This window comes from Python bivittatus, unplaced genomic scaffold, assembly GCF_059951505.1.
Source record: "Python bivittatus isolate LINGU-HERP-01145 unplaced genomic scaffold, Pbiv_v1 ctg000980_np1212, whole genome shotgun sequence".
NCBI lineage: Eukaryota > Metazoa > Chordata > Lepidosauria > Squamata > Pythonidae > Python > Python bivittatus.
The window spans coordinates 5,497,809-5,569,897 of NW_028277125.1; the positions used below are offsets into that span (position 1 = coordinate 5,497,809).

At 44.4% G+C, this 72,089-nt stretch overlaps 2 protein-coding genes across 2 annotated transcripts in view; both read left to right on the forward strand.

The window, feature by feature from the left end:
• The first annotated feature begins 2,294 nt into the window (after positions 1-2,294).
• Positions 2,295-41,996, forward strand: LOC103052730 (cytochrome P450 2J5-like). Its single transcript, XM_088132153.1, has 9 exons — positions 2,295-2,465; positions 13,931-14,093; positions 26,029-26,178; positions 26,395-26,555; positions 31,299-31,475; positions 39,755-39,896; positions 40,620-40,807; positions 41,352-41,493; positions 41,791-41,996. The coding sequence occupies exons 1-9, from the start codon at positions 2,295-2,297 to the stop codon at positions 41,994-41,996; spliced, it is 1,500 nt and encodes a 499-aa protein (XP_087988279.1).
• Positions 41,997-65,049: 23,053 nt separating this feature from the next.
• Positions 65,050-72,089, forward strand: part of LOC112543034 (cytochrome P450 2C15-like) — a 21,171-nt gene continuing 14,131 nt past the window's right edge. The window contains exons 1-4 of the mRNA XM_088132213.1: positions 65,050-65,242; positions 66,322-66,482; positions 70,962-71,138; positions 71,838-71,979. Of these exons, the coding sequence (XP_087988339.1) occupies positions 65,050-65,242; positions 66,322-66,482; positions 70,962-71,138; positions 71,838-71,979 (673 nt within the window). The remainder of the gene's footprint in view (positions 65,243-66,321; positions 66,483-70,961; positions 71,139-71,837; positions 71,980-72,089) is intronic.

Here is a 72,089-nt window from a genome sequence, read left to right on the forward strand (position 1 = left end):
GGAAACTGTGCAAACAAATTTCTTGCAATCAGTTTTAGCTGTTCCCAATGGAATTCCAAATGTCCAGCTAAGACTCAAGACAGGAATGCCACTAATTCAGGTCAGGGCCTGGAAAATGATGATAATCTACTGGTTTAAAATACAATTTTTCCCAGCTGGACTAACTCCCTTAGTTTTAAGAGAGAGTTTTTCTTCTCCCTGTAAACAGGCGGTGGAGCATAAGTTGCTTCATATGGGCTCTCTCTTCCAACTTTGATATCGGTGGGCTTTGATCAAGCCAAGCATATAACTATTCAAAGAATAAGGGATGTAGAGTTCCAAACTGAAGTTAACAGGCTGCCCCAACATGAGAGAATGTGGATCAACAGGGGTATATGGGAACCAGTATCGTATTTACAAACCCTAACTTTCTCCAAGTTGAGAATAGCTTATTTTAAAGCTAGATGCAACGTTCTTCCATTAGCACTACTTCAAGGCAGGTATAATAAAATCCCCATAGCAGAGCGTATCTGTCCATGCGATGATAAGGAAGTAGAAAACATCTCATACATTTTATTACACTGCAAATTTTATAGGGATATAAGGTCTATTTATATTACACACCTAACAGATAAATTCCCAGGGAGACCAGACAAATTTTATCTGAATCATCTCCTCCAGGATTTAAAGCCCGCTGTTATTAGTAGTAGCTAAATTTTGTGTTGCTGCAATGAATATAAGTCAAAAACAGCTAAAGAAATAACTGGTTTAAGATCATTTTTACTTTTATTTTTTATTCTTATTTTTACTTTTTACTTTTCATATCACTTTTGGATTGATATTTCTTAATTAATAAGCTGCTGGGGTATATTTACTCAAAATCATAGTTTTTCATTTTTAATTGGGTAATTAGTGCATTAATACAGTTATAGAAGAGTGAATTTAATATTATTATGTGATCTGTCTTTTAGTATATTATTTTATCAATGTTTTACTCTGTTATTGTTCTCTTAAATTTGCTGGTCATTGACCGAATAAAGACATGTTCTATTCTGTTCTGGTGAATGAGACAATTTATACATTAAGGAAATTAGTAAATTAATAACAAGCAGCAACATGATTCAAGGAGAGAAATGGGGGACTTTTATCTTGGAGAAATGGTCCAGGCACTCAATTTACAATAAAGGTGCTCCTAGGAAAGGATACTTATGGAATGATCCTAGAAACCGAGTGAACCCCCAGCCATTCTTAGAGCTCTGCTGTGTACCCAGGGAGAAAAGAAAACACCTGGTGCTCAGGAACAAGAGCAGTATTGAACTTCAAAAAACAAAACAAAAAACAAAACAAAACAAAACAAAACAAAAATCAGCTCTCAGGTTGTGCTCAGAATGAGAGACATCAAGGCAATCAGCAATTTGGTCGTAAGGAATAAAAGAAATCATAAAAACATTGGGCAACAAGGCAAAACACAGTATCAGAAAGGATGGCTACCTGATCTCTGTTGGGTTGAATGATGCTTCAGAGTTGGGCAATGGTTCCTGCTAAGGCTTGAGGGTAGATCATTTTCAGATATGCTCATGAGTTAGGCAACTGGGGTGGTGACACTGTTGTTCAGTAGGTATCGCTAAGCATCTACAGTTCTCTCCCTATAATTTCATGCTTGGATTAAGCACCCAACCTTTTAATCAATAAGAGCTGCTGCAGAATCTATGGCAGCAGCCCCTCCTCAACAGCATGATGGTTCCACTTGTTTCATTTGCACAAGGCTGATCAAGTGCAGAGATCCAGAGATGGTTCTCAAGCAGTAGGAAGCGCTCATGAAGAGGTCCCCTTATTCACAGGGGAAGTTGAGTGAGGGTGTTTCCCCTCCCCCCCCCATGATAATGTCCTGAACATGGGCTTCCAAGGGGATGCATGAGACATAATACTGGGACCCAACAAGACTCTCCTTTATATTCAGTTAGATTTCATGGACTTACAGCAGATCATTCTCTTCAAATGATTTTGGCAAAATATCATCTTAGTAACGAATTGGGTGAAACAGCCCTTGATTTAAAAAGAAAAAAAAAAAAGTATTCCTCTGCTGTTTGAGTGACACATGCTCAGAAGTAACCTCATTAATGTGAAATAATATGCTAATACCTTGTTGCCAAACCCCCAGCTGTAATTAGACAGAGCATCAAAAGATGGATTGCTATTTATTTCCAAGCAATGGAGTATCTATCACAGGAAGAAAAGCATAAGGCCACAGAGGAAAGGAAACAACCACCTCCAGATCGACTAGAGAGCATCGGAGAGAAGGAACCAGCAGCACAATGATGGTGATCGGGGCATTTCTGCTTGCTCTGCTGCTTGCTCTGCTGACTCTGTTCTTCCTGAAACAACTCTGGTCCCGAAGACATCTGCCTCCTGGTCCTTTGGCTCTGCCTCTCATTGGGACCTTGTGGGCTAACGGAATTGGCCTTCATGAAGATGTGTTCCTTAAGGTATTTCATTCTAAATAATCAACAGTAATAAGTAACATAATTCTCAATTTTTTTTTTTGTATGTAATTATGGAGAAATAACCTAGCAAAATAATCTCACATGATGAGGAATTCAGTTAATCAAGTGATAGTGAAGACACTTGATTAATTATTTTTCTCATCATTCCAGAATATTCTAGTCAAGACCTGCTGATCACCATTTCACAGTGCAGGATGTGAAACAACAGGCTGAATTTTAACTTTAAGAAGGTAGATTCTAGTTCAATCTTACCAAGAAAACTTTGATGATGGAACCAATTCGCTAGAGGGTGTTTCTCCTTGGCTCTGTTCAAAGGGAGGCTAGACATCCCTCTGTTGAAGAGGCTTTAATGTATATTCCTGCACTGGACAATAGGCAAAACCTGATAGCCTAAATGGCTCTTCCAATTCTGCAACTCTATAATGATATCAGTGGTAATTTTTAAATATTGCTTTTCAGTTCAAACTTTCTGTAAACGACAAACATTGTATAGTCACAAAAAAGATAAAAATATATGTGATATAAAAGAAGCTTATAATTGGTATATACTGTCCCCAGTAACATGGAATGACAGGCTCTAACATGGAAGTAAATCTGGGGGCTTTAGCGGGCAAGAATGTTAAACAGAAGTAAAACCAGTAGAGGCATGTTATCTGTGACTGATCAGCTACCAAATAACAAGCTACTACTAGGAAGCTACTGGAGTGGATACAGGACCAGCCTCTAAGCCCTAGAAACAAGCTTTTATCAGCCAGATGTTTTGACATGAATTTGGTGCTCAGCATATGTACTGCGTGTGTGAGCATGCATGTGTATTTATTTATTTATTTGTCAAATTTGTATAGCCGCCCGTTTTACAAGAAGTAACTCTGGGTGGGATACAACAATCAAAGAAAAACAGAAATTAAAATGCTGTTGTTCAGTTGTTGTGTCTGACTCTTCGTGACCCCATGAACCATATTGTGCCAGGCCCTCCTGTCCTTCACTGCCTCCCTGAGTTTGTTCAATTTCATGTTCATTGCTTCAGTGATGCTATCTAACCATCTCATCCTCTGCCATCCTCTTCTCCTTTTGCCTTCAATCTTTCCTGGCATCAGGGTCTTTTCCAAAGAGTCCTCTCTTCGCATTAGGTGGCCAAAGTATCTAAGCTTGAGCTTCAGTATCAATCCTTCCAATGAGCAGTCAGGGTTGATTTCCTTTAGCATTGGCTGGTTTGACCTTCTAGCAGTCCAAAGGACTCCTAAGAGTCTTCTCCAGCACCACAGTTCAAAGGCATCAATTCTTCAGCGCTCAGCCTTCCTTATCGTCCAGCTCTCACAGCCGTACATTGCTACTGGAAAACCCATAGCTTTGATTATGCGGATCTTTGTCGGCAAGGTGATATGTCTGCTTTTTAATATGCTGTCTAGGTTTTCCATAGCTTTCCTCCCAAGGAGCAAGCGTCTTTTGATTTCATGGCTGCAGTCTCCATCTGCGGTGATCTTTGACCCCAAATACATAAAGTCTGTTACTGCTTCCATTTCTACCCCTTCTATTTGCGAGGAATTGATGGGTCCAGATGCCATGAAATTAGTTTTTTTAATGTTGAGTTTCAAGCCAGCTTTTGCACTCTCCTCTTTCACCCTCATCAAAAGGCTCTTTAGTTCTTCTTCACTTTCTGCCATTAGGGTGGTATCATCTGCATATCTGAGGTTGTTGATATTTCTCCCTGCAATCTTAATTCCGGCTTGTGATTCTTTCAGCCCAGCATTTCTCATGATGCATTCTGCATATAAATTAAATAAGTAGGGTGACAGTATACAGCCTTGTTGTACCCCTTCACTATTTTGAACCAATCGGTTGTTCCATGACCGGTTCTGACTGTTGCTTCGTGGCCTGCATACAGATTTCTCAGGAGACAGAGAAAGTGGTCTTGTACCCCCAACTCCTTAAGAATTTGCCACAGTTTGTTGTGATTCATAGTCAATGAAGCAGAAGTAGATGTTTTTCTGGAACTCTCCATGATCCAGTGAATGTTGGCAATTTGATCTCTAGTTCCCCTGCCTCTTCGAAACCCAGCTTGTACATCCGGTAGTTCTCGGTTAACATACTGCTGAAGTCTTTGTTGTTCAGTTGTTAAGTTGTGTCCGACTCTTCGTGACCCCATAAACCATATTGCACCAGGCCTTCCTGTCCTTCACTGCCTCCCTGAGTTTGCTCAGTTTCATGCTCATTGCTTCAGTGATGCTATCTAACCATCTCTTTTTTTTTTTTTAATATTTTTTTATTTTTACAATAAACACAAAACATACATGGACAAACAAAACCATAAAAAGGCATAAAAAAAAAGCATCTTCCATTTTATAGCGTGTGTCGACCAGTTACCAACTCGTTGGTGCCCCTTTCATAATCTTAAATTCTCATATCATCTATTCAAAATATACTTGTATACTTATCAATTAACAATTATTAATCATTCATAGCTAATCTATAAAATCATTTATTACAAGAAATTTTAACTTTCAATAGGATTAGTAATACATTTTCATCTATCGATTATATGTGTATATATATAATAATTAATATCAAATTTCTATTATAAAGTTTCCTAATCCATTACATTACTATATTTTCTCATCCAATCATTAATAAAAACAAGTTACTTATCTTCTTACTCTAATTTCAAATCTCAATTTAACTCATCTCTGCACATTTCATAATTTTCAATAACTTCCTCCTGCATAAGTAATTTTTAATTTTTCCAGTTCTTAAAAGTTACAGTTCTAACCAATATCGGTTACATGTTTCAACAAAAATATCTCTAGTTTAAAATCTATATGTTACTATATTCAACCATATATAAATGTCTAATCTCTTAAAACATTTAGAATCAAATACAATTTTTAACTATATATCTCAAATTTATACTTTATTCCAGCGCTTGCATAATTTTGAGTTCACCCTTTTCATTCAATATCCCCAAATATCTAGTTGTTTATTCCTTTTTCTATATTATTGGATAAGAGAAAACAATAATAAATGTCCTTTCAAACATTCTGCTTTTTGAAGCTTCTGTCAGTTCCATCATTGTTGTATTCCCCTCGTTTTTTCTTTAAACATCTGAAGTAGTTTCTTTCAATATTGTTTTACTTCTTCTTTTTGTGCATTCTCTTAGTACGATTTTCCATTATAATCTTGTATAATCTTTTTCTCACCCTCAGTGCCAAGAACAAGTCTGTCCCTCTTCATTTATCAGTTGATTAACCCTTTTAATTCTCAGTTTATAAGCCTCACAATAATTCTGTTTAATGTTTCTGATTTCTTGTACTATTTCTTCCTTTTCCATTGATCCCGTTTTATGTTTAATTAAATCCATTTTAGCTTTAATATCTTTTTTTCTTTTTTTTTTTTGCGGGAATTTCTACAGCTCTTCTTCCAGTTTTTTATAGTCATCCTCAATAGTTTAAAGATCTTTTTCTGCATTGTGTTTCTCGTATAGTTTATTATATTGATAAACCTTCATTGAGTCAAAGGATTCTTTATCTTTGTTCTTGCCAAAAATAAGAAACAAAAAAACAAAACAAAAAAAAAAGGAGAGGAAGGGAAAAACTAAGTCTCTTTAAAAAAAACCAACTGAGGGGGGAATGGAGAGCAAAGCAGAGCTTCTAGCAGAAAGAAGAGCTACTGCCACTAATCAAGGCTCTTGTGACTAGCTCAAACTTTCCATCTTAATATTTTCAAAATCGCTTTCAACTCCACTTTCTTGTTTATAGTTACGGATGGCACCTGTATAAACGTGCACATCCCACTATCTTTTTAGAAAGCACAGGGTCTTTGAGCATGCGTGACAGTAGAAGAAAAAGAGCACTATGTTGAGCCTCTAGATGGCAGTGCAACTTTCTTTCATTTACTTTCTCTTAACTCCACTTTCCCCATTTCAAAATCAAAAAGTATAAATTTCTTACAACAATAAAGAAGTCTTAGTCAAAAAAAAGGCTTAAGATAAAGAGTTATTGAGTATTAAAAAAAAAAGCCAATCCAGTTAAAAATATATATTTTTTAAGAGAAAAACATCTTGCCAATTCCACTAAAAAGGGAAAGTTGAAAAGAAAAAAAAAAAATTTCCCCCCTTTTTTTATAAGGCTCGATCTCGCCGCTTAATCCACTTTTCTTCACTTTTAAAAATCTCTTTAAGTTACTTAAGGTGTTCTCTAAGAATAGTTGAATAGTAAGAGTCCATCTCACCCAGTTGACACCCTTCTCTTCCTTCTTCCTTTGGAGCTGTCCCGGCTTTCGCAGCCATTTTGGCTGGCTCTCCTCCGCCGGCTTCAAGAGCTTCTCCCCGGATCAATCTGGGACTTGCGGCGTCCCTGAGATCCGCGGGACGTGCCCTTTGCGATCGCCATCTCTACGGGACGGCTTAGGTCCATCGGGACCGTCCGGGGGAGGAGATATCGGCTGCCATCCTGGGAGCCCAGGATCGCCCGCCGTATCGCCGCGACACCAGCTCCGCCCTCCACTATCTAACCATCTCATCCTCTGCCATCCTCTTCTCCTTTTGCCTTCAATCTTTCCCAGCATCAGGGTCTTTTCCAAGGAGTCCTCTCTTTGCATGAGGTGGCCAAAGTATCTGGGCTTGAGCTTCATTATCAATCCTTCCAATGAGCAATCAGGGTTGATTTCCTTTAAGACTGACTGGTTTGACCTCCTAGCAGTCCAGGGGACTCTTTAGAGTATTCTCCAGCATCATAGTTCAAAGGCATCAATTCTTCAGCGCTCAGCCTTCTTTATGGTCCAGCTCTCATAGCCATACATTACTACTGGAAAAACCATAGCTTTGACTATGCAGATCTTTGTCGGCAAGGTGACGTCTCTGCTTTTTAATATGCTATCTAGGCTTGCCATAGCTTTCCTCCCAAGGAGCAAGCGTCTTTTGATTTCATGGCTGCAGTCTCCGTCTGTGGTGATCTTGGGCCGAAATAAATAAAGTCTGTTACTGCTTCCATTTCTACCCCTTCTATTTGCCAGGAATTGATGGGTCCAGATGCCATGATCTTAGTTTTTTTAATGTTGAGTTTCAAGCCAACTTTCGCACTCTCCTCTTTCACCCTCATCAAGAGGCTCTTTAGTTCTTCTTCACTTTCTGCCATTAGGGTGGTATCGTCTGCATATCTGAGGTTATTGATGATTTCTTTGCAATCTTAATTCCAGCTTGTGATTCTTCCAGCCTGGCATTTCTCATGATGTACTCTGCATATAGGTTAAATAAGCAGGGTGACAGTATACAGCCTTGTCGTACTCCTTTCCCTATTTTGAACCAATCGGTTGTTCTGTGACCAGTTCTAACTGTTGCTTCTTGGCCCGCATACATCTTTCTCAGGAGACAGGTAAGATGGTCTGGTACCCCCATCTCTTTAAGAATTTGCCACAGTTTGTTGTGATCCACACAATCAAAGGCTTTTGCATAGTCAGTGAAGCAGAAGTAGATGTTTTTCTGGAACTCTCGTGCTTTCTCCATGATCCAGCGAATGTTGGCAATTTGATCTCTAGTTCCTCTGCCTCTTCGAAACCCAGCTTGTACATCCGGTAGTTCTCGGTTCACGTACTGCTGAAGCCTAGCTTGTAGGATTTTGAGCATAACCTTGCTAGCATGTGAAATGAGTGCAATTGTGCGATAGTTTGAGCATTCTTTGGCATTGCCCTTCTTTGGAATTGGAACTTAAACTGACCTTTTCCAATCCTGTGGCCACTGTTGCATTTTCCAAACTTGCCGACATATTGAGTGCAGCATCTTTTAGTATTTTAAATAGCTCAGCTGGAATACTGTCATCTCCACTAGCTTTGTTGTTAGCAATGCTTCCTAAGGCCCACTTGACTTCACTCTCTAGGATGTCTGGCTCAAGGTCAGTGACCACACCAGCTGGACATCAGGGACATTAAGATCTTTCTTGTATAGTTCTTCTGTGTATTCTTGCCACCTCTTCTTAATCTCTTCTGCTTCTGTTAGGTCCCTGCCTTTTTTGTCCTTTATCATGCCCATCTTTGCACTAAATGTTCCTTTGATATCTCCAATTTTCTTGAAGAGATCTCTAGTCTTCCCCAGCCTATTGTTTTCCTTGATTTCTTTGCATTGTTCATTTAATAAGGCCTTCTTATCTCTCCTTGCTATTCTCTGGAAATCTGCATTCAGTTGCTTATATCTTTCCCTTTCACCCTTGCTTTTTGCATTCCTTCTTTCCACAGCTATTTGTAAAGCCTCATCAGACAGCCACTTTCCTTTCTTGCATTTCTTTTTCTTTGGGATGGTTTTAGTTGCTGCCTCCTGTACAATGTTACGGACCTCCGTCCATAGTTCTTCAGGCACTCTGTCTACCAAATCTAATCACCTAAATCTATTCATCACCTTCACTGTTTACTCACAAGGAACATGATCGAAGTCATACCTGAGTGGTCTAGTGGTTTTCCCTACGTTCTTCAATTTAAGCCTAAATTTTGCAATAAGAAGCTCATGATCTGAGCCACAGTCAGCTCCTGGTCTTGTTTTTGCTGTCTATATAGAGCTTCTCCATCTTTGGCTGCAAAGTATATAATCAATATGGTTTCAGTACTGACCATCTAGTGATGCCCATGTGTAGAGTCATCTCTTGTGTTGTTGGAAAAGAGTGTTTGCTATGACCAGCTTGTTTTCTTGACAGAACTCTATTAGCCTTTGCTCTGCTTCATTTTGTACCCCAAGGCCAAACTTGCCTGTTATTCCGATTATTTCTTGACTTCCTACTTTAGAATTCTAATCCCCTATGATGAAAAGGACATCTTTTTTTGGTGCTAGTTCCAGAAGATGTTGTAGGTCAACTTCAGCTTCTTCAGCATCAGTGGTTGGGGCATAGACGTGGATTACTGTGATGTTGAATGGTTTGCCTTGGATACGCAGTGAGATCATTCTGTCGTTTTTGAGGTTGTACCCCATTACTGCCTTTCCCACTCTCTTATTGACTATGAGGGCTACTCCATTTCTTCCAAGCGTTTCTTGCCCACAGTAGTAGATATAATGGTCACCTGAATTAAATTCACCCATTCCCGTCCATTTCAGTTCGCTGATTCCCAAGATGTCGATGTTCAATCTTGTCATCCCACATCCAGCTTGCCTTGATTCATAGATCTTACATTCCATGTTCCTATGTAATATTGTTCTTTACAGCATCAGACCTTCTTTTCACTTCCAGATACATCCACAGCTGAACGTCTTTTCGGCTTTGGCCCAGCCGCTTCACTCTTTCTGGAGCTACTTGGAATTGCCCTCTGCTCTTCCCCAGTAGTATATTGGACACCTTCCGACCTGAGGGGCTCATCTTCCAGCATCATATCTTTTAGTCTTTTGATATTGTCCATGGCGTTTTCTTGGCAAGGATACTGGAATGGGTTGCCATTTCCTTTTCCAGTGGACCTCATTTTGTCAGAACTCTCCGCCATAACCTGTCTGTCTTGGGTGGCCCTGCATGGTATAGCTCATGGCTTCATTGAGTTATGCAAGCCCCTTCACCATGACACAGCAGTGACCTATGTAGGGGCCAATTAAATCACGATCATTATAAAAATATAAAATAATAATTGTTAAAATTGAATATTTTAAAAGGCAAGATATACGAACCATGTTAGGATGGAGCTAACCTAACTTTGGAGGTGTATGGAGAATGTTCCATAAGGCAGGAGCCATGGCAGAGAACATGCGTCTCCTGGGACCCACCAAATGTAATTCCCTGATGGATGGTTCTCACAACATAACCTGTCTGCCAGATCGAATGGGATGGGCTCTTGTAATTGGGGAGAGGTGTTCCCTCAGATAATATACCCAATATATACTGTGTATATTGACATCACAGTGATGTTTCTGATACAGTCTGTGTCAGAATCACCATCACTGTCAGAATTGCGTCCTTCTAATAAATCTGATCTAGAGCTAAAATGTAGTAGAATTCCTTAAAATCCTCCCCAATTGGAATTGGGGTGAATGCATGTAAACTATCCTCTAGAATTTCCCTCTCCATCCAATGTTTACACATGTCTTCAATCAAATATTTCCATGTAGCATTCAATGGATTCCAGTTATTTTATTTCTGAGTCCTTCCTCAATTACTTTCACAGCTTTGTCTCTTCAGGCACAAAAGGCATTATAGTCTCCAATTTCATTATTTGCATGGAGGGTTTGCACTCAACTAGGATGTGGGAGCTCCAGATAAATATTAACAAAGTCATCAGAAACTTTTCTTTTTGTTTCTGATCATTAAGAAAGCCTAGGTTTAAAACAAAAACACAACAGAAACCCGTAGCAATTCTAATTCAGGAAATTCAACCAGTTATACTGGCTATAAGTGTAATAGTATGTGGGAAAGATCTTGGGAGACAAGGTGAAGAAATGCGTCCTAGGGAACAGTGAGATGAGAGAGAACATAGCCCCTAGCTGGACACTGGACAGGCCAAGAGGTTCAGAAGAGAAGTTTCTCCCTAGTTTCTTCGGCTATAAAAGAGACAGTGGGAGAATTGTACTTTCACACTTGCAATATTCTGTTAATGTAGCTTTACAGTAAAATAATCTTATCTACTGGTAAAGCTGACAATAGGTCTACTCATATAATTTCTGTATGTCTACTCAGAATTAAAGCTTACTAAATTCAAGGGGCTTTTTGTCAGGGAAGGGTTTACAAAACCTCAGGCTAAGAATAGCAAATCCTTAACAAACACTGAATTATGCAAACATAACTAAGTCTAATAATACAGTTAACTGTCATGCCATTAATGCATTCAGCATAGGACCCTTCCCCCTACAAGAGCCATTGCTACCCCAAGATCAACAATAAGTCCTTGAAAAGTATTTGGGAGCTTCAGCTGGTACAAAATGCAGCAGCGTGGGCAATGCCCATCTAGATCTGTACACATTACACCTCTGCTCTGTAAGCTGCATTGGTTACCACTTTGCTTCTGGGTGTGATTCAAAGTGCTGGTGATGGCCTATAAAGCCCTATATGGCATGCAGCCATGTCATTTGAGGGACTGCCTCTTCCAGTAACATCCACCCGTCCGATCAGGTCCAGCAGAAGAGGCCTGTTGTGGGTTTCATCCACTAGAGAATGTCAACTGGCAGGACCCAGGAAGAGGGCCTTTTCTGCTGCTGCACCCTCCCTATGGAACATCATTTCCCCCCTGTTCTCCCCACTTGTGGGTCAGGCTGGCCCTGACCTTGCTGTCCTTCTGGAAGGGCCTGAAGTCCTGGCTTTGCCATCTGGCCTGGGGATTAGAGAGTGATGTGGAGACCATAAGTTGGCTGTTCTGTTCTTGAATGGCTGTGCTCTCCCAGTGATTGTATGGTATGCTTGTTTTTAATGTTTGTATTGATTTTCATGTTTGTATTGTTTGTATGGTGATTTTTAAATATGTATTTGGTATTATTTATGTTTTAATTGTAAGTCACCTGGAGTCACGAATGTGAAATGGGCGGCTATATAAATTGAATAAATAAATAAATGTCCTGCAGCAGGGCCATCTGCAGCAGCTCAAAATAGTCAAGATGATAGCCACAGCCACACAATCAAACTCTATTCCTTTTTATGTCTGTCACAATGCAGGTAACATAGGGGCAGGTCTTCCATCATGCAGTTGCAGCCACCCACCATCTTGACTTTTTGACCTGCCTTATAACTTCATGAAGATATGAGCTTGTACAAGTCTTTCCAAGCTGAGCCCATTACCTTCCTGCAGAACACATTCTTGATCTTGCAGAAGCCACAAATCACAATTATCAAACTGTATCTGGTCTGTTCCCCATAACTTCTGGGAAAATTATGTAAAAAATCATAAATATGCTACCTTTAGCAGAAAGCATTGTTAAGTGACTCCAAAGACTTTCTGGATCCGAGTTCTTCAAAGTAACTTCTGTTTTAGATAATGACACATATGTAGATAGCTGGAGAAGGAAGGAATAGAAGAGGTTTCTCTGTACACACACTTCATATCTGCTGGGTAAGTAGTATACTAGGACCTAGATATTGGTGGTTCTAAGGTCTAATTTAACTACCTCACCACTTCTAGCACATTCTCCAGCACCAAGGCTCTTAGCAATGTAAGATGGTTAACTTCTTAGTATTCAAAAATAGTCGTCACGAAACTGTGTGTGATGGGGAGTATCTTTTAGTCGGGCACTATTGTTTGTAGAATTATAACACTCTAGTAATATTAGTCCAATAGGACACTACCATTGTTAGGCTCTCCTCCACAATATCTGCATGAGTCATATATCACAAGCAGGTGGGTCAATTTTTTTAACAACTTAGCCAATGTTTTGTATGGAACTCATGATGCTCTTGGGACCAATCTTAATTCTGGTTGCAACCCATCAGATGAAGAACAATACTTCAGGGCAGCCAAAAGCCTTTAGTGTAAGGTTTGCCCCGTTCGACAGAGAAACTCTCGTGACACGTGTGGTTCACAAAGAAGGTTTACTCATGCGTAACGTAGTAGTCACAAGCAAAGCCAGGACCGGCTTGGTACAATTGCATCACTTGTTATATTCCCCCCTTCCCGCGCTTTTTTCCCGCCCCGCGATCACGTTGTAGCTGCGGATTATGGGCCCCCAATAATCCCCCTTGATTGTTCATGATGGCAGGATCGGTCAGGGTCTATTGTCCTTGATTGCCAGTCCCCCTCCGGCTGGGTTGGTTCCTCCCCGTTACGTGCAAGCCGCGGGTTCTGTGCTGCGTTGCGATCTTGTTTCGCTGCCTGCGGCCCCGTTCATTGCTGGCTCGCGCCGTTATCAGTTTATAGTTAAAAGCTTCCGCTGCGGTTTTCCGGTTTGGCTGGGCGCAGGTGGCCCGTTAATTAGCGGCGCTTTCAGTTCCTCTTTTCCCCGCTAGCTACCGCCGGTGGATTCCGCGTGGTCTGGCTGCGAGCTTCCCTGAAGCCCCGTGCTGACCGAACCTGACATTTAGAATGTTCTGTCAATACAGCTGTCAGTTGGAAAGTTGGGGAGTTGATGGCTTAAGAAAGCAGAGAGCAAAGGGGTTGAGAAAGCTGCTGAAAAGTGTCCAAATTGTAGTGCTCAAAAAGTGTGACTCATGGACAGCTGTTTCAGACAATGATTGGCTCACATATCTGTCTGTCACAAAAGGACTGGGCAGTGAGAAGATCACCTCTCATCCAAGCCATGGGAGAAGGGAGCAAACAAATGGGAGAAGGTTGATTTCAGGTAGAAGCATAGAAGAAGGAACAGCCCAGGAGAATACAGTAAATGAAAGTAGATAAAGAAGTTCTTGGCAGGAATCTTAGAGAGAGAAAAAAAGAATTCAAAAAAGAAGAGAATTGCATATGGTGAAAGATCTTAGAACTGAGGATTTAGCAAAGACAGTAGGTGACATATTAACTCTAAAGAATCTGTTTTATTTGATTGTAACTTTTCTCATCTTTGATTCACCTGGCAGCATGCAAAACGATATGGAAATATATACACCATGTTTCTAGGGCATATCCTTGTAGTAGTGCTGTCTGGATTCAAAACTGTGAAGGAAGGAATGACCAGCTTCTCAGAAGAACTCTCTGATCGACCATATGATGCTTTTTTGAATGTTTTAACGAAAGGAAGGGGTAAGTGCAAATAGTAAGGAATTGTTACATAAATAGCCATCACACTATTCCACTTTATGGTAATATTATGCATAGCACTAAAAAAGAATAAGTCAAAGTAAACAAAATGATTTAAAGGCATGAAATAAGCAAAAAAATACTGCTCAATCCACTTTATACCAAATTATTATACATGCCCATAGTTTCTATCTGGTCCTTTACATGCATACATCGATTCAGACATTGCTTCTTTTTCATTAAACCTCTACGTCTTTTTTGTGAGGATTTCATCAACTCCATCCAATTACAACTTTCCCCATCTTCCACTTCCTCTTGAATCCTTCCCTCTTCCTTCATCTATTTGCTTTGCAAATTTGATTTTCAGCAATTCTTTCTATATAACCTACCCATCTAAAGGCACTAATTTCATATTGACCATCCACATATGCATTCAATCTACCTTCATTGATCACCTATCCATTCTTGACCCTGTCTGTTTTGGTTTTACCAAATCCACTTAAATATATATGCCTTGAAGTCACCCACACAACTAATACATTCACAAAATGATATAAGAAAACATTATGCCAACTCCTGTTGCATCTGGTTTATAAAAAGTAAATTCTTCAATAAAGTTATATTTAAGTAATATTTGAAAAAATAAGATAAATATTACTCATAGTTATTCATGATTTTATGAGGACATACTCTTATTACATTTAGTGATCAATTCAACAAAAGACTGAGTTACTAGAAAATAATCTGAGAAGAGCTCAGATTAGAAGGTGAGATACGTATAAGATGGAATGAAAAGGGTAGGGGTTAAACAGGTGAACTAGTTTGGGGGTTTTGTGGTATGGGCCAGATTTCTATGGTAATTGGCAGAGGGAGGTATGATGATTAGAAATGGCCATGCCAGAATAACTGTGACCAGCAATTTGGTGCAGGTTCCCATTTCTGGACCAGTATCTCTTGGGGGTATGGGGATCAGACTGCTAGTAGCTTTGCTCTCAGGCTATTGTTGGTGAATATTAGGTCTATCTGGAATAAGACCTCATCCATACACAATATAGTGGATGATGAACAACCTGACTGGGCACATTTTACTGGGGAACATAAGGGCTGGGGTTTTCAATGACCAAACCTGTGGATGGGTCCAGTGCTGCTTAGAAATTATGGTCCCTGTGGCAACCATGGGCTTCTCCCCGATTATATCAGCCCCAACTCATATTGGCAGTTACATGATAGACGTAATATTCACCCAATAGGATACTGTATGGTGCATGACCTGGAAATGGAAGACATTGTTATCAGCCTCGTTTCAGTGGTCAGTTGACTTCTCAGTCAAGCTGCAGGTTACTGTCATTTATAGCAGCCTAGTTAAAATGGTCAACTGCTGATAAATCTGAAAGTTTCAATATGTTAAGTATTTATTGACTTCATCATTTGTTTAATTTTTTCAATTATTAATTTATTTATTGGTTTCATACCCCACCATAATCAGTTAACTTACAGCAACTTACGATGATTACAAGATGACAATTTAAACATCTACATAAAATGCCAACGTAAATGACAATAAAAAAGAGAACGAAACAATAAAATTGACACAATAAATTAAGCCAATAAAATCATGAAATGTTGGTTCTTGATAGCTTCCTAAAGCCAGTAGGGAGTGGGCAAATCATTGCAACATAATTCCAAAGAAATTGCACAGAAAAGCAGCATTTGGGTAACATTATGAATTCATTCCTTTTTAAAAATTTAATGGCCATTTGGTTTTTAGAGTCTTATGTTAATGCAGAAATTTGGCTTTTACTTTTTCAATCTGTCAGCTAATAATTTTGAATTTTTGTAATCAACTTCATAGCATTTTTGTTTTCAACACCAAGTGCTAAAGTGTGTGTCTATGTGTGTGTCTCTGTGTGTGCATTATCCTTCTACATTTTAAGCTGTCTCTCTTCCCCTCTGGAATACTTCCTTCTATGAATACATGCAATATAACAATTTCCATGCGAAATTGAATTATAAATTTGATTATTTTGCAGGGAAAAAACTTCATCTTACCCTCATTTGGAATATATAGTGAAGCAATGGTGAATCATTATTATTTCATTTCCTTTTAATAAATATATTCCTCCTTTTTTCTAAAAAAAAAAAAAACAACTACTTTAAAATATATATTTAAATAGATTTCCACCTCTCTTGATTTAATTGTCCAAGGATCAAAATATCATTTATCAAACTTTATGCATGTTAACTTCTGACGATAAGTCAGAAACTTCTGATTTACAAGTTTCTTACGACATTACTGTAAGGTTTGCCCCGTTCGACAGAGAAACTCCTGTGACACGTGTGGTTCACAAAAGAGGTTTACTCATGCGTAACGTAGCGGTTACAAGCAAAGCCAGGACTGGCTTGGTACATTTGCATCACTCGTTATATTCCCCCCTTCCCATGCTTTTTGCCCCGCGATCGCGTTACCGCTGCAGATTATCGGCCCCCCAATAATCCCCCTTAATTGTCCATGATGGCAGGTTCGGCCAGGGTCCATTGTCCTTGATTGGCAGTCCCCTCCGGCGTGGGTTGGTTCCCCCCCGTTACGTGCAAGCCCGAGGGTTCTGAGTTGCGCGGTGATCTCGTTTCGCTGCCTGCGGCCCCGCTCATTGTTGGCCCACACCGTTATCAGTGTAGAGTTAAAACTTCCGCTGTGGTTTTCCCGTTTGGCTGGGTGCAGGTGGCCCATTAATTAGCGGCGCTTTCAGTTCCTCTTTCCCTCAGCTAGCCACCGCTGGCGGAGTTCGTGCGGTGCGGCTGCAAGCTTCCCCGAAGCGCCGTGCCGGCCGAATCTGACATACCGCCCCCCCCGAAAACAAATCCTCCCCCAACTTAATTTCGGTTTCCCAGGGTATTTGTTGTAAAAGTCCCGCACTAGGTCCGGCACTTTTATGTGGGCTTTGGTTACCCATTCGCTGTGGGACTTGGAGAAATGTTTCCACTGCACCAGGAGCTGGACCTGCCCCTTGTGCCTCCTGGCGTCCAGTATCTGGTTGATCTCGAAGTGCTGCTCCCCACCGACCATGATGGGTGGTGGCACCACCTCTGCCTTGTGCCAGGCGTTCCCCAGCTGGTGCAGCTTTAGCAGGCTGCAGTGGAACACCGGGTGGATCTTCCCGAGGCTTTTCGGGAGATCAGCCTGACGGTTACCGGATTGATGACCTCTGCGATGGGGAACGGCCCCACGAATCTCGGGCTGAGTTTCTTCAATGTCTGGTGTGTCTTTAGGTTTTTGGTTGACAAATACACCTGGTCCCCCACTTTCCACTGCCCCTCGGGGAGTCTCTTGCGGTCCGTGTGTTTTTTGTAGTCGGCTTTGGGTCTTTGCAATGCCGCATGCACCGCCCGCCTGGTGGCGTCTATTTGGGCGAACCAGGCGTCCAGGGAGTCGATTTGGGATGCCGGCTGAGGCAATTCCAGCATGGGGACGAAGTCTCTCCCGGTGGCTACTTTGAACGGGGAAAAGCTGGTACTTTTGTGGATGGCGTTATTGTAGGCTACTTCCGCGAACGGCAGTAGCTCCCCCCAATCATCCTGTTGGTGTCCCACGTAGCAGCGCAGGTACTGCTTGAGCCCCCCGTTCAGGTGTTCCGTGGCTCCGTCCATCTGCGGGTGCGCCGTGGAGGAAAGGGCTTGCTTTATCCCCACCCGCTTCAGGAACTCCCTCCAGAACCGCGCGATGAAGTTGCCGCCCCGATCGCTGATGACCCGTCGGGGCGCACCATGCAGCTGGTAAACATGCTGCACAAACAGCCTCACCAACCTCTCCACCGTGGGGACTTGCTGGCATGCTACAAAGTGTGCTTGTTTGGAGAATAAGTCCATGACCACCCAAATGGCAGTCTTCCCCTTACTCTCCGGGAGCTCCACTATGAAATCCATGGCGATCTCTTGCCATGGGCCGTCGGGGTCTGCTACCGACTGGAGTAGCCCCCTAGGCTTGCCTTTAGTCCCTTTCACCATCGCGCACACCAGGCAACCCCCTGAGTATGCCTCCACGTCCTTCCGGAGCGTTGGCCACCAGAACTGCCGCCGAATTAAGTGGAGCATCTTCATGAAGCCGTAATGCCCCACGTTCTGGCTGTCGTGGGCTCTTTCCATGACCCCCCGTCGGCACTCTTCGGGCACGTACAGCTTCCCTTTGTGCCACCACAACCCCCCCTGGCTGGTTAGCCCGTCTCGGTTTTGCTTGAGCCAAGTGTCCTGCTCTGCCGCTTCCGCAAACCCTTGCTTTACCTTAGGCGCTGCGTCCCGCCGCTCCCCCTTGGTCTGGCTCCGGGTTACCGCTTTTGCAACCAGCCTGCTGGCGGGGATGATGGAGTCCACGATTTCCTCTCGTGGGCTGGCTTGCTGGGGCATCCGAGACAACGCGTCTGCCAGGAAGTTACGCTTCCCGGGGATGTGTTTTAGGGTGAAACTGAATCTCCTGAAGTATTGGGACCAACGCACCTGTTTGGGGGATAGCTTACACAGGGTCTTCAGGGCCTTGAGGTTCTTGTGGTCCGTCCACACCTCGAATGGTTTGGCTGCCCCCTCCAATAGATGCCTCCATGTGGCTAGCGCCTACTTGACCGCGTACGCCTCTTTCTCCCACACCATCCACCTTCTCTCCGTCTCCGTGAATTTGCGGGAGGTGTAGGCGCACGGGTGGATGGCCCCCTCCAGGCTGGGTTGGAGCAGGACCGCCCCCGTTGCCACATCTGACACGTCTACTTGGATGATAAACCGCCGATCTGGGTCGGGATGGCGCAGGATCGGCTCCACCATGAACCGCCGTTTTAGCTTCTCAAATGCCCCCTGGCATTCCGCAGTCCACGCAAGTGCCATGCTGGGTTTGGGGGGCTTCCCACTGCCCTTGGTTTTTAGTAAGTCCGTCAGGGGAAGAGCGATTTGGGCGAAGTTCGGGATGAACTGCCTGTAGAAGTTCGCAAATCCCAAGAAGCTTTAAAGTTGCCTCCGGGTTCGCGGTGCTTCCCAGCCCAAGACATCTTTCACTTTCGCCGGGTCCATCTCAATCCCCCGACTGGATATACGGTAGCTGAGGTAATCCAGCTGCTCCCGATGAAACTCGCATTTTGAGAGCTTTGCATACAGCTGCGCCTTCAGCAGTCTCTGGAGCACCGTGCGCACCAGGCTCACGTGCTACGTCAGGGTTTCGGTGTAGATGAGGATGTCGTCCAGGTAGACCAGGACGCCCTGGTAGAGTAGGTCCTGCAGCACCTCGTTTATTAGCTGCATAAACACCCCCAGGGCCCCTTTTAATCCAAACGGTATCACAGAAAACTAGTAGCTTCCGAGCGGCGTATTGAACGCCGTCTTCCACTCATCTTCTGCACGGATCCTAACCCTAAAGTATGCTTCGCGCAAGTCCAGCTTTGTGAACACCCTCCCCTTGGATAGGTGTGACAGTAGGTCTTTCATCAGGGGGAGGGGGTATTTGTACTCAGTGCTGATTGCGTTCAGCCCCCGGTAGTCCACGCACATCCGGAGTGAGCCATCCTTCTTCTCCCGGAATAGTACCGGGGCCGCTAATGGTGACTTCATGGGTTGGATGAATCCCCGCGCCAGGTTCTTGTCTATGAACTCCCGAAGGGCACCCATCTCCTTCATTGACAGGGAGTACATTTTCGGCTTGGGCAGCTTTGCTCCTGGCTCTAGCTCAATGGCGCAGTCACTGGGTCGGTGTGGTGGGAGCTGGTTGGACTCCTTCTCCCCGAACGCCCCCGTCAGGTCCCGGTATTGCCTCGGGATGCCGCCGCTCCACATGGTTTCCCTGGACTCTGGCCCTTGTTCTGCAGTCATCCCGCTGGCTGCTGCTGCCTGCCGATGTCTCAGGATCGCTGCGAGCCTCTGGGTCTCCACCGCTGCCGTTGCTGGGGTCGCCGCCCAGGTCCTGACCTCAGTCTGCTCCTGCCTCGTCCCCCCGTGCCTCGGATCCTCCACTTGCCCGCCTGTGGCCGCGGCCGTGTCCGTCGCCGCTGGCCGGTCCCGTCTGCTCTCGCGGTCTCCCGGCTCCTCGGTCCCGAATCTCACCACTTCCGCCACCCAGTCAACACATGGGTTCCGTCGCCGCAGCCATGCCAAGCCGAGTACCACCGCGTAGTCGGCGACCGGGACCACCACGAACCTTAGTTCTTCCCGGTGACTCCCGATCATCATCTGGACCGGCTCTGTGTAATACTGAGCCGGCCCCCCCCGCCAGCGAGCCATCTAGCTGGCTGAATGCGATGGGTTCCCGGAGGCGCCGCAGCTGCAGGCCGAGTCCCGAGACCACAGCTGGGTGCATCAAGCAGTGGGTACAGCCTGAATCCAGCAGCGCCCGCAGCTGTGCCTACCCTCCAGACCTCACCCTCCGGATGCGTATCCTCACCCGGAACGGAGGGCAGTCCTCATCCCTGATTCGGTCCGTGCGCCTTGGTTCCCCTGCTCACACTGGGACCAGTGCGAGCACACCTCGTTTCCCGCCTGCTCCGAATCCTCCCCGGAGGATGCCGTCTCCGGGGTCAACCACCCCATTCGGCCTCTTTTGGTCACCGCCGCCACTGCACTCTTCCGCAGTCGGTCGCCTGCCCTCTTTCCAGTAGAACGCAGGGGCTTGACCTTGGGCCGGGGTGGGGCTCCTTCCCGCTCCATTGGGCACTGCGCCGCCCAGTGGCCTCTGCCCCCGCACCGGAAGCACAGGTTCGGGGTTTTGATTGCCTCTCGCCCCCCGGTGGGCTGCCGCCAACTGCTCCGCCTCTCCTCTGAGGGTCTCTCCCTTGGCCGGTGTCTCGTCAGGTCCCGCTGCCTTGCGCTCTGTTGAATCTGCCGCCACGCCGACTCCACCGTCCCGGCCAGCCAGATCCAATCTTTCACTGTGGACAGGTCATCCCGGCCCAGCGCCCGCTCCAGGATCTCCGGATTGAGCCCCCTCTTAAAATACTTCACCCTCAGGGACTCGGGCCAGTCTGTGAGCTTCTCTACCAACCTCCGGAACTCCAAGGTGCACTCCGACATCGACTTGTCCCACTGCCTAAACTGCAGGATGTCGTCCTTGGCTCGCTTGGTGCTCAATGTGTCCTCGAACCTGTCCCGGAGCACCTGCATGAAGTCCGGGAAACTCCTCAGTTCCCCCGCTTTGGCGTCGTACAGTCCGATCACCCAGCTAGCCGCTTGGCCATCTAACAGCTCGGCCACGTAGGATACTCGATCTTCATCCCTAGCGAATAGGTGACCACCCCTCTGCATGAAACCCCTGACGTGCATCAGGAAGTTCGGCAGCTGTTCAGGATCCCCCGAGAACTTCCCGGTGATGCCTCGAAGTCTCAGGGCGTCAGCTGCCCGTCGGTCCACCGATCGGGGCGCCGTGGGCGGTACCAGCTGGGGTACCAGGCTGCCACACCTGTTGCTCATGCCATCGCTCACCGCTGACAGCCCCGCTCCCAGCAGCAAGGTCTGGAGCATCGCCTCCACAGAGTCTAGGCACCGCTCGATCCTCTCCTCCAGCCAGGCGAACTTTTCGTCCCACTCGCGATTCCGGGTCCCCGAGCCCCGGGTCATCGTGACCCCCGAGCTGTCTGGCCCCTGGTTCACGCACATCGACCACCACTCCGGTGGAGGGTCCCTGGCCCTGGCCGCTGCCCCATCGCTCCCGGGTGGCTCCGTCCATCCCTCCTCGAGTCCGGGTTCCTCGTGCTCCAGCTGACCCACGGATTCCTCGTCGCTGGTCATGCCTGTGTTAGAAAAGGGAAACGCTCCTCGGTGGCGCTGGGTAGCGTTAGCGGTGAGTCCTGGCTTTATGTAAGGTTTGCCCCGTTCGACAGAGAAACTCCTGGGACACGTGTAGTTCACAAAAGAGGTTTACTCATGCGTAACGTAGCGGTTACAAGCAAAGCCAGGACTGGCTTGGTACATTTGCATCACTCGTTATATTCCCCCCTTCCCGCGCTTTTCGCCCCGCGATCGCGTTACCGCTGTGGATTATCGGCCCCTCAATAATCCCCCTTAAATGTCCATGATGGCAGGTTTGGCCAGGGTCCATTGTCCTTGATTGGCAGTCCCCTCCGGCGTGGGTTGGTTCCCCCCCGTTACGTGCAAGCCCGAGGGTTCTGAGTTGGGCGGTGATCTTGTTTCTCGATCGGCCCCGCTCATTGTTGGCTCGCGCCGTTATCAGTGTAGAGTTAAAACTTCTGCTGCGGTTTTCCCGTTTGGCTGGGCACAGGTGGCCCATTAATTAGCAGCGCTTTCAGTTCCTCTTTCCCTCAGCTAGCCACCGCCGGCGGAGTTCGTGCGGTGCGGCTGCAAGCTTCCCCGAAGCGCCGTGCCGGCCGAACCTGACAATTACTACAGAAGACCCAAAATATTTCAGATACAGCATCTACATCCCTTGATTGGAGCTCCTAGGCCTCTGGCAGAATAGAGAAAATAATAGCTGTCAGATGATGACCCAGACATACACCCCATTCTTGTTCTCTCTGAAATGCAAGCTGGGAACCTGGCCTGGGAAAAGAGCTGTGCTAAGCTTATGACCTACTTCATGTACACAGAAACCTTCCCTGGTGGGAGGGGAAGTGAAAAGGGGCTGGCTGAAAAGAGAAAGTTTTAGGAGGAGAGAAAGATGAGTAATGACACATGATGGAAGAAACATCAGTTCTTTCATCACCGTGTTCCAGAACGCTCAGGAGAAGACCACTGAAGGTAGACATCATAGTGAAGGACAGATCTACTCTGTGCACGTGGGCAAAAATCCAAGATGGCAATATTCTGCTAGAAGAGAGATGCTTTTTAAACAAAATTCATACCCCTGTCTAACTCTAAGGGGAGGAGGAGGTAGTTTGAATTAGATATAGACACACATGAGTTCAAGTTATACTTCTGATTTTAGAAAAAGTCTTACTTTGCAGACAGAAATGTTTGAAGAAATTGTGGCTAAACAAACACGCAGAAAATCAGGTCCTGCTTATTACTACATTTTTATGGCTGAGACTATAAAGGGGGAAAAGAGCTGGTGTCTCCTACTTGTGGATACTGCCTAATGAGCTTTGCATAGCTGAAAAAGAATTTCTGGTTCTCCTATTGCTGCTGACATTCCAAATAAAGAGCAGAAAAAGATTCACAAGATAGTCTGTATGTGCTGGAGTTTTCTGATAATTTCCCAAGAACCAAAAGGTTCATGACTACACTGGGCCCTTGTCAGGTTTATTTCCTAGCACTGTAAGTGCATTTCATATAATGAAGAAAACTGAAACTTTCACCACCCAATACCTTGTGCCGTTTGGAAAAGTGCTATCCTTGACTCTCCAGCTAGTTGTAAGGTTTACCCCATTCATCTCAGAGAAACTCTCGTGACACGTGTGTTCAGCAAAGAAGTTTACTCAAGCGTAATGTAAGTAAGTACAGACAAAGCCAGGGTTGGCTTGGCATAGCTTACATGGTATTTTATAGCTTCCCCGTTCCCACGCTTCCCTGTTGCTTAGTTACAGATTACCCGCAGTAATCCCCCCATCCTCCAAATGGCAGATTCAGTCCGGTGCTTTTGTCTTTCTGATTGCAGTCTATGGGTTGTGCTGTTGTTGCCTTTGTTGGGTTTGCCTGTTTGCGCACAAAGCCGGGAGTTCTCAGTAGCTCTTTGATTGCTTCGCTTCCGAGCCTCTGCACTTTCCTTCATTTGCAGCGCCCGAGGGAAGCCGGGCTGATACAAAGTATCCGCTTGCGGTTTTGAGTTAAGCATTAAGCGTTGCCACCTGTCTGAAAGCTCACGGTTTCACTTCCCCTTTTTCTCTGCTTGCGCCTCGGCTGTGAAATTGAGTTAGGTGAAGCTGAGCGGTGCCTTCGCCGTGCCGTGCCGGCTGAATCTGACACTGGTATGCTAATGTTTTAATGTTTTTTCCTCTTCCTCCTTCATTACTACAAAGCCGTTTCACCTCCTCTGCTTCTCACCTATCCTTCTTTTACCAGCTGATGTTAGATTGTTTCTTAGGTAGCTAAATGTCACATGACTGTAAGGTAAGTAACTAGCCACAGACTTTAATGTTGTTGGAAAAGAGAGCCTCCTCCACGCCAATGCACCATCAAGCCATGAAAAGGTTTGGAAACCCTCCTAACGTATACTGAGATATATTGGTTCTAAAATGAAAATCAATTCCCTTGCTAGAATTCTTATACCACTATCCTTTGCTTCTTAACAAATCTTGTTAAAGAGAATGGAAGAACATAGTTCTAACTCAGTTGTCAGATTCTATTTATTCTTACTCCAATTCATAGTTCCTCTGTAGCCGAAGACACAAATAGTTAGTATTTCCCATATTATACTTACATAAATTCAAGTTATTTTTATTCCTGCTCTTGGTTGTTTGGTTGGCTTGTTCCTCTTTTCACCTTGCAGCTACAGCCCATTCTAGGAAGACTCGTGTCTTAAGTCCGAGGAAGACGATTTGCATTTCCTGAAGAGCTGAAATTTCTTCTACATCTTCTGATACATGATTAATCTAAGAGGAATCCAAATTTGTAGTGAATTCCAAATTTAAGCAATTGCTTTATTAGGGATTAGAAACTGCTCCTTTTTAAAATAATATAACTTACTAATATCTTGATAAAACTGCACTGCTATATCTTCCTGATTTATCTCTTCCAGCTCATGAGCTTTTCAAACAATATTGCCACTCATATGGGCATTAACAAACTTAATATATATATTCTGGGTTTTGCTACATTGTTTGCATAACTTTATAAACTCTATGAGTGATCTCCTTTTGACTTAATGAAGCCTAGGAAATAATCATTCTGCCATTTAGCAATGAAGCTAACAATCTCAGTTTTGCATTGTTTCCTCTGACTCTTGCATTCAAAGGTTTCATCCTGAAGATCAGCCATACGTGGTCTAATATCCACAAGATGGTTTTGAGTCTAGTTTTTAATATAAAGATTCTGAACATTTATCAATTTCACTAGGACTACCAACAATGTCATACACTTGTTTAGACATTTCCTTAATTTGTTCATACATAATAAAACTGATATCCCTTTCTTGTTGTTACTTAATTTCTTTAATTGTTTTGTACTCTTTCGTCTTGTACTTCTCTTTGAGAGACTATTGTTCTCCAGCTCCCAAATTTGAAACTTGATTTTTTTTATAAACTATTGATTGTTTTTTATACCACATGTTTAAATAGATCAGGTAAAGGCTGTCACATCTGGCTTACAATATACTAAGCTTGGTTAGTTTTAACCAAGCTTTTCTTATAACTTTATTTCATTGTTTGTTCACTTATTGCTGGCTCACCTGCAAAGCAATTTGCACTCAGGCCAATAAAACCAATTTAAAATATCTATTTAATCATTGACAAAAAAATACAATAGTAACTTGATTAAACTTGGTGAGTAAAAAAGCCATTTGCCTATTTTGCTGGTTCATTTCAATCTTGTGGGAGGGAGTCGCTCAGGGAATCTGCCTCCACTGAGAAGATCCTGCCTCTTGTGCCTGCCAACCAAAAGGATCTTAGTGGCAGCACTGCAAGTAGGACCTTGGGCTGCTCTGGGCAGGTCAACAAGAGTATAGGTCATTCTGCCACACAAGACAATGAAAAATATAAAAGGTGTATGATGCCTGTGACATATGTTCTCATACATGAACAGTTACACTGTCTCAGAAGCTTTTGAGGTCCATCATACAAGTTAGAGGTTGGCAAGGACTGCACCTTTGTACACTATACCACATATTTCTCCCAGTGTCCATGTGACTCCAAAAATGCATAATTAAAGAAAAAATAATAATAACATGGCCAGAATCTTGCAATGTGTCCCAAGGGTTTGGTATTCCCACCTGAAATCCAGAGAGATTTTTCAGCAAGAAATAGACCTAATTGTATTTTAATATGAATGCTATCAGAAATAATTTATCACTATCTGCTGATGCCCTCAGGAATTGTTCTTTCAAATGGCCACACCTGGAAACAGCAGCGACACATCGGCATCACTGCTTTGCGGAAGCTGGGCCTGGGGAAAAAAAGCATTGAGCACCAGATAGAAGAAGGAGCTCGGAAGCTGGTAGAGGTCTTCACACAAACAAAAGGTATGAAATTTGGGGTAATGACAGTGGCTCAAGTCCCTGTCTGCAGAAGTCTTTTCCATGCTGAGTATTTCAAATAAAAACAGATTGGAGTTTTAATTTTTAAAAAATTGACAGAGTTCCCAATTCTCTTCCCTCATCTCCTTAGAAGTCCTGTTCTTTACTATTAACAGGTGAACAGGAGACGCTGAATTAATTACAAAATATCTTCATTTCCAGGAGAGCCATTTGACCCTTCATTTGCAGTACTAAATTCAGTTTCTAATGTCATATGTGCTTTGAGTTTTGGACATCAGTTTGCTCCTGAAGATGAAAATTTCCAGAAGCTAATTCAAGCCCTGAAAATTGATGTGAAATTCACTGGTGACTTTTTCCATATGGTGAGTCATGTTTTCTACTATAGAGACAAAGCTCCTCAAAAACCTATGTTTCCACCAGTATTTTCATGGAATGATAGAATGTAAGGAATGGAGGAAGGTTGGAAATCATCTAGGGTATTCCTCTTCCCATTATGTGTGTGTGCCTTCAAGTTAATCTTGACTCCTGGGGACTGCCTTGGGAAGTCTCTGCAGTTTTCTTGGCAAGATGTCTTGGAAGTTCCCTCTTCCTAGGGCTGAGAGAGAGGGATTGGCTCAACGTCACCCATTTGACTTAATGCCTGAGTCAGGACTAAAACTCTTAGTCTCCCAGTTTCTAGGCTAGTGCCTTAACCATTACACCAAAGTGGCTCTCCCCAGTGCAAGAATCCATCATTTCAGTATCACCAGCAGATGGCCATCAATCCCCCATGTTTACACACTTCTAGCCAAAGATGATCCACCACTTCCTGGGTCACTCCATCACTGAACAGTTCTTACCATTTTTTCCTGATACCCAACCAAAATCTGTTTTCTTATAATTTAAACCCATTGTTTTTGCCCCATCTTCTGGAACAACTCTGAACCATCCTGCCTCTCTTCTACAAGACACTCTTTCAAATACTTGAGGGCAGCGATCATGTCCCCTTGCAGTCTTCTTTTCTCCAGGCTAAACATAGCTACTGCTTCCAATGGTTCCTTTTAAGTTTTTCCTTCCAAGTCCCTTCTCATCTCAGATGCTCTCCCCCAAATACACTTCAGTTTATAAATCTTGTTCCTAAAGGACAGTGGAGAGAACTAGATGCAATATTCTAGTGGGGTCTGATTAATGGGGAATAAAGAGGAACAATGATTTCTCTTGATCTTGATGGTAGACTTCTGCTGATCTACCCTAGGACTACATTTCCTTTTCCAGCAGCTGCATCACATTGTTGATTTATGGTCAGCTAGTGATCCAACAAGACAGCTAGATCTCTTTGAGATGTATTGTGAAAAGGAAGATGACAGATGAAGCCAACCGGACATGAGTTGCAGCCACTATTAAGGTATCATCATTACCTTGTGGTGATAAGAGCGGTGAAGTTCCATTATTTCTCCACTCTTATTGTGTCCACAGAGTGCTACCTGGTGGCCCTATTTAAGGTTACCTGGACCCTCCTGGGTAAGGGGGGGGCTCGTAAGTTTACCTTTAGGGCCACAGAGAATAATTTGCCAAACATCTGGATGATAAAATCACTTGGATTCATTCCCAGTTGGAGGCCAAGTGTGGTGCAGGTCCTTTGGAGATGTCTGGGGAGCAGACTTGTCCAGTTATCTGGGAATGGTTTGATCCTGTTGGGCCTGTGGAAGTGGATGGGGTCCTCGGGTCTGTAAGGGCTGCCACCTGTGTTTTAGTTAGATGCTCCTCCTGGTTGGTCAAGGTCACCCAGGAGGTGATGTGTGGGTGGGTTCGAGCAATGGTTAATTCATCCTTGAGAGAGGGACATTCCCAGCTCCTTTTATAGAGGTGCTGATTCGCCCTCTCCTGAAGAAGCCGTCACTTGACTCCACTGTTCTGGACAATTTTCATCCAGTCTCTCACCTCCCCTTCTTGGACAAGGTAGTAGAGGAGGTAGCGGCACTACATCTCCAGAGGAACCTGAATGAAACGGAATATCTGGACCCTTTCCTGTTGGGATTCAGACCCGGATAAGGGACAGACAAGGCATTGGTCACACTTTGAGATGTTCTCTGGTGGCACAGGGATGGGGGTAGCGCATACAGCCTGACTCTTCTTGACCTCTCAGCAGCTTTCAGTACCATCAGCCATGGTATCCTTTTGGATTGGCTGTGGGAGTTGGGGATGGGGGGCAGAGTTTTGTGCTGGTCACCTCTTTCTTCCAAGGCCAGTCCCAGTTGGTGTTGGTAGGGAGCGAGAGGTCCAGCCCATGGCCCTTGTTTTGTGGGATGCCGCAGGGCTTGGTGCTCCCTCTGCTCCTTTTTAACATGTGCATGGGGTTAATGAGATGTTAATGAGATAATCAAGCTGCTACACGAGATCATCCATCCCCACGGGAGGAGGCATCATCAGTATGCTGATGATACTCAGTTATACATCTCCATCCCAGGTGAATTAAGTGATGCTGTGGATGTTCTTTCGCAGTGCCTGTAGGCTGTGGAAGTCTCGATGGGGAAAAACAGGCTTCAACTGAACCCTGGTAAGATGTAGTGGCTATGGGTTCGGGGCTCTTATGTATCTGGGGGCTTACCATCTTTGGTTCTGGATGGGGTTGCTCTACCCCAGAAAGACGTGGTGCACAATCTGGAGGTCTTCCTAGACTCACAACTCCTGCTCGAGGAGCAGGTGGTAGCTGTGACTAGGAGGGCCTTTGCTCAACTCCATGTTTGTGCCAGTTGTGCCCTTTCCTCAATTGAGAGGCCCTTCTCTCAGTCACTTATGCCCTGGTCCTCTCCCGTATGGACTATTGCAATGCACTCTACATGGGGCTACTCTGGAAAAGTATTCAGAAGTTGCAGCTGGTGCAGAATGCAGCAGCACAGGCAATTACGGGCGCCTCTAGGACTGCACATGTAACACCTCTGCTGCACAAGCTGCATTGGGTGCCAGTCTGCTTCCAGGTCCAATTCAAGGTGTTGGTTATTACCTTTAAAGCCCTTCATGGCATAGGCCCAGGTTACCTCAGGAGCCATCTGTTCCCCATCACATCGACTCCTGGTCCAGCAGGAATGTTATGGACTCTGTCACCTAAAGAATTCTGACTGAAGGGATCCAGGAGGAGAACCTTTTCTGCCATGGCCCCTGCCTTCTGGAACATCTTGACCCCTGATGTGAAGTTGGCCTCCACTGTGTTGGACTTCTGAAATAGCATCAAGACCTGGTTCTGCCAACTTGCATGGGGACCCAACAGGGGTTCATAGCACAGTGGTTGGTACCGTGAGGATGCTGTCTCCACTTTTTTAGTTTGTAGTTTTAACTTTTTAATTTTTATTTTAACTTTTCTGGTTTTTAACTTGTATATTTTTCTAACATTTTATAATTTTTACTTGTAATGCCACCTAGACTCACTTGTAGAGTGAGATGGGCAGCATATATTAATTTGAATTTATATTCAAATTATACCTTTGATTTTCCCTACCTGTACTTAAGATATTTCATGTGTTCCTGTCAAGATTCTCCTGAATACTGTCTTCTGAGGTGTTTTCTTAGCCCCTTCCCATATTTGTGTCATCTGCAGATTTGATAATCATATTTCCTACCTTTTCTTCAAGTCAGAAAGAGAGGGAGAATAATTCTGGGCCTAGAATGCAGCCCTGTGATATGCTCTCGTCACCTCCTTCCAGCCTGAAGCAGAGCAAGTAACATGTCCTCATTGGGTACCATTGTTCAGTCAGCCCTGTACTAATGTCCAACCCACATTTCACCATCTTCTCCATTAGGATCTCATGTGAAACTTCGTTAAAGACCTGGCTGAAGTCAAGATACACTAGGTCCAAGATGTGCCCACATTTTTGGCTAGGTATTTCAATATACACACATTGCTTTTCCTTTCCATTTACACAAATCTGGGTGGGTCTGTATTGGGACTATCATGCAACATAGTATCTTGCAGTAGGACTAAATAGTCATCTTCTCCATGAATCCATACTGTGACTCTTTCAGTCAGCTTAATACCTTCCAGCAGCTTGAGCCCATAAATCAGCCTTACCCTCTTGATGAAGTCTAGTGCAGGGATAGCACAGTGACAGCCTTGCCAAATTGCCCCCAAAGGTAGATCTTTTTTCTGGATTCTAAAATACAAAGCACCTCACAGAGGTCAATAATATCACCTGTTCTCCTTGTTGAGGAGAATCACATGTTGTGCTGTGCAAAGCACCTCATAGAGGAAACGCTGAGCTGCCTGAGAAAGGCTTCATCCCCAGCAATGATTGTAGCATTCAACAGTGGTGGAAGGATGGGAAGGGTAAAGAAAAGCCCGCTTGGATTATAGTGTGAAATAGAGAATTGTGCTTTTATTTAGCTGGCCAAGAGTTTGAACCTGCCATCTGTCTGATCATACCTGGAGCAGGAGCAGGGGATCAGTACAACTCTGAAATGAATCTATCATCTCTCTCTCTCTCTCTGATTTATATAACCCCCCATCTCACACAAGTGGCCTTGGGTGGCTTACAAGATTGAAACACATAAACTCACCAAACATAACCCCCAGCACCCAAGGATAAACAATGACCTCACTTGCCATCAATAATAACAGAGTTCATCTACCTGCCTGACCTAAATATTTTTGGAAACAGTCAGATCTTCCATGACTTGTGAAACCCTAACAGGGTTGGCAGCATCTGAATCTCTTTGATTAGGGATACTGATTTTTGATCCCAAAGATTATCCTGACATGCTACCTCAAGCATTCTAGACCACAGAGTAGCAGACTCTGAAAATCCCACCCATGTAATTAATGTATCATTTAGTCTGGCATGTGAATCTAGTTGGACAAATGTATTAAACCCAGCTAAGTTAGCCATAGCTGAGCATATTTACAAATGCTCCAGTAGACAATAAGAGAATTTTATAATAGCTTGTTGGAAATTTCTACAAGTTTGAAACTTTTCTCATGGCTTTTGGGGTCTGACACCATGTATTGTTTGCCAAGTTTTAATGTGTTTGTAATATTTGTGTTTGATTATTAAGTGTTGTCTGTTACTCTGAGCTGCTGAGAGTCTCCTATAGTGGTGGGAAATAAATAACTTTTCCTCTTCCTTTTCTATTAGGTGTATAATTTGTTCCCAAGGTTAATGGATTGCCTCCCAGGGCCTCACAAGGAGGCCATGGCTTCTACGGAGTTGATCCTTTCCTTTGCAAAGCAGGAAATAGAGAAACACAAGGAATTCCACTCTCTGCATGAGCCACAAGATTTCATTGATCACTATCTTCTTCAGATGGAGAAGGTATGGGTTTCTTGTGTTCCTTCATCTTGGATTTCTTTTTCTTTTCATTCAGCTCCCATTCTGAATTTACCCCATACTAAATTCAGGTTGCTTCTGAATAAGAGCTATATTGTACCTCTGCTCTCTTTAGACATGGATGGTTCTTTGCGGGGGGAGGCAGAAATCAGTGGATTCATTTGTCACAGATACTTTCATAGCCTTGATTGTAAGTAAAAATGTAAAGTATTTTGCAATATGGAAAAAGAGTCCTCCTCTGTAATCTTTTCAGAAAAAGACCCAGAATGATTTTTGGAAACAACTTTTATTAATTTGAAGTTACTTTGCACTGTGCTCACCATTTCACGTGGTCTGCAGTGTCTCTACAGTCACAAGGCATGGTAGTCCAGTAGTGTGTCACAATCAATCGTCAGGTATGACCACAGGTATTTGAACTGGGTCACGTTGCTTGATTTGATACCATCGGCCTTGAGTGTCCCATTGGTCTGGTCAGCACATTCAAGTTATACACTCTTAATATTGACCCTTATTCCTAAACCATTAAGACACATCTTCTACCTTTGCCCTAATTGTTCGAGGCTGCTTCAAGCTTGAGGCTGTTTGAGACTGTCTATCACGATATCCTCAGCATATAATAGCATCCACAGGTGTTGTGATTGTAGGTTTTTGTTTACACTGTCCATACAGAGAATAAAGAGCAATGGTGAGAGTTTGGTCCCTTTGTGGATGGGAAAGATGCTTGAGCATCCAGCAGCACTTCTTACTGAGCTGATAACATTGGGGTACAGTAGTTTAACCCAGCAGAAACATTGTATAATTTAAGTGATAGACAGATGAGCTCATGTGGTCCTTGATCAAATGCTTTTTCTAGGTCAGTGAGTGGCATATGTATGGTTGTTCATTTCTCATGGTGCTTCTCCATCAATAGGCAGGTGGCATGTATTGTGTCAGTTGTTGCACAGTTCTTCATGAAATTGCAGTGGTTTGGTGAAAGGTTGGTGATGTATCAAAAGAATCTAGTATGCATTCAGAAATTGTCAGAAATAGCCAGATCAGATCTGTAGTTTGAGCAGTGACGTACATCGCTTTTGCCTTTCTAGATTGGGAGTGTTGTATTGTTGTGGCAAGTTCATTTTCTTCTACAATTTTGTTGAACACTCTTGTAAGCCATTTTGCTCCCTGTGACTCAAATAGGTTCCATATTTCAGCTGGGATGTCATTTAGGCCAACTGCTTTTTTGTTTCACACCTTGCAAATGGCAAGTGAGACTTCTTCAACCAGCTGCCAGATGGTTCATGAGAGTTGAGCAGGGTGCCCCCAGGTGCTAAAAGGGGGTGGGGGGGCATACTAGAAAGTGGATCACTGCTATTATGGTGACTCGGGTACTTCCAAATAAGGCCCAGGTTTAGTGTGCCAGATTAGAAGCTGTAGACCATTGGGAAATAGCATCAGGTTTTGCAACAAGCTGGCTGAAGAACAAACTACTCGTTGCATCACCATGCCTTGATGGCTTACCTTCACGTGCAAACTGCTAGGGCAGTTCTCTTATGAAAATCACTGTTTCTTTGGGAGGCAAAAACATAAAATGTTCTTGAATGCAGTGATTGTCCTCAGCACTGTCAGGTTCGGTCAGCACGGGGCTTCAGGGAAGCACGGGGCTTCAGGGAAGCTCGCAGCCAGACCACGCGGAATCCACCGACGGTAGCTAGTGGGGAAAAGAGGAACTGAAAGCACCGCAAATTAACGGGCCACCTGCGCCCAGCCAAACCGGAAAACCGCAGCGGAAGCTTTTAACTATAAACTGATAACGGCGCGAGCCAGCAATGAACGGGGCCGCAGGCAGCGAAACAAGATCGTAACGCAGCACAGAACCCGCGGGCTTGCACGTAACGGGGAGGAACCAACCCAGCCGGAGGGGGACTGGCAATCAAGGACAATAGACCCTGACCGATCCTGCCATCATGAACAATCAAGGGGGATTATTGGGGGCCAATAATCCGCAGCTGCAACGTGATCGCGGGGCGGGAAAAAAGCGCGGGAAGGGGGGAATATAACAAGTGATGCAATTGTACCAAGCCAGTCCTGGCTTTGCTTGTGACTACTACGTTACGCATGAGTAAACCTTCTTTGTGAACCACACGTGTCACGAGAGTTTCTCTGTCGAAAGGGGCAAACCTTACATAAAGCCAGGACTCACCATTAGCGCTACCCGGTACCACCGAGGAGCGTTTCCTTTTCCAATACAGGCATGACCAGCGACGAGGAATCCGTGGGTCAGCTGGAGCACGAGGAACCCAGGCTCGAGGAGGGACGGTCGGAGCCACCCGGGAGCGACGGGACAGCGGCCAGGACCAGGCGCCCTCCAGCCGAGCGGTGGTCGATCGGCGTGAACCAAGGGCCAGACGGTTCAGGCGTCACGATGACCCGAGGTTCAGGATCCCGGAACCGCGAGTGGGACGAGAAGTTCGCCCGACTAGAGGAGAGAGTCGAGCGGCGCCTAGACGCCATGGAGGCGATGCTCCAGACCCTGCTACAGAGAGTTGGACCACCTGCGGTGAGCGAGGGGGCGAGCAACAGGGGTGGCGGTCCGGCACCTCAGCCGGCACCGCCCACGATGCCCCGGTCGGTGGACTGACGGGCGGCAGACGCCCTGAGACTTCGAGGTATCACTGGGAAGTTCTCAGGGGACCCTGAACAGCTGACGCACTTTTTGACGCACGTTAGGGGGTTCATGCAGAGGGGTGGTCACCTATTCGCTAGGGACGAGGATAGAGTATCCTACGTGGCCGAGCTGCTAGATGGTCAAGCAGCTAGCTGGGTGATCGGACTATACGATGCCAACGCGGCGGAACTACGGAGTTTCCCGGACTTCATGCAGGCGCTCCGGGACAGGTTCGAGGACACATTGAGCGCCAAGCGGGCGGAGGACGACATCCTGCAGTTCAGACAGCGGGGCAAGTCGGTATCAGAGTACGCCCTGGAGTTCCGGAGATTGGCAGAGAAGCTCACGGACTGGCCGGAGTCCCTGAGGGTGAAGTATTTTAAGAGGGGGCTCAATCCAGAGATCCTGGAGCGGGCACTGGGGCGGGACGACCCGTCCACAGTGAAAGATTGGATCTGGCTGGCCGGAACGGCGGAATCGGCGTGGCAGCAGATCCAACAGAGCGCGAGGCGACGGGACCAGACGAGGGACCAGCCGAAGGAGAGAAACCCCGAGGAAATGCGGAGCAGTCGGCGGCAGTCCACTGGGGTGCGAGAGGCGACCAGAGCCCCGAACCTGTGCTTCCGGTGCGGAGGCAGAGGCCACCGAGCGGCGCAGTGCCCGACGGAGCGGGAAGGAGCCCCACCACGGCCTGAAGTCAAGCCTCCGCGTGCGACCGGGAAAAGGGCCGGCGACCGACCGCGGAAGGGGGCAGTGGCAGCGGTGACCGAGAAAGGACGCGGGGGGTGGTCGACCCCGGAGATGGCGTCCTCCGGAGAGGACTCGGAGCCAGCGGGAAACGAGGCGCGCTCGCACTGAACGGCGTCCCAGTGCGAGCAGAGGAGTCGAGGCGCGCGGACCCAATAGGAGATGAGGACTGCCCTCCGTTCCGGGTGAGAATACACATCCGGGGGGTGAGATCCGGAGGGGAGGCACAGCTGCGAGCGCTACTGGACTTAGGCTGCACCCACTGCTTGATGCACCCAGCTGTGGTCTCGGGGCTCGGACTACAGCTGAGGCGCCTCCGGGAGCCCATTGCATTCAGCCAGCTAGACGGCACGCTGGCGGGGGGGGGCCAGCTTAGTATTACACCGAGCCGGTCCAGATGACGATCGGGAGTCACCGGGAAGAACTGAGATTTGTGGTGGTCCCGGTGGCCGACTACGCGGTGGTACTCGGCTTGGCATGGCTACGACGACGGAACCCACGGGTCGACTGGACGGCGGAGGCAGTGCGGTTCGGGGTCGACAGGCCGGCGAAGTGCGAGAGCCGAGGGGACCGAGCCGTGGAGACGGGTGCGGCCGCAACCACAGACGGGCAAGTGGAGGGTCCGGGACACCGGGAGACGGGGCGAGAGCAGACGGAGCCTGAGACCCGGCCGGCAGCAGCAGCAGCAGCAGCGCCGGGACCCCGGAGACCCGCAACGATCCCGAGGCGTGGGGAGGCAGCGGCGACTGTCGAGACAACCGCAAAGAGAGAGGCCGGGCCCGGGGAACCCATGACGGGCGGCGGAATCCCGAGGCAGTATCGAGACCTGGCGGCAGCGTTCGGGGAGAAGGAGTCCGACCAGCTCCCACCACACCGGCCCAGTGATTGCGCCATCGAGTTAGAGCCAGGGGCGACCCTGCCTAAGCCGAAAATGTACTCCCTGTCAAGGAGAGAGATGGGGGCTCTGCGGGAGTTCATAGACAAGAACCTAGCGCGGGGATTCATCCAACCCGAAGTCGCCATTAGCGGCCCCGGTACTATTCCGGGAGAAGAAGGATGGCTCGCTTCGAATGTGCGTGGACTACCGGGGGCTGAACGCAATCAGCACGGAGTACAAATACCCCCTCCCCCTGATGAAGGACTTGATGTTGCATCTGTCTAAGGGGAGGGTGTTCACAAAACTGGACTTGCGCGAAGCTTACTTCAGAGTCAGGATCCGTGCAAAAGATGAGTGGAAGACGGCGTTCAACACGCCGCTCGGAAGCTACCAGTTTTCCGTGATGCCGTTCGGATTAAAAGGGGCCCCGGGGGTATTTATGCAGCTAATAAATGAGGTGCTGCACGACCTACTCTATCGGGGCGTCCTGGTCTACCTGGACGACATCCTCATCTACACCGAAACCCTGGCGGAGCACGTGAGCCTGGTACGCACGGTGCTCCAGAGACTGCTGAAGGCACAGCTGTACGCGAAGCTATCGAAATGCGAGTTCCATCGAGAGCAACTAGACTACCTCGGCTACCGAATATCCAGCCGGGGAATTGAGATGGACCCGGCGAAAGTGAAGGATGTCCTGGGCTGGGAAGCGCCGCGAACCCGGAGGCAACTCCAAAGCTTCCTAGGGTTTGCGAACTTCTATAGACAGTTTATCCCGAACTTCGCCCAAATCGCCCTTCCCCTAACCGACCTGCTGAAGACCAAGGGCACTGGGAAACCCCCCAAGCCCAGCTTGGCACTTGCGTGGACTGCAGAATGCCAGGGGGCGTTTGAGGAGCTAAAACGGCGGTTCACAGCGGAGCCGATCCTGCGCCATCCTGACCCAGATCGGCGGTTTATAATCCAAGTAGATGCGTCAGACGTGGCAACAGGGGCAGTCCTGCTCCAGCCCAGCCCGGAGGGGGCCATCCACCCATGCGCCTACGCCTCCCGCAAATTCACCGAGACGGAGAGAAGGTGGATGGTGTGGGAGAAAGAGGCGTACGCAGTCAAGTGGGCACTGGCCACGTGGAGGCATCTACTGGAGGGGGCAGCTGAACCGTTCGAGGTGTGGACGGACCATAAGAACCTCGAGGCCCTGAAGACCCCGCGTAAGCTATCCCCCAAACAGGCGCGGTGGTCTCAGTACTTCGGGAGGTTCAGGTTCACACTAAAACACATCCCCGGGAAGCACAACTTCCTAGCAGATGGACTGTCTCGCATGCCCCAGCACGCCAGCCTACGGGAGGAGATCGTGGACTCCATCATCCCTGCCAGCAGACTGGCTGCAAAGGCGGTGACCCGAAGCCAGACCAAGGGGGAGCGACGGGATGCGGCGCCTGAAGTAAGGCAAGGGTTCGCGGAGGTGGCGGAGCGGGACGCTTGGCTCAAGCAGAACCGAGAGGCGCTAACCAGCCAAGAGGGGTTGTGGTGGCACGAAGGAAAGCTGTACGTGCCCGAGGGTTGCCGACAGGAGGTCATGGAAAGAGCTCACGACAGCCGGAGCGCGGGGCATTACGGCTTCGTAAAGACGCTCCACTTAATCCGGCGGCAATTTTGGTGGCCCACGCTCCGTAAGGACGTGGAGGCGTACTCGGGGGGTTGCCCGGTGTGCGCGACGGCGAAAGGGGCCAAAGGCAAACCTAGAGGGCTACTCCAGTCGGTAGCGGAACCCGACGGCCCATGGCAAGAGGTCGCCATGGACTTCATAGTAGAGCTCCCGGAGAGTAAGGGGAAGACCGCCATTTGGGTGGTTACGGACTTATTCTCTAAACAAGCGCACTTTGTAGCGTGCCGGCGAGTCCCCACGGCAGAGGGGTTGGCGAGACTGTTCGTGCAACATGTTTACCGGCTCCACGGCGCGCCCCGATGGGTCGTCAGCGATCGGGGTGGCAACTTCATCGCGCGGTTCTGGAGGGAGTTCCTGAAGCGGGTGGGGATGAAACAAGCCCTCTCTTCCGCGGCCCATCCGCAGACGGACGGAGCCACGGAACGCCTGAACGGGGGGCTCGAACAGTACCTGCGCTGCTACGTGGGGCACCAACAGGACGATTGGGCAGAGCTACTACCATTCGCGGAAGTGGCATACAACAACGCCGTCCACAAGAGTACCGGGTTCTCTCCGTTCAAAGTAGCCACCGGGAGAGACTTCATCCCCATGCTGGAGTTGCCTCAGCCGGAATCCCAGATCAACTCCCTGGACGCCTGGTTCACCCAAATCGACGCGACCCGGCGAGCGGCGCACGCGGCATTGCAAAGAGCCAAAGCCGACTACAAGAAACACGCGGACCACAAGAGGCTCCCCGAGGAGCCGTGGAAAGTGGGGGACCAGGTGTATCTGTCAACCAAAAACCTAAAGACGCACCAGGCATCGAAAAAACTCAGCCCGAGGTTTGTGGGGCCGTTCCCCATTGCAGAGGTCATCAATCCAGTAACCGTCAGGCTGACGCTCCCGAAAAGCCTCGGAAGGATCCACCCGGTGTTTCATTGCAGCCTGCTAAAGCTGCACCAGCCGGGGAACGCCTGGCACAAGACAGAGGGAGTGCCACCACCCATCATGGTCAGGGGGGAGCAGCATTTCGAGATTAACCAGATACTGGACGCCCGGAGGCACAAGGGGCAGACCCAGCTCCTAGTGCAATGGAAACATTTTCCCAAGTCCCACAGCGAATGGGTGAGTAAAACCCACATAAGGGCACCGGACCTAGTGCGGGACTTTTACAAAAAATACCCCGGGAAGCCGAAATAGAGCTGGGGGGGGGAATTGTCTTCAGGGGGGCGGTATGTCAGGTTTGGTCAGCACGGGGCTTCAGGGAAGCTCGCAGCCAGACCACGCGGAATCCACCGACGGTAGCTAGCGGGGAAAAGAGGAACTGAAAGCGCCGCAAATTAACGGGCCACCTGCGCCCAGCCAAACCGGAAAACCGCAGCGGAAGCTTTTAACTATAAACTGATAACGGCGCGAGCCAGCAATGAACGGGGCCGCAGGCAGCGAAACAAGATCGTAACGCAGCACAGAACCCGTGGGCTTGCAAGTAACGGGGAGGAACCAACCCAGCCGGAGGGGGACTGGCAATCAAGGACAATAGACCCTGACCGATCCTGCCATCATGAACAATCAAGGGGGATTATTGGGGGCCCATAATCCGCAGCTGCAACGTGATCGCGGGGCGGGAAAAAAGCGCGGGAAGGGGGGAATATAACAAGTGATGCAATTGTACCAAGCCAGTCCTGGCTTTGCTTGTGACTACTACGTTACGCATGAGTAAACCTTCTTTGTGAACCACACGTGTCACGAGAGTTTCTCTGTCGAACGGGGCAAACCTTACAAGCACTGCACATCATTGTAAGAATCCTGTATAGAAGTTTCTCTACATAGCTTTTAGAGACATTGTGGGAGAATAAAAGTTGGAATAAAAAGATCCTAGCACATTTTATTCAGTGTTTCAAAAATGTTTTTATAATCCATGTATTTTTTTAAAAAATGCCAATTCTTCCAAAAAACCCCCCCAAAACACAACCACAAACTGACGCAGGAAAAAAATTGTGATTTTTTTTTTTTACCTCAATTTTCAATTTCCCCCAGATGGGCATATCTCTAAATTAGAATGCATGCAGGTAATCTTTCTTGTCAATTTTTCTGATTCACTCTAGTAAGTACACATTAGTCATCGTTCCACATGCAAACATTTACTGAGGTAACTAACCATAAAAGTGAAACAAAATGCATTAAAGTTCTTCTAAAGCTGAACCACTAAATCTCTTTGATCTGGGCTACTTTAATATATAAAACCATCAGGAATATACTTATTGTCATGAGTTGTGACACAGAAGCAAAAATAACCCAAGGAAAGCTGTATAGAATTCATTATAATTTTCATTTTCCATTTTAAACATCAGAGCAGGAATGACCCCAACTCTACCTACAATGAAGAGAACCTGGCTCAGTGTGTTGTTGATTTTTTTGTTGCTGGAACAGACACAACTTTTGGTACCCTGATGTGGGCACTGCTCCTCTTGGCAAATCATTCCCACATCCAAGGTGAGAGAAATCTGGGCAGTGGGAACAAGGGTCACTCTCTCATGCTCTAAAACACATGGGAATTCTTTGAAATTCTTTGAAATATTAATGGCTATTGAATGGTAAATTAAATCTATTCTTCATAATAATTTTCATATGTGGATTCTTGAACCTATAATCAGGAACGGCAGAATTAAAGGAAAGCAAAGAATGTACATTCTTTGATATCCTCAATAAAATCTTGAGCGATGAACTAAAAATTGAAAAATTTTTTTAACACACTTTAAATGCAGAAATCTACCAATCTTTTCAGATCTGGTATTTGTTTTCAGCCTAAATTATATGTAAAGATCAAATTAGAGATAATGAACCTACGAGGACTGTGCAGAAATTTGATCCAGTTTATTTGCAAGAGAATGATTGATTTTTTAAAATTGAATCAGATTTCCAAAATGGTTGGGATTGAATTCTGGAGACTGACTTTTCTAAAGGAAATTCAGTGGAATCTTTGAACTAAATCAACAATTTGCATCAATATTCTGAATCAGTTTGGACTGGATCAAATCAGAGCCTATGAAACGCATTTAATATCTGCAGTCCATTAAAAACAAAATCAGGATGACATTACATTTACTGCTCTGAAGGTATTTTACACTTTAAAGTACTACTGAGGATTAAAACTGGGAATTGAAGTGAAACACAATATTGAAAACAAAGCTTCAATTTCCATCATTTTTTTTCTAGAGAAAGTCCAGAAGGAGATTGAAGATGTGTTTGGCTTCTCGGGGTCAATTTCCTATCAAGATCACAAGAAGCTGCCCTACACCAATGCTGTGCTTCATGAAATGCAGCGTATAAAATATGTCTTGCTATTTGGGGTTCCCAGGCAAAGTACAAAGGATGTGAAGATGAGGGGTTACCACATCCCAAAGGTAGAGAAACTTGTTCAGGCTCCATTCCAGGAGTCCAAAATGGAAGGAAAACCACCACGTGGCACTTGGAAAGAGGCTGTCTGCTCAGGAACTGCCACTGTAGTTGCACAAAATCAAATGAGCAAGAACAACGTATTTTGTGAGGGGGGGGGACTTATGGGTTTAAATCCAAACACCTATCAGATTTTAAAGCTAGAACTCTAAATGTTTTACATTTATTTTAGGAAGATGATAAGAGATTAAGAGCTGAACTTAAATTCAGAATTGTAGTCATGAGTGGCCATGTTTCTTCACTGATATGTCCCCTTCTTGGGGCAACCTGGAGTGATAAAGTAATATGGACCCAGCCCTTCATTTTAATGGAAGGAAGGGGAGAAAGGAAGCCAAGCTTTTGAGCAGCCACTGCTGTGAGAAACTGCTTTGGGAATGAACAAATGTGGGTCCATAAAGGCAAGCTATGAGCAAATGTTTCATCAATTTTGTTTGAACATTTTTGCCTGTTTACCTTATGAAACTGCTGATTTAGTCATCTCTTTTTTTACAGGGGACTTTTATTATCCCAGACCTGCGCTCTGTTCTTCTTGACCCTGAACAATGGGAGACACCTGAAGAATTCAACCCCAATCACTTTTTAGACAAGGATGGGAAGTTCATCACCCGGGAAGAGTTTCTGCCATTTGGAATAGGTAAATCCATGAGTCCAAATAGCTTATACCTTATAGATTCCCACCAGCACCACCCCTGAGTAGTTCTGAGGTCATCATGGTCTGAATATGAAACCAAAGAAACCTTAATCCTTCTAGTTTCAAAACTAAGAGAATCTGAATTTTCCTTAGGCTATAAACTCTGAAGTACAAAGGAATACTAGTTACCTTTAGATTGCGATTTTCATGGGTGGATAGCTTCAGATTTACTTGCTGATGGGGATATACTCTGGGGAATAAATTGTCATTCCCTTTCTGCATGCCTTGCCTCATCTACAGGTCAGCGTGTATGTGTGGGAGAGCAGCTGGCAAGAATTGAGACCTTCATCTTTCTGACCAGCCTGTTGAGGGCCTTCAGCTTCCAGCTGCCTGAAGGAGTGAAAGAACTCAATCAAGCACCTGTTGTAAAGTTAATCATGCACCCACAGCCTTACAAACTGTGTGCTGTTCCCCACACAACCATAAAAGTTATAAAAACACCATAAAAAGCACAAATCTAATTACAGTATACTTATTCAGTACTATGGTAATGTTTCCTATGTGCCTATTCACTTAATTTGGTATTCTTCTTCCATTTACTCTACACTGAAACTTCTTCAACTTCCTGCTGGGTTTACACAACATATTTAACACGGTCAAAAAAAGACCAGGAGGTTGTGTCTGAACAATATTCTAAGTAAGCTTGTTAAGTCTTACCTTTGTTTCTTTTTGGGTGCCAGTAAAACATATTACTTTCAATTTATTCTTAGTATCTTTTCTCATTTTTAAAAATTTCTCCTATGGACTTCACATCCTCCATTTCTTACATTTGTAGGATGGGCAAAAAAGTTTGGTCCATTGATTCCAGCTGTGCATTGGAGAAAACAGAGTCTTGGATGGTGGGATTCTTGAAGGCTTTCTTGTCTCTTATATGCCCCAACAATGCAAGGTCTATCCTAACTGTGATGGAAGGTAGCCCTGCCTCCATCCTTAATAGACAGCAGGAGTGCCAACTCCTAGTAGAGACCAGTCTGCCAAAACCTTGAAAAGGGCAGGGTGTGACTAAACTAGCCAGATGGGGACATTGTTATGCCAGTCCAATATCTGGGTGTGGCCAACTGACCAGCTGGGAGACTGGTCTGGATGCCTGTGGGGGGAGTCTGTGCCAGCAAGTCCTTTTCAGCAGGCCGGGGGGAACTGAGCACTTCCCCTCTCAGGTTTCCTGGTGGGGCCAGGAAAGTGAACTCTTGTGTCCCTTTTAGGGGTTAGGAATGAAATACGCCTAGCATCGGGAAAGTGGAGGAATATTACTGCCAGGCTGCAGCCACTCCACTTAGTGTTTTCAGTGGTGGCTTTCTCAAGGACAGAAGAGACTTTCAGCTCCACTTCTCCCCCCCTCACATAGTCCATAAGCAGGTCACGTATAGCAGATACACTTTGAAGAATATTCCAAGAACTGGATTACTTCGTCCTTCTTAACAAGTTTAAGTAATCTTCTTTCCCATGGAGGTATGTAGTATTTCTGTAATTAGTTCCAAAGTACTTTAATAAACATTATTCCAAATTCAACTCTCCCCTTAATCCCTTTTAAACTTCCTTAGTTTCCATTCTTGGCCAACTTTTTGCTTTTAATTCTTTGTAAATCTATATTAATTAAATCAATTGATTGTCAAGAATTCTTTGTGGAAGAGCTACCATTGCCTGTTCTTGTCCCAGGTGCATCAGCAACTCCCTCAAGAACCCCAAAACACTGATGGAGAAGTACTTCTAGCAATAGAAAACAATATTACTAGCCACCAGGGCTCGGTGGAGAACATACAGTGCTTAAAAAACCTTGATGTATGTCTTTGTAGAGAAAGGGATACATACTGTACACATAGTACATTTATTTTATTGTGGACTCTATTGCTCTATATTCTTCCTTGTTCCATGAGGAATCTCCTCTTCCTCCTCTTCCTCATGAATTAGATTGTATGTTGTTATATCTTTTCCTGTCTGAAGAAAGTATGACAGCTTGTGAAAGCCCTTGTGTTTTCCTCAGGCCTTTTATACAGAACAGATGTGGCTGCTTTAAAAGAAAGGAATACAACGGTGGTAGATTTCAAGTTATATATGAGAAACAGATAATTTAGGGATTCACAAATGATCTCCAAATCTTGCTACGTGGACTAATTGTGCCTTTTATCTTTGAAAATAAAACACAACTTTCCAAATTAAAACAAACTTCCTACATAAAACAGCACAGTCAATATGATAATAGACCACTTTTATATTTACCAGTAGCAAATAGTTGAAATTCTTCTCTGGCGACAAACTGTCCATCCTTGTCCAAAAAATTACTTGGGTTGAATTTTTCAGATGCTTCCCATAGTTTGGGATCAAAAAATTCAGATCTGGGTTAACAAAACAAGCCTTGAAATAATTATTTTTTTAAAAAAATAGTTGATCTAGAATGCATCCAAACTACCCCATTTCAGATTACTTCCTCACTTTCACAGAACCAATTTTTGAGCACTTTTCGTAGAGTAGAAGCTTCATCCATTTGGAACTAAACTTAGTGTTTTTCTGTGGCACATCTGAACCTAGATCAATTTCTGTGCCTCTTACAAAATGGAGATAGAAACAAATCATTTGGAACATGAATGAAATATACTCTTCCTGGGTTTTTTTCTTTAATCCTCCCAAAACATATAAGCTATCGCCCCTGGTGAAAAGAACAGGCTGCTTTCAGTACCCCTTCACTGTCGGTCTCCACAGAGAGGCTAACGGTCATCTATATGAAATGCTTCACTGGATCCTGCCTTGAGAGGGGTTGGACTAGATGTCAGTAGTTGGACTAAAGTACTTTACAACTCTAGGATTCTATGAAAAGAAGAAATCAACAAATCTTCATGAACTCCTATTTTAGAAAGTATTTTAGAAGTATCCCTGTTTCTTCCTGAGCTGAATCTCAATAAAGGATCCAAATGGATTTTTTAAAATTATGATTTAAAACACTTATATGGCAGCCCATTTTACATTCCATAAAAAACCACAAAAATTATAACAAAAATTCCCAGCATCCCAAAGGCAAACACTCCTCCATTCTTCAACATTCAGTTTTGAAGAGTTCCAAAAGTAAGTATAATATGAAGAAGCTCAGATGTCTTCTTGGTATCTATAAAATTCAGTATACCAAGGGATGGTTGATTTGATTCATTAGACTAGCCGCTTTTGCAAAATATACAGTAGTAAGAAAGTAAGAAACGGATACTTACTTTCTCAATCTGTAGCAAATAGAAATCTTTGTATCTATTCAACAGAAGTGCTGAGGAGAAAACATCCAGATTTCCCAAGTGAAAGCCCTCCTGTGAGATAGATGGGACTTATAAAAGATACAAATATTAGAGAATTGTAAAAGGGGAGTGTGTGAATTCATTGGAGCAAAGCTGAGGAGTGTTGGTTCTGTCTCTTTGTAATTCAAGTTCTAGATTTCTCTACTTGAGCTTCTCCAGACTGCATCTGACCCAGCATGAATACAGATTGCAGGGGGTGGGTATTTAGGCCTCAGTGAGCCAGGTCATCCCTTATTGGTTTCTGCCAAGAAGACTGGCATCTGTCAGAACTAGTTGGAAATTCACCTCCCCTCATTTGTTGAAGCCAATATTTCAGCCAGAAGAGCTGTAATCAAACCTCAACTGAGATTCAGTCAAAGTCTAGCTGGAGAAGTACATTAGCAAGAGAGCGGGGAACCTGGAGTAAGGATCTTATAGAATTAGATTGTACAGCTGCTAATGTATGGATAATCCTGTAATTGCCACATCTTCACCATACAGCAAAACACCTAGCACTTTGGCTTTGAAATGATTAATTGCTGTAGGCATGCAGTTGTTACTCCTACAGGTTGAATTTCTGATGATTGCATTAGGAGCTGTTTCAGCTCACAAAGAAAGGTGTGCAGAGTGCAACTTCCAGGAAGATGACTGGAAATAGATGCCACCTAGTGAATACAACCAGCTTGGTTTTCATATGATGGATTTCTAGCATTTTAGAATAGAAGGAGGATGCTAATCCATGAAGGCTACATCACAACCAGGCAAGATCACAACATTGTCAGCATGTAGGAGAATGCAGACTGATTTACTGGTCACAAAGAAAAAAAAAAAAAGGATGAAATTCAGCTTTGCTCAGGGCCTGAACAATATCATCGATATAAAAAATAATCAAGATATTTTTTGTAGATACATACATGCTTCACTCCCTTACAGGTTGGGAAGGGTCAGTCAGATCTCCCCTTCTAGTCCCTTCATGCAACTTCATATAATATATTTACAGTAGTTCAACATGGAATGAGAAGCACAAGATGGCAATTGGACAGATGTTGTCAGCAGTTTCCGGTGGAGTCATGGAAAATCACATGGGAAGAATAATATAATAGTTTTTTTATGAGTGTAAAGTAACAAACGTAACAGAGTTCAAAAGTAGATCCCTGAATGTTTTACACTTATTCTAGGAAGACGGCAAGAGATTAAAGGCTGAACTGAAATTCTGAGCTATGGTCATAGATGGGAAAAAAGTTACTTTTTAGACAAACATGGGAAGTTGTTGCTCAAGAAGAGTTTCCGCTGTTTGGAGTAGGTGAAATGCAGATATACTGTAATCTGATTTGTTCCTCTTGAAATTCTCATTGCTGTTTCTCATTCTTCCGCTGGTCGAGATCTTTATGAATCTTGATACCATCCTTTCAAGTGTTGGCTATCTCCCTTATTTTTATATGACCTGCAAACATAATATGTCTAACCACTCATCCATGTCATTTAGAAATGATGTGGAGCCACAGATATACAATCATTGGGTGCAACTGCTCAACACACTCTGTTAAAGGACAACATTTTAAGTAACAAAGTTCTTCCTCAATTCCTGTAGTCCTGTCTTGTGTTCCATGAACCTTGCCACAGTATCTGGCATGTGCCCATGATAATAATAAACTAAAAAAAAAAGAAACTTGCACATTAAAAAACACGATTCCACAGGCTTCCATCCTTTCAGTCTTTCAGAAGGCCGCCAAGACCTGGTAATTTACCCAGGTGCTTGGATAGAGTGAGGATGTCTAGAACTGGTTGTTAGGCATCCCAAGGTGATGATTGTACTGCCAGGTTTTGTTCTGGTTTTCTGGCTTTATGTTTTCTGATTTCTGTAATTCTGGGTTTTATTGTTCTTGTGAGCCACCCAGAGTTCTGTTTTTAGATGAAGGGCCATACAAATCTTTTAAACAAACAAACAAACAAACATATTAAATGAAAGAAGAAGCAACAGTAAAGAGACAAATCCCACTGAAGGAGCAGCTGCTGGAATGTATGATAGCAACAGAGGGCTTCACCCTGGAATCCAGGAGACGCAGCCAAGAACGGCAGACCTAGCAGAGGTGGTTTTTCCATGGCACACTCTGTTCCTCTTCTCCATCTTCTGTGCTCTACCAGTGGAACCTCTAAGAGGGGAGCATTTCTCTCTTAGGAGGACAGACTCAGTTAAACCTGCAGTGTAAAGCCAGACTGTATTCGATCTGGAAAAAGGATGACTGAGGTGAGGCATGAAAGCTGTGCTCAAGTACATAAAGAGAAGCAATGCAGAAGAGGGTCAAGAACTATTTTCCATGGCCTTGGAAACTAGGATAATAAAGAAAGGGTATAAGCTGCAGCAAACTCGTTTTTGTTTAAGTATTGGGGATAAATGGATGCAAGATCTGAAGACCCGCAGAATGATCTATTTATGAAGGTTGTGGGAAACACTGTCTCTGGAGGCTTTTAAGAGGCTGGACAGTTACATCTCACAGAAAGATGATTTGGTTTCCTTGACCCTGCAGAGGGTCTGCCTAAATATTCCTTGGGGTCCATTCTAACTCCACAGTTCTATGAGATTGGCTGTGATATTGTCATCTTGCATGAGGAGCTATAGTTCCTCAACAGAGGACAGAACTGGCATTCCCATTCTCCACCAAAGTGCTTGGGAACTGTGCATACCAGGTCAGGATTGCCTTCCCCTTTGCAGAGAATACCTGCTGATCCATGATGGCTCTTTCTTCAGCTGAACACAGAAGACTGTCAGCCAGTAAGGACTACAACTGGTGGCCTAACAGTCTGGTCCCATCTCTTCTCACATCTGTCAGGATTCACACATCCCTTTCCCCTTCACAGAAATGAAAAACAATAAATTTACTAGCTGTTGACTTATTGCCTCTGCTTCCTCCCAAACCAGCAGTGCTGGCAGAATGGCCGTTTTGCATCTAGGCCCTTTTATCTCATTAGGTTAGCACATAACCATGACAGAAACACAGAAATTGGGAGGGATAAACAGATTCCACTCTAAGGAGAGCAGAGATTATCCACTGAGTAACACTTCTTGCAATATTAAATCCATAACTAGTATGTAATCCGATTAGCCTGGGGCTTATCTTGTTCCAGATCTGGAACTCTGCTTTCATCTGGAAGACACCCTGGTTAACCATCTTGTGTAAACACTTAAACTCTGGAGAATCATCTGCAAAAATCTCTGCTCCAGAAATAAGGGACTAATATTTTCTAGACACAACACTATTAATAGGTTATACTGCTTTCCTTTTCAAATCATGTACCATCAGGTTGACTGTTGTCATCTTAGACAAAGCCATCTTCTTGAGAAAGAGGGAGACTGGACCTCTGGAAACTAAAGTGACTTTGGGTCAATCTGGGAAATGTTCTTGGCCTGTTAAGAACCTGTATTCCTTCCCCTGATGAAAATCTAGTAGCTGATGGGGACATATTTTCTGAAGAATAGAGTATTATTCCCTTTCAGCACTTCTTGTGTCTTCTGTAGGGCATGGTGTGTGTGTGGGAGAGCAGCTGGGAAGAACTGTGCTCTTTGCCTTCTTGACCAGCCTGCTGAGGACATTCAGCTTCCAACTGCCTGAAGGAGTGAAAGAACTCAGTCAAGCACCTGCCACAAATGGGATCCTGTACAAAATCTGTGCTGTTCCCCACCACACATCATCCGAAAATGTTTAAAAAAAATTGTAGCTGCTATTTTAAATATTTCCTTTATTCCCATTGAGGTGGAACATTCAGCCAATGAAAACTATTGCTGGAGAGGATCCAAATGATGGTTCATTACTTTCCAAACTAGAAGATTACAGTGATTCATTGCTCTTTTGCACCATAACATCGAGGAGTCAAGCCTGTGTTCTTACCTCAGTCCTATTACTCATCCTTTAGCTCTGATTCACACAACATGCTTTGCAAGGTCAGGGAAAGATCTAAAGCTTGCATGTGAACAACAGGCTAAGACTGTTTACTTTTAGCCTTGGTGTGGGTTTTCTGTGTGCGTGTCTGCATGACTATAAGAATCTTACCTCCAGTGTAGATGCTTGTCTGTTTTTCTGTACTCCTCCTATGGAGGAAGATGGATTTGTCATTCCTTTACCAGAAGAACACAGAGGGACTATAAAATTACACATACTTTTATTATCTGCCTTCCTCAGTAAAGTGCATCTGTTCTATTTAGAGGTCAGCTAAGTGATAATAACTTACTGACCCAAGTAATACATTTGAGTAATTACAACAGCCAGGGTTGAAAGGGAAGGTGGATGTTTGCCCCCCAACCCCACCTCCTTCTTTCTTCAAGAACATCCTATATTCATGGGACAAAGAAAGACAAGATCCATTTTGAGGGAAAAGAAATGTATTGTGGTGGTTGGTGATTCTCAGATATGTGCAGTAGTTACAATGGGTGGGTTCTACTATGTCTATAGGAGCTTTAAGTCTTCCAAGCGTCACAGAACCAAAGGTTCCTTCCCTCTCTTGCTGACCACTTCATTTGTCAGAAGCTGGAGAATTAAACAAAGAGGTTTGCTGTCTTGAACCTAATTCTCACCAACAGGGAGGAGCCTTGACTGAAAATGGAAGAAAATGGTCATGTTCTCCTTGAATTCATGATATCAAGGGGAGGGGGAATAGCAGACTTGTGTACTGGATTCAGTCGAGTGGATTCTGAAGAAGTTATCTCCATTAGCTTGAAATCCTGAAGGAGAAAAGTGTCATGGGGGGGGGGGGAATCCTGAAAAAAGAGATACTGTGAATGCACAACTGCAAATACTTCCTTCTAGAAATCTGGGAGAGCTCCAAAGAGGCCAAGATGAACATACACGGTGCTTTCCAAAATCCTGAAATGAACAAGGGGATTGAATAAGAAATGGGAAGAGGGATATTTAGCCAAAGAAAATTATAGGGCATTTATCAGAAACTGTAGAGATTGTGTCAAAAAGGCTGAAACACAGAATGAGGTGTGCATGAAGTGTGCAAAGCAAAAAGAAAAGATTTGGGGGCACATCAGAAACAACAGAAAAGCTGTGAAAACAAATGGGTGAATTGATAGTGAATTATGGCAAGATGGTAGAATACCTTAACCTATATTTACATCTGTCTTCTCTCAGAGGGAAAATGAAACTCTGCCTGACCATCGTTGTGCCAAAAGTGAAAGGAAGGCGCTGTAGCTTGGAATAGACAAGTGTAAAATTGTTGTTGTTGTTTAGTCATTAAGTCGTGTCCGACTTTTCGTGACCCCATGAACCATATTATGCCAGGCCTTCCTGTCCTTCACTGCCTCCCTGAGTTTGCTCAGTTTCATGCTCATTGCTTCAATGATGCTATCTAACCATCTCATCCTCTGCCGTCCTCTTCTCCTTTTGCCTTCAATCTTTCCCAGCATCAGGGTCTTCTCCAAAGAGATCTCTCTTCACATTAGGTGACCAAAATATCTGAGCTTGAGCTTCATTATCGATCCTTCCAATGAGCAATCAGGGTTGATTTCCTTTAAGATTGACTGGTTTGACCTCCTAGCAGTCCAGGGGACTCTCAAGAGTCTTCTCCAGCACCACAGTTCAAAGGCATCAATTCTTCGGCGCTCGGCCTTTTATATGGTCCAGCTCTCACAGCCATACATTACTACTGGAAAAACCATAGCTTTGACTATGCGGATCTTTGTCGGCAAGGTGACGTCTCTGCTTTTTAATATGCTATCTAGGCTTGCCATAGCTTTCCTCCCAAGGAGCAAGCGTCTTTTAATTTCATGGCTGCAGTCTCCGTCTGCGGTGATCTTGGAGCCCAGATAAATGAAGTCTGTTACTGCTTCCATTTCTACCCCTTCTATTTGCCAGGAATTGATGGGTCCAGATGCCATGATCTTAGTTTTTTTAATGTTGAGTTTCAAGCCAGCTTTTGCACTCTCCTCTTTCACCCTCATCAAGAGGCTGTTTAGTTCTTCTTCACTTTCTGCCATTAGGGTGGTATCGTCCGCATATCTGAGGTTGTTGATGATTCTCCCTGCAATCTTAATTCCGGCTTGTGATTCTTCCAGCCTGGCATTTCTCATGATGTACTCTGCATATAGGTTAAATAAGCAGGGTGACAGTATACAGCCTTGTCGTACACCTTTCCCTATTTTGAACCAATCGGTTGTTCCATGACCGGTTCTGACTGTTGCTTCTTGGCCCGCATACAGATTTCTCAGGAGACACGTAAGGTGGTCTGGTACTCCCATCTCTTTAAGAATTTGCTACAGTTTGTTGTGATCCACACAATCAAAGGCTTTTGCATAGTCAATGAAGCAGAAGTAGATATTTTTCTGGAACTCTCATGCTTTCTCCATGATCCAGCGAATGTTGGCGATTTGATCTCTAGTTCCTCTGCCTCTTCGAAACCCAGCTTGTACATCCGGTAGTTCTCGGTTCATGTATTGCTGAAGCCTAGCTTGTAGGATTTTGAGCATAACCTTGCTAGCATGTGAAATGAGTGCAATTGTGCAATAGTTTGAGCATTCTTTGGCGTTGCCCTTCTTTGGAATTGGAACATAAACTGACCTTTTCCAATCCCGTGGCCACTGTTGCGTTTTCCAAACTTGCTGGCATATTGAGTGCAGCACTTTAAAACCATCATCTTTTAGTATTTTAAATAACTCAGCTGGAATACTGTCATCTCCACTAGCTTTGTTCTTAGCAATGCTTCCTAAGGCCCACTTGACTTCACTCTCTAGGATGTCTGGCTCAAGGTCAGTGATCACACCAGCGTGGACATCAGGGACATTAAGATCTTTCTTGTATAGTTCTTCTGTGTATTCTTGCCACCTCTTCTTAATCTCTTCTGCTTCTGTTAGGTCCCTGCCTTTTTTGTCCTTTATCATGCCCATCTTTGCACTAAACGTTCCTTTCATATCTCCAATTTTCTTGTAGAGACCTCTAGTCTTCCCCATTCTATTGTTTTCCTCAATTTCTTTGCATTGTTCATTTAAGAAGCCCTTCTTATCTCTCCTTGCTATTCTCTGGAAATCTGCATTCAGTTGCTTATATCTTTCCCTTTCACCCTTGCTTCACCCTTCACCTTTCGCATTCCTTCTTTCCACAGCTATTTGTAAAGCCTCATCAGACAGCCATTTTGCTTTCTTGCATTTCTTTTTCCTTGGGATGGTTTTAGTTGCTGCCTCCTGTACAATGTTCCGGAACTCCGTCCATAGTTCTTCAGGCACTCTGTCTACCAAATCTAATCCTCTAAATCTATTCATCACCTTCACTGTGTACTCACAAGGAATATGATCTAAGTCATACCTTAGTGGTCTAGTGGTTTTCCCTACATTCTTCAATTTAAGCCTAAATTTTGCAGTAAGAAGCTCATGATCTGAGCCACAGTCAGCTCCTGGTCTTGTTTTTGCTGTCTGTATAGAGCTTCTCCATCTTTGGCTGCAAAGTATATAATCAATCTGGTTTCGGTATTGACCATCTGGTGATGTCCATGTGTAGAGTCGTCTCTTGTGTTGTTGGAAAAGAGTGTTTGCTATGACTAGCTTGTTCTCTTGACAGAACTCTATTAGCCTTTGCCCTGCTTCATTTTGTACTCCAAGGCCAAACTTGCCTGTTATTCCGATTACTCCTTGACTTCCTACTTTAGCATTCCAATCCCCTATGATGAAAAGGACATCTTTTTTTGGTGCTAGTTCTAGAAGCTGTTGTAGGTCTTCATAGAAGCGGTCAGCTTCAGCTTCTTCAGCATCAGTGGTTGGGGCATAGACTTGGATGACTGTGATATTGAATGGTTTGCCTTGGATACGCACTGAGATCATTCTGTCATTTTTGAGGTGGTACCCCATTACTGCCTTTCCCACTCTCTTATTAACTATGAGTGCAACTTCATTTCTTCTAAGGGTTTCTTGCCCACAGTAGTAGATATAATGGTCACCCGAATTAAATTCACCCATTCCCGTCCATTTCAGTTCGCTGATTCCCAAGATGTCGATGTTCAATCTTGTCATCTCATGTTTGACCACATCCAGCTTGCCTTGGTTCATAGATCTTACATTCCAGGTACCTATACAATATTGTTCTTTACAGCATCGGACCTTCTTTTCGCTTCCAGATACATCCACAGCTGAACGTCCTTTCGGCTTTGGCCCAGCCGCTTCACTCTTTCTGGAGCTACTTGGAATTGCCCTCCGCTCTTCCCCAGTAGCATATTGGACACCTTCCGACCTGAGGGGCTCATCTTCCGGCGTCATATCTTTTAGCCTTTTAACATTGTCCATGGGGTTTTCTTGGCAAGGATACTGGAGTGGGTTGCCATTTCCTTCTCCAGTGGACCACATTTTGTCAGAACTCTCTGTCATGACCTGTCCGTCTTGGGTGGCCCTGCACGGTATAGCTCATGGCTTCACTGAGTTACGCAAGCCCCTTCGCCACGACAAGGCAGTGATACATGAAGGGGAAGTGTAAAATTACACTTTGCTAAATTCAATGAATTCAAGTCTCCCGGGTCAGATGAAGTACATGCTAGAGTATGGAAGGAGGTAGCGCAGGGCTGGATTTAGACTTGGGGAGGCCCTAAGCTATATAAAGCTTGAAGGCCGCTTGTTAAAACGTTACACCAGAAGGCCTCACTAAGGTGCCTAAGGACCTTGGATTGCCACAAAAACCGCAAAACATATATAAGCCCTTTAATTATTTAAAAGCAAGATATCTAAAGGAAAAAATACAAATTATTTTCAGATGAATCCATTTACTTATTACACATGTATCGTTAGGCTGGCTTGATCTCTCCCCTAGATTGTAATTTAGTATATGCTAGATACAGAATATCCCTAGTATATTTCAATGTAGTTTTCAAAATTATTTTAAACTGAAGATGTTACCTAGCCAGGTAATGAAACGTTTGCAAGAAAACAGCCAAGCTCAGAGAACTCCAGGGACTCCACAGTTTAGAATAATTTTTAGATATATTAATATATATACAAAATGCTGACAAAATAAGAATCCAAATAGCTTTTATTTATATAGGTAATAATGAACTCATTTGCAAAATCAGAAAACTGATATTCTGAAAAGTTGTGAGGACTTGCAGATTGTGAGGCCACAAGCTGTACCTTGTTTAGTTTATGCCTAAATCCGGCACTGGTGCAGGTGATCACCAAATGCCTAACTGTAATCTATCAGGCTTCCTGAAGAACTGATTTGGCCTCAGAAGATTGGAAGAAGTTTCATTATCTCTTCATAAATGGAAAGACGGGGGACCCCGTCCACTTGACACTATCAGCTTGATCCCTATACTGGACAAGATCTTCAAGTAGATTATCAAAAAGCATCTTTGTCAGCACTTCAATAGTAATGCATTAATTGACAAGAACCAGCATAGCTTGGCCACAGACGTCTTACATCAGACTAACCTTATATCCTTTTTTGATACTTATTAGCTAAATAAGTACATAAGAAGTGGAAGAAGGGAAATCTGGAGGGCCTTGACCCTGATGGCCTTCAAGAAAGGTGTGAAGACCTGGACAATTTTTCTAAAATGTATCAGAGAATGCTCTAGATGTTGTGTTCTTTAACATCAGCAAAGCATGTGATCAAGTCTTCATGATGAGCTCACCCATAAAATGGCAAAATATCGGCTAAATTGTACAACTGTTCATGGGCTGGGTGACTGTACCCAAAGAGTGCAAATTCATGGCTCCACTTCAGCTGTTTTGAGGAGGGGGAAGAATCCAGTGGAATGCCACAAGTGGTGATGGGCTACTTACTTTAACTGAGAACATTTTTGCACTGGCTGCCAGTCAGCATCTGGATGCAATTCCCTGGGTGCCTCGATTTCTGCAAAAATGTCATACTCCAATTATCTACATCTGCCCATCCTATTAGATCTAAGAGTTGGTTAAAGGTTGCTGTAGGTCCCACTGAAAAGATTCTGTCATCATGAGGGATCTAGGAGAGATATCTTTCCCTTGGCCATACCTCCCCCTGGGAGAAGAGTTCCTGCAGAAGTCCACATGGCTCTGACCCAGCTGTCATTTCAGAAAGCTCTAAAAATTTGGCTCTTTCAGCAGGCTGTGGAGTAGAGTGATTTGCAACCCCACCCTGATTTTAATTCTTTGCTACTTGTGGTGTTTTCCTTCCCAATATGGTAGTTTAACATGCTTTTGTGATATTTCTTATTGCTCCTTTTACTTTTTATGTTTTCATGGACTGCATATCATCTAGAGTGACTTTGGTTGTTAAGACAACTTGTAAATTAAGTAAATACGTAAATTAATATTTTCTGTCCACGTGGTTTCTTGGTAAATAAATAAAGGAGTGATTTCCCATTGCCTTCTCCTGCCTAGTATGAATTGATGCCTTTCCCTTTGTCTCTAAAGTGATCATCTCCCTCCACCATCTTCCTAAATCTCTGCTGCCCAATATAGGCGCCTGCTTGCTTTAGCTGGCATCTGGGACGACCTTCACGCCTTTGGTGACCATGCTGGGAATACATACTTTTTGGATAAAATCCCAATGTTCTTCGCTCATCCCTCCCTGGAATACCCTCCTGCCATGATGAAGCAGCACAGCAGGACTTGCATAGTAGGCTGGGGCAAAAGCAGTTAGTGATAGAAAGTAATGTATTCTAGACCACCGAGAGTCACTTTGGTGAATGAGGCAACTTATACATTAAGGAAATCAGTAAATGAATAACAAGCAGCAAAGCAATTTCAGGAGAGAATTGGGAGATTCTTATGTTGGAGGTATGGGCCCATCACCCAATTTACAACAAAGCTGCTCCTAGGAAAGGACACTTGTGGAATGACCTTGAAACCAAGTGAACACCCAGTCATTCCTAGAGCTCTGTGGTGTATCCAAGGAGAAAACAAAACACTTGGTGCTCAGGAACAAGGGCTGTTATGAGCTTCAAAGAAAGAAAGAAAGAAAGAAAGAAAGAAAGAAAGAGAGAGAGAGAGAGAGAGAGAGAGAGAGAGAGAGAAAGAAAGAAAGAAAGAAAGAAAGAAAGAAAGAAAGAAAGAAAGAAAGAAAGAAAGAAAGAAAGAAAGAAAGAAATCTTTAAAAGATTCATCTTTCAGGCTGTGCTCAGAGTGATAGACATCAAGGCAATCCGTAATTTGGTTGAAAAGAATAAAAGGAATCATAAAAATATTGGGCCATAAGGTAAAACACAACATCATGAAGGATGGCTACCTGATCTCTATGGGGTGTAATGATGCTTCAGAGTTGAGCAATTCTTCCTGTTAAGGCTTTAGTAGGGATCATTTTCAGATATGCTCATGGGTTAGGCAGCTGGGGAGGTGACGTCATTGTTCGATAGCTATTGCTAAGTACCTGTAGTTCTCTCCCTATTATTTGATACTTGGATTGAGCACCCAACCTTTTAATCAATAAGAGCTGCTGCAGAATCTATGGCAACAGCCCCTCCTCAATAGCATGAGGAACCCACTTGTTTCATTTGCACAAGGCTGATCAAATGCAGAGATCCAGAGATGGTTCTCAAGCAGTAAGAAGCCCTCATGAAGATGTCCCCCTATTGACAGGTGAAGATGTATGAGGATGTTCTTGGTTTTGCTTTTTTTTTTTTCATGATAATGTCCTGAACATGGGCTTCAAAGGGGATGCATGAGACATAATACTGGACTAGATAAGAGATCTGGGGCCCAACAAGACTCTCCTTTATATTCAGGTAAATTTCATGGACAGTGGGTACACCATTATTTTCAATTAATTCTGGCAAAATATCATCTTAGTGACAAATTGGGTGAAACAGCCCTTGATTAAAAAAAAAACCCTCTTCCTCTGCTATTTGAATGACAGAATGCCAGACGTAACCTCATTAATGTGAATTAGTATGATAGCATCTTGTTGACAAATCCCAGTCCTAATTGGATAGAGTGTCAAAAGTCATATTGCTATTTGCTCCCAATCCACAAAGTATATAGAACAGGAAGAAAAATATAAGCCCAGAGAGAAAGGGATAGAACCACCTCCAGATCAACTAGAGAGCCTCAAAGAGAAGGAACCAGCAGCACAATGATGGAGATCGCGGCATTTCTGCTTCCTCTGCTGCTTGCTCTGCTGACTCTGTTCTTCCTGAAACAACTCTGGTCCCGAAGACATCTGCCTCCCGGTCCTTTGGCTCTGCCTCTCATTGGGACCTTTTGGGCAAATGGGTTTTGGCTTCGAGAAGATTATTTACTTAAGGTATTTCATTCCAAATAATCAACCAGTAATAAGTAAGATAATACTCTTTTTTTTCTTTGTTCCATAGTTATGGACAAATGTATTAACCTAAGTAAAATATTCTGGCAGGATGAGGAATACAATTAATAAAGTCACAGTGATCACACTTGATTAATTATTTTCCTCATCATGGCAGAATATTCAAATCCAGACCTGCTTGCCACTGTATCACAGGGCAGGATGTGAAATAACGGGGCTGAATTTTAAGGCAATTTCTAGTTCAATCTTACCAAGAAACCTTTGGTTATGAAACCAATTCGCCAGAGAGAGGGTGGCTTCCCCTTCGCTCTGTTCAAAGGGAGGCTAGACATCCCTCTGCTGAAGAGGCTTTGATCTGTATTCCTGCAGTGGACAATAGGTAGAACTTGATAGCCTAAAGGTCTCCTTCCAATTCTGCAATTCTATCATGATAACAATGGTAATGAGTTCAAACTTCCCTAAATGTCAAACGTTGTATAGTCACAAGGAAGATAAGAATACATGTCATATAAAAGAAACTTATAATCAGTATTTGCTGTCTCCAGTAACATGGAATGAGAGGCCCTAACTTACATGTGAGGACTTCAGCTGCCAGGAACATTAAACAGAATTAAAAGCACAAGAGACATTTTATGTATGACAGAAACCATTGCTATCGAGCTACTGAAGTGGTTCCAACTAGAAACAAAGGTACACCATGTCCTTTCATTCGTCAAAATCGCCAGTTTCACCAGCTCTGCAGGTTCCATTAATTTCAATATCCATTCTTATGTTGTGGATATTTGTAAGTCTTTCCATTTTTGCGCTGCTGTTACCATATAAAGAAGTAAACTCCTATGTTTTCTTTCAATCTGTTTATCTGTCATACCTAAAAGGAAAGTCTCTGTTTCAATTTTATATCCATTTATATCCAAATTGTTTGAATCAGAATACAGATCATCTCCCAATATTTATTCTTGAGGTGACAACCACAAAGGCATTTTAGGAGTCAATCTTACTTTCTATCTATTCCAAACTCTCAGTATGTCATGTCTGACAAAATGATTCCTGAAATCAATATTAACTTTTGCTTTGTCACACCATAAATATCCATGCCATCCAAATCTTAAATCACATCCTTCTAATTCCAATAACCTCTTGTTTTTTAGAGTCACCCACTCTTTCATCCAGACAAGACAACAAGGATCAAAATATAACTTTAAATCTGGAAGACATAACCCACCTCTTTCTTTAGATTCCTGTAAAAGTCTGTATTTGATTCTTGCTTTTTTACATTGCCATATGAATTTAGACATATCTTTTTGCCATTGTTTAAGTGGTACATCAGTTGTCAATATCGTCATTGTCTGGAAAAGAAATAACATTCTAGGTAAAACTTTTAATTACTGGAATTCTACCTAACAAAGACAATTGTAACTTTTTAAATATATATATTGAATTTAGACACGAGGAAGTGACTATTCCATCTCAATAGACGTTTTGATATCTTTCCAAGCTTTAACAGAATCAAAATAAAAATCAAAGGGGACAAATAATTATTAAACATGAAATATTCCAAAACGTGCGTGATGTGGCGGAGAAGGCTTGTCTCCAGGGGCCTGCCAAATGTAAGTCCCTGGCCGATGGTACTCACAGCAGACGTTCTCTGCCAGATTTAATGGGACTGTGTATATTGATATCACAGTGATGATGATTCTGATATAGTCTGTATCAGAGTCACCATCACTATCAGAATTGGGTCCTTCTAATAAATCTGGTCTGGAGCTAAAATGTAGTAGAATTCCTCCCCAATTGGGGTGGATGTATGTAAACTATTCTCTAAATTTTCCCTCTCCATCCACCTGTCTTCAATCAAATATTTCCAGATAACATTCAATGGATTCCAGTTATTTTATTTCTGAGTCCTTCTAAATTACTTTCACACCTTTGTTTCTTCACACACAAGAAGCATTATAGTCTGCAATTTAATCATTTGCATGGAGGGTTTGCACTCAGCTAGGATGTGGGAACTCCAGATGAACATTAACAAAGTCATTAGAAACAGTTTTCTGTGTGTCTTATAATTAAGGAAGCCTAGATTAAAAACAAAAACAAAAAACAGAAACATATAATGATTCTAATTCAGCAAATTCAGCCAATTATATTGGCTATAGGTCTACTGACAACTCAAAATTAAACTTTACTAAATTGAAGGGCCTTATTGTCAGGGAAGTGTTTGCCAAAACCTCAGCCTAAGAATAGCAAATCCTTTAAAAAACGCTGAATTTGGCAAACCTAGCTAAGCCTAATAATATGGTTAACTGTCATGTCATTAGTGCATTCAGCATCGGACCCTTCCCCATACAAGAGCCGTTGCTACCCCAAGATCAACAATAAGCCCTTGAAGAGCATTTGGAAGCTTCAATTGGTGCAAAATGCAGTGTTCTGGGCAGTTATGTGCACACCTAGATCTGCGCACATTACCCCTCTGCTCCACAAGCTGCATTCATTACCACTTTGCTTCTGGGTGCAATTCAATTGACATGCAGCCATGTCATTTGAGGGACTGCCTCTTCCACTGACATCAGGTCTGGCAGAAGAAATCATTTTAGAGAAATGATTCAGTTGGAGAGAAAAAAAACTGTTCTGTTTCTCTTGTTGGTCTGAGAGAAGCCAGTGAACACTTTACAATTGAATAGCAATTGAATAAGCCCCTGATATGTTTTGCAAAATCATTCTGGGGCTCCTCCCTCTTATTAACAATCTGCTTCTAGACTCACATTCCTTTCCGCTGAGACTCATTTAACACTTTTTTTCTCTCTCTCTACAAGAGGCATCATACAGGGGAAACCCCTTCCTTTCCCGAAATTGATTTTACAATTTCAGCTCGGGAATAGTTTCTGTTGTCATCTCAGAGGTACTCTGAAAGGAGCAGCAATATACCAGCTGTTCAGGGTCACTTATGCATCAAGAATATACTTGCAGCCTCTTGTCTCCAGTTCTTCCGTCTTTCTCTGGAGCCAGAGATTTTGCTTCTGCCACACTCTCCGGTTGCTGGAGAGCAAATTGCAGACGGCAGCCCTGAGAGCAATGCAGGTTCACCAGGATGCCTTTGTTCTCTGCTGCAGGTGACTTCTGTCCCCGGCAGTGTGCTAAGGTGCCCTGGAGTCTGAAAGGGTGTTACCAGACTCTTTCTGATTTGGGGCTGCTATAGAACAGTACGGCTCTCCTTCACAATATCATATAGTACACAAGGAAAAGGGTCAATTTTTTAACAACTTACCCAATCTTTATGGAAATTATACTGCACTTGTGACCAGTCTTAATTCAGTTGCAACCCATCAGATGAAGAACAATACTCAGGGCAGACAAGAGCCCCTAGAATGGCCTGTCAATGCAGCTGTCAGTTGGACATTTGGGGAGTTGATGGCTGAAGAAAGCAGAGAGCAAAGGGGTTGAGAAAGCTGCTGAAAACCATCCAAATTGTAGTGCCCCAAAGGTGAGACTTGTGGACAAGCTGCTTCAGACTGATTGGCTCACGTATCTGTTTGTGGGAGAGGGTGAATTTCAAGTAGAAGTATAGAAGAAGGAACATCCCAGGAGAATAAAAGAAAGTAGATAAAGGAGTTCTTGGCAGTAATCTTAGAAAGAGAGAAAAAGAATTCAAAAGAGAAGAGAATTACGTATGGTGAAAGATCTTAGAATTGAGGATGTAGCAAAGAGGGTAGGTGACATATTAACTGTAAAATTCTGTTTTATTTGATTGTAACATTTCTCATCTTTGATTCACCTGACAGGTTACAAAACGATATGGAAATATAACTACCATGTTTTTAGGGCATAACCTTATAGTAGTGCTCTCTGGATTCAAAACTGTGAAGGAAGGAATGACCAGCTTCTCAGAAGAATTCTCTGATTGAGCAATTGATCCTTTCTTGAATGTTTTAGCGAAAGGAAGGGGTAAGTGCAAATAGTAAGGAATTGTTACATAAATAGCCATCTTGCTATTCCAGTTTGTGGTAATATTACGCATAGCACAAAAAAGGAGTAAGACAAAGTATACAAAATGATTGAAAGGCATGAGATAAGCAAAAGAAATATTGCTCAATCCACTTTACATCAAATTATTATGCATGTTCATAGTATCTATCTGGTCCATTATGCGTACATTGATTCAGACATTGCTTGTTTTTCATTAAACCTCTACTTTTTTTTTCTGAGGATCTCATCAACTTCATCCAACTCCAACTTTCCCCATCTTCCCCTTTCTCTTGAATGCTTTCCTCTCTCACATTTTTGTTTTGGAAATTCAATTTTCAGCACTTCTCCCTGTATGACCAACCCACCCAAAGGTACTAATTTCATCTTGACCACTCACATATACATTCAGTCTACATTCACTGATCACAAATCTATTCTTGACCCTCTCTGTTTTTGTTTTACCAAATCCAATTAAATGTATATGTCTTGAAGTCACCCCACACAACTAATAGTTTCACAAAATGATATAAGAAAACATTCTTGTAATTCTTGTTGCATCTGGTTTATCTAAAGTAAATCCTTCAACAAAGTTATATTTAAGTAACATTAGAAAAAATAAGACAAATATTGGTTGTAGTTATTCATGATACCGTGGCTAGTAGGGCCTTTGCACACCTTTGGGTTGTGCACTAATTGTGCCCATTCCTGGACCAGGAGGCTCTGCTCAAAGTCACTCATGCCCTCGTGACTAGAGCTGGATTACTGTAACATGCTCTACATAATGCTGCCCTTGAAGAGCATTCAGAAGCTTCAGCTGGTGCAGAATGCAGCTGTGCAGATAATTAGTGGTGTGGGATATTTCACACATGTAGCACCATTGCTTCATGAGGTGCATTGGTTGCCATCATGTTTTCGATTGCAATCCAAGGTGGTGGTTGTCACCTTTAAAGCTCTTTGTGGCTTGGAACCAGGTTACCTGTGGGACGTCTCCTCCCTGTTGTTTCTACCTGTCCAAGGAATGTTGGCTGGCACAGACTAGGAGGCATGACTTGGCAGCTGTAGCCCTGGCCTTCTGGAAAATTCTCCCTCCAGAGATTAGGATGTCTCCCAACTCTGTTGGGCTTCTGTACAGCCTTGAAGACCTGGTTATGTGCCCAGGCCTGGGACCCTGAGTGTGTAAAGGGCCCTGTTTTCTGGCTTTATTGACATCAAAGGTTATAATTTCCTTTCTATATGTGTTTGTATGTGTATGTGTGTGTGAGTGTGTGTAATATTCATTCATCTTTTGCAGGCTGTATTTCAATGAACTGAGGTCAATGAACTCAGCTCATCCACCAGGACGCATGAACAATTCACACAATGAACATGCCAATCACCCTCAGCTGCCACTCGTTAACAGAGAATAGAAAAAACCCTGCCTAACCCCCAGGAAGATGTACACATATTTCAACACCAAAACAAGCACCCACTTGTTAGCCCAACCCCCCCTTCAGGCACCCTCGCTGATCTCTATAAATACCCACAAAAGGGTAACATCATCCTGGGCACAGAGAGATTGCTCCTGTCTGTGCTCCTGTCCTCTGAAGATGCCGGTCACAGATGCTGGTGAAACGTTAGGAACCAAAACTTCCAGAACACAGCCACACAGCCCGGAAGACCCACACCAGCCACCAAATTAGTATTCTTCTACAAAAGTTTGAAGTTTCAATTTCATATACTTTCCCAACCTATTCTCTAGAAAAGAGTTCCTTCTTCCTGTAGCTGTTGGAGGACTCATGCTTATAATCTGCTGTGGTATTGGAAGAGAGTAATGTTCTCTCGATCTTAGTATGATAGTATTTGATTGAAATTGGGGAGGGGAGGGGAAGGGAGGGGATGGGAGGGGAGGTGTATATAAGATAGAATGGAAAGGGTAGGGGTGAAACAGGTGAACTAGTTTGGGGGGTTTGTGGTATGAGCCAGATTTCTATGGTAATTGGCAGAGGGAGGTATGATGATTAGAAATGGCCATGCCAGAATACATCTGGCCAGCAATTTGGTGCAGGTCCCCATTTCTGGACCAGTATCTCTTGGGGGTATGGAGTTCAGATTGCTAGTAGCCTTGCTCTCAGGCTACTGTTGGTGAATATTAGGTCCATGTGGAATAAGACCTCATCCATTTCTTGAAGAACTGAAATTTCTTTGACAACTTCTGACTGATAAGTGATTAATCTAAGAGGAATCCAAATTGCTCTTAGATTAATCACGTGTCTGTGTGTGATCAAATTTGTACTGAATTCCAGATTTACACAATTAATTAAGGATTAGAAACTGCTCCATTTATAATAATATAACTTACCAATATCTTGATAAAACTGCACTTCTATATCTTCCAAATTTATCTCTTCCAGCTCATGAATTTTTCAAAGAATATTGCCCCTCATATGGGTATTAACAAACTGAATATATCCTGGATTGTGCTACCTTGTTTGCGTACATTTATAAACTCTATCAGTGATATTAAGGAAGACCAGGAAATAATCACTTTGCCATTTAGCAATGAAGCTAACAATCTCAGTTTTCCAATATTTTCTCTGACTCTTGAACTCAAACGTTCCATCCTGAAGATAAGCCACACATGGTCTAATGTCCACAAGATTGTTTTGAGTCTTGTTTTTGTTATAAAATTCTGAACATTTATCAATTTCACTAGGACTATCAACAATGTCATACATTTGTTTAGACATTTACTTAATTTGTTCATACATAATAAAACTGATATTCCTTTCTTGTTATTACTAAGTTTGTTCAATTGTTTTGTACGCATCTGTCTTGCGCTTCTCTTTGAGAGACTGTAGTTCTCTCTCTCTTTTTTTTTTTTTTTGCCTGCGCTCAGTCATTGCTGACCCTGCAGTGACTGCTTGGACGAGTCCTTGCAGTTTTCAAGGCAATTGTTTTTCGGAAGTGGTTTGCCAGAGCCTCCTTCCTAGAGCAGAGCCCAGTTAGCGAGGGCAGGAGGTGGGTTTCCGTTGCTTCACACCCTTTTCGGGCGTGCATGGTTTTTCATGCTTTACCGGCAACTGCTCCCAACTCCTTTTTTTTGCAAGGCGCCGCCAGCATTTTTCCTCCCACCGGAGTGAGAGTACCCATTTCTCTACTCACGTGAGTTTTCGATCTGTTGGATTGACAGGAACGGGGGAGGAAACAGGAGCTCACCCTGTTTTTAATGCGAACGCTGGACTCGAACCGCTGAAGCGTCGACCATTTCTGGCCAGCAACTTTCAGCGTCATTAAGCCGCTGCGCCACCACATCCCTCATAGTTCTCTAGCTCCCTAATTTGAAGCTTGATTTTTTTCATAACTCTTGCTTGTTTTTTATACCACATGCTTAAATAGATCAGGTAAAGGCTGTAGCATCTGGCTCACAATATACTAATACATACTTTTCTTATAACTTTGGTTCATTGTTTGTTCATTTATTGCTGGCTCACCTGCAAAGTAATTTGCACTCAGGCCAATAAAACCAATTTAAAATATCTATGTAATAATTGACCAAAAAAATGCAATAGTAACTTGATTAAACTTGGTAAGTAAAAAAGCCATTTGCCTATTTTACTGGTTCATTTCAATCTTGTGGGAGGGAGTCGCTCAGGGAATCTGCCTCCACTGAGAAGATCCTGCCTCTTGTGGCTGCCAACCAAATGGATCTTAGTGGCAGCACTGCAAGTAGGACCTTGGGCTGCTCTGGGCAGGTCAACAAGAGTACAGGTCATTCTGCCACACAAGAAAATGAAAAATATAAAATGCGTATGATGCCTGTGACATATGTTCTTGTACATGAATGATTACATTGTCTCAGAAGCTTTTGATGTCCATCATATAAGATAGAGGTTGGCAAGCACTGCAGCTGTGGTCACCATGCCACATATGTCTCCCAGTGTCCATGTGACTCCCAAAATGAATAAATATCTTTAAATAAAATCACATGGCCAGAATCTTACAAACTTGCAATGTGTCCCAAGGGTTTGGTATTCCCACCTGAAATCCAGAGAGACCGTTTAGCAAAACCTAGACCTAACCGTATTTTAAGATGAATGTTATCACTAATAATTTTTCACTATCTGCTGATACCCTCAGGAATTATTTTCTCAAATGGCCACACCTGGAAACAGCAGCGACACATCGGCATCACTGCTCTGCGGAAGCTGGGCCTGGGGAAAAAAAGCATTGAGCATCAAATAGAAGAGGGAGCTCAGAAGCTGGTAGAGGTCTTCACCCAAACAAGAGGTATGAAATTTGGGGTAATGACAGTGGCTCAAGTCCCTCTCTGCAGAAGTCTTTTACACTCTATATCCTACTAAAACTCTCATGTCTGTAAGCTTCAAATGGGCAAAATGGTGCATCATAGGGCAACAATTTCTGAACCAAGGTACGTCAAACTTACAGAATGCATCCAAAATCCAGGATGGACAACTCCCCTTTGATTCAAATTGAGGAAATTTGTGGCCGCCTCAGCACTTCTGTGGTGCTGCACCGCCATTGTCAGCCCAGGTCACGTGATTGTCATGAGTGTATCCCCAACCTCTTTCCTGCCTCTCTCTGTCCCCTGCGCCCAATCGGCTGGCAGCAGGGCCCAACAGGCAAGCAGCAATTGGCTGCTTTGGAAATGAGGGAGAAATCTGAAATCTCTTAATAGCAGTTGGTGGTGAGGAAAGGACAAGGGAATGAGTTAGATGCCTGCTGGTGGGGGCACTGGGGGATGCTGGGTTTCAGCAAGAGACGCCTCTTCCTAACTCTAAGGAGGGGGGCCTTGGGTACAGACCAAAACGTGGACTAGAGGGGCAGTTTTCCTACAGTCCCTTGCTCCCTTTGTTCCATCTCCTCAGGCAAAGGGGCAGGCAGTTTATTTGGTCAGGTAAAGAGAAGAAAAAGCAGGAGGCTTCACCAGGGCACTCCTGAGGGTTATGACGGGAGGGCAAATGGTGCAAGCCTATGTTATATGTGGAAAGGGAGGAAGGCAGGAAGGGAGGGAGGGAGATTTCTGCTACTCCCTGCAGCTTCCCACAAGCAAAGTCAAAGGGGAATCTGGCAGCAAGTTGCAAGTTCCTGAGAGTCCCACTACTTTTCTGCCATTGGTCATTCTGTTTCTCTGTTTAGCTAAGGAAATATCTCTGAAACAATGACCCAGTGGGTCACGGGTTGCCTAGTTTCAAATGAAAAAAGTTGTATTTGATTGGAGTTTTACCTTTTAAAAAAATTGATAGAGTTCCCAATTCTCTTCCCTCATCTCCTTAGAAGTCCTGTTCTTTACTATTAACAGGTGAACAGGAGAGGCTGAATTAATTATAAAATATCTTCATTTCCAGGAGAGCCATTTGACCCTTCATTTCCAGTACTAAATTCAGTTTCTAATGTCATATGTGCTTTGAGTTTTGGACATCAGTTTGCTCCTGAAGATGAAAATTTCCAGAAGCTAGTTGAAGCCCTGAACATTCTTGTGAAATTCACTGCTCACTATTTCCATATAGTGAGTCATATTTTCAACAAAAGAGACAAACATTCCCCAAAACCTATGTTTCCAGCAGTACTTTCATGGAATCATAGAATGCAAGGCATGGAGGAAGCTTGGAAATCATCTAGGGTATTCCTCTCCCCAGTATGTGTGTGTACCTTTGTGTCAGTCTTGACTCCTTGGGACTGCCCGGACAAGTCTCTGCAGTTTTCCTGGCAAGATGTTTTGGAATTGCCCTCTTCCTAGGGCTGAGAGAGAGGGACTGACCCAAGGTCACCCACTTGACTTAGTGCCTGAGTGAGGATTAGAACTCAGTGGCTCTCCCCAGTGCAAGAATCCATCATTTCAGTATCACCAGCAGACAGCCATCTACCCCATATTTACACACCTCTAGCAAAAGATGGTCCAGCACTACTTCAGGTAGTCCATCATTGAAAGGTTCTCACCATTTTTCCTGACACCCAACCAACATTTGCTTCCTTTTAATATACACCTATTGTTTCTGTCCTGTCTTCTGGAACAACTCTGAAATGTCCTGCTTCTCTTCTATGTGACACTCCTTCAAATACATGAGGGCAGTGATCCTGTTCCCTTGCAAGTCCTTCTTTCTCCAGGTTAAACATAGCTCCTTCTTCCTGTAAGGAATGCCCCATTCGTCAAGAGAAACTCCTGTGCCACGTGTGTAGCACAAAGAGGTTTACTCAAGCGTAACGCAACAATCAAAGCCAGGACTTCACCCCGTCGTCAAGGTACATGTTGCGGCTTGTCGATACCCCCATAATCCCCCTTAATGGTCCAGATGGCAGGTTCAGCCAGTGTCCCATTGTCCCTTGATGGCTCTGCCCCTCCGGCATGGTCTTGTTTCCTCGGGGTCCTTTCAGCTGTGCGCAAAGCCGGGGTTTTCTCGATCGTGCGGTGATTGCCTTTCTGCGGCTCGCATCTTTGCCCTTTGTCTCGGCGCGCGCCACTCATCAGAGTGGAATCAAAACATCCACTCTGAGGTTTCCTTGTTAAGTGGCCCATTAATCAGCCACGGCTCTCACTTCCTCTTTTTCCCTGGCTTGCGAGTGGGCGATAGAATTGGCTCAGCGCGGCTGGCCGGGTTTCCTAGCAGTGCCGTGCTGACTGAACCTGACATACTGCCCCCTGAAAACAGACCCCCCCACACTTTGGCTTCCCAGGGTGCTGGTTGTAAATGTCCCACACTAACTTTGGTGCTTTCATGTGGGCTCTGCTTACCCATTCGCTGTGGGACTTTGGGAAATGCTTCCACTGCACCAGCAGTTGGATCTGTCCTTTATGTCTCCTCGTGTCCAAGATTTGTTTTACTTCGAAGTGCTGCTCCCCGCCGATCATGATGGGTGCCAGGGGTGGCTCTGCCTTGTGCCAGCTATTGCCCGGTTGGTGCGGCTTCAATAAGCTGCAGTGAAATACCGGGTGAATCTTCCCGAGGGCTTTGGGGAGCATTAGCCTGACAGTCACCGGGTTGACTATTTCTGCGATGGGGAATGGCCCACGAACCTTGGGCTGAGCTTCCTCAATGCTTGGTGCATTTTTAAGTTCTTCGTTGATAGGTACACTTGGTCCCCCACCTTCCACTGCCACTCGGGTAGCCTCTCGCAGTCATCATGCTGTTTATAGTCTGCTTTGGCTCCTTGCAGCGCCATAGGCGCTGCTTGCCTCGTGGCGTCTATCTGGGTGAACCAAGTGTTCAGGGAGTCTATTCGGGATGCCGGTTGGGACAATTCTGGCATGCGGATGAAGTCTCGCCCGGTCACCACCTTGAACAGGGAGAAACTGGTGCTTTTGTGGATGGCGTTGTTGTAGGCTACTTCCGTGAATGGTAGTATCTCTGCCCAGTCATCCTGCTGATGCCCCATGTAGCACCGTAGGTATTGTTCTAGCCCCCCGTTAAGGCACTCTGTGGCTCCGTCCGTCTGCGGATGCGCCATGGAGGAGAGGGCTTGCTGCATTCCAACCCGTTTCAGGAACTCCCGACAAAATTGCGTGATGAAGTTTCTGCCTCGATCGCTGACGATCTGTTGGGGCACGCCGTGCAGCTGGTAGATGTGCTGCACGAACAGCCGTGCCAGCCTCTCTGCCATGGGGACTTGCCGGCAAGCCACAAAGTGTGCTTGCTTGGAGAACAAGTCGGTCACAACCCAAATGGCTGTTTTGCCCTTGCTCTCCGGCAGCTTCATGATGAAATCCATGGCGATCTCCTGCCACGGGCCATCAGGGTTCGCCACTGGCTGGAACAGTCCCTGGGGCTGCCCTTGCTTCTTGTAGCCATCACGCAAACTGGGGAGCCCCCCGTGTACACTTCCACATCCTTCCGGAGCATCGGCCACCAGAACTGCCGCTGGAGCAAGTGAGGAGTCTTCATGAAGCAGTAGTGCCCCGTGCTCCAGCTGTCATGGGCTCTCTCCATTACCCCCCGCTGGCATTCCTCGGGCATGTATACTTTCCCTTCACAGCACAAGTCCCCCTGGTTCATTAGTGCGTCCCGGTTCTCTCTGAGCCAGGTGTCTCGCTCCGCCGCTTCCGAAGAACCCCGCTTTAGCTCAGGGTCTGTGTGCCTTACCTCTTTCTTGGCTTGACTCCGGGAAACAGGTTTTGCAGACAGTCTGCCAGTGGGAATGATGCAGTCCACAATCTCCTATCACAGGCTGGCGTGCTGGGGCATACAGGATAGCCCATCTGCTAGAAAGTTCCTCTTCCCGGGAATATGTTTGAGGACAAAATCAAACCTCCCGATGTACTGGGACCAGCGTGCCTGTTTTGGAGATAGCCTCTGTGGGGTTTTCTGGGCTTCGAGGTTCTTGTGGTCTGTCCATACCTTGAACAGCTGGGCTGCTCCCTCCAGGTGGCTAGGGCCCATTTGACTGCAAATGCCTCTTTCTCCCACACCATCCATCTTCTTTCCATCTTGGTGAATTTGCGGGAGGCATAGGCACATGTGTGGAGGGGTCCCTCCGGGCCGGGCTGCAACAGGACTGCCCCCGTTGCCGCGTCCGATTCCTCCACTTGGATGATGAATTGCCAGGCTGGGTCGGCGTGGCACAGGATCGGCTCCACCGTGAACCATCGTTTCAAGTCCCCAAATGCCTCCTGGCGCTCCGCGGTCCACGCAAGCGGCATGCTGGGTTTAGGGGGTTTTCCGCTGCAGCGTGTTTTTAGCAGGACTTTTAGCGGGAGGGCGACTTTTTTCTACCTGTATGTAAGAATGTCATCTCAGTCAGCTCTGTACCAATATCCAACCCATATTTCTCCATTAGGATCTCATCTGAAACTTGGTCAAACACTTGGCTGAAGTCAACATATACTAGGTCCAAGTTCTGTCCATTTTTTTAACTAGATATTTAGGTACTCACAAACTGCCTTTCCTTTCCACTCACACAACTCTAGGTGGGTCTGTATTGGGACTATCACTCCACATAGTAACTTGGAATAGCACTAAGTAGTCCTCTTCTCCATGAATCCATACTGTGTCTCTTTCAGTCAACCCATAAACCAGCCCTACTCTCCAGGGATCTGTTGATCAAGTCTAGTCCTGGAATATGACAGTGACACCCTTGCCAAATTGCCCCCTGAAGGTCACTCTTTTTTCTGGATTCTAGAATATGGAGCACCTCACAGAGGTCCATCATATCTCCTCTTCACCTTGTTGTGGAAAGTCACATGTTTATGTTGTGCAAAGCACCTTATACAAGCAATGCTGAGCTGTCTGAGACAGGCTTCATCCCCAGCAATGATTGTAGCATTCAACAGTGGTGGAGGGATGGGAAGGGTGAAGAAAAACCTGCTTGGATTACAGTGCGAAATAGAGAATTCTGCTTTCATGTAGTTGACCAAGAGTTTGAATCTGCTATCTGTCCAATCATACCTGGAACAGGGAATCAGTACACCTCTGAAATGAATCTCTCTCTTCCTCTCTCCCTCTCCCCCTCCCCCCGTCTCATCTATTTCTATGATTTATATAGCCCCCACATCTCACACAAACGTCTCTGGGTGGCTTAAAAGATTAAAACACACAAACCCACCAGCCATAACCCCCAACACCAAAGGATAACAATGACCTCACTGACCATCAATGATGACAGAGTTCATCTACTCACCTGACCCAATATCTTTTTGGAAACAGTCAGGTCTTCAGTGCCTTGTGAAACCCTAACAGGGTTGGGGCATCTCAATCTCTTTGATTGGGGATGCCCATTTTTGATCCCAAAGATTATCCTGACATGCCAACTCAAGCATTCTAGACCAGAAACTAGAAGAATGTGAAAATCCAACCCATGTGGGAAACAGAGTTTTTCTGGGCGGCTTTTGGAGTGTGACACCATGTATTGTTGCCATGTTTTAATATTTGTGTTTGATTATAATATTTGTGTTTGACTACTAAGTGCTGTCTGTTACTGTGAGCTGGTGAGAATCTTTTATTACTTTGCTGGGAAATCAATCAGTCAAGAATTTTTGCTCTTCCTTTTCTATTAGTTATATGATTTGTTTCCACGGTTAATGAACTACCTCCCAGGGCCTCACAAGGAGGCCATGGCTTCTGCAGAGTTGATCCTTTCCTTTGCAAAGCAGGAAATAGAGAAACACAAGGAATTCCACTCTCTGCATGAGCCGCAAGATTTCATTGACCACTATCTTCTTCAGATGGAAAAGGTATGGCTTTCTTGTAGTTCAATACACGCAGTCAGATACATCACTTTTGCCTTTCTAGATTGAGATTGTTGTATTGATGTGGTAAGTTTATTTTCTTCTACAATGTTTTGGAACACTCTTGTAAGCCATTCTGCTCCCTGTGATTCAGGTAGCTTCCATATTTCAGCTGGGATGACATTCAGGCCAATTCCTTGCTTGTTTTTCAGCTTGCAAATGGCAAGTGAGACTTCTTCAACCAACTGCCAGATGGTTCATAAGAGATGATCAGTGCATCCCCCAGGTGCCCTGTACGAGGAGAAAATCCATACAATTTAAATAGTAGTTTACTGCTACTATGGTCACTGGGGTACCTCCAAATAAGATCCAGGATTAATATCTCAAATTAGAAGCTGTAGACCACTGGTAAACATCATCAGCTTCTACAACAACCTGGCTGAAGAACAAGCTGCTCATTGCATCAACATGCATAATGCTTACCTCTAAAGCTGAACCTCTACATCTCTTTGATCTCGTCTACTTTAAGACAGTGTCTTACTGACTCTGAATATACCACTCTAATTATTACTCTAATGCATTTGTTGTCCTATATATCTATCAGGAATATAGTTATTCTCATGACTTGCGTCACAGAAGCAATAATAACCACAGGAAAGATGCCTAGAATTCATTGTGATTTTCATTTCCCATTTTAAACATCAGAGGAGGAATGACCCCAACTCGACCTACAACGAAGAGAACCTGGCTCAGTGTGTTTTTGATTTTTTTGGTGCTGGAACAGACACAACCTTTGCTACTCTGATGTGGGCACTGCTCCTCTTGGCAAATCATCCCCAGATCCAAGGTGAGAGAAATATGGGCAGGGGAACATGGTGACTCTCCAGTTCTAAAACACACAGGAATTATTTGAAATTCCTTAAACTATTAATGGCTGTTGAATGATAAACTGATTCT

What these genes read in the sequence shown, in the direction of transcription:
- LOC103052730 (XM_088132153.1), top strand. Translation starts at nt 2,295, where the DNA reads ATGATGGTGATCGGGGCATTTCTGCTTGCTCTGCTGCTTGCTCTGCTG. An exon ending in AAATCATTCCCACATCCAAG is followed by an intron (nt 39,897 to 40,619) that starts GTGAGAGAAATC and finishes TTTTTTTTCTAG; the next exon opens with AGAAAGTCCAGAAGGAGATT. An exon ending in GTTTCTGCCATTTGGAATAG is followed by an intron (nt 41,494 to 41,790) that starts GTAAATCCATGA and finishes CCTCATCTACAG; the next exon opens with GTCAGCGTGTATGTGTGGGA.